This window comes from Aegilops tauschii, chromosome 1, assembly GCF_002575655.3.
Source record: "Aegilops tauschii subsp. strangulata cultivar AL8/78 chromosome 1, Aet v6.0, whole genome shotgun sequence".
Classification (NCBI taxonomy): Eukaryota; Viridiplantae; Streptophyta; class Magnoliopsida; order Poales; family Poaceae; genus Aegilops; species Aegilops tauschii.
The window spans coordinates 353,630,082-353,691,029 of record NC_053035.3 but is presented as its reverse complement, the minus strand read 5'-3'; the positions used below and the strand labels follow the sequence as shown (position 1 = coordinate 353,691,029).

At 49.6% G+C, this 60,948-nt stretch overlaps 5 protein-coding genes and 1 non-coding gene across 6 annotated transcripts in view; 2 read left to right on the top strand and 4 right to left on the bottom strand.

Annotated features, from left to right (window-relative positions):
* Positions 1 to 3,181: 3,181 nt before the first annotated feature.
* TRNAE-CUC (transfer RNA glutamic acid (anticodon CUC)) lies at positions 3,182 to 3,254 on the top strand. The gene has a single exon. It is a non-coding gene; the product is annotated as a tRNA-Glu (tRNA).
* A 777-nt stretch (positions 3,255 to 4,031) lies between these two features.
* LOC109778322 (endo-1,3;1,4-beta-D-glucanase) lies at positions 4,032 to 6,326 on the bottom strand. The gene is made up of 7 exons (XM_020336872.3): positions 5,948 to 6,326; positions 5,805 to 5,826; positions 5,511 to 5,634; positions 4,911 to 5,001; positions 4,713 to 4,802; positions 4,473 to 4,573; positions 4,032 to 4,398 (listed from the first exon to the last, which is right to left on the bottom strand). The coding sequence occupies exons 1-7, from the start codon at positions 6,216 to 6,218 to the stop codon at positions 4,228 to 4,230; spliced, it is 870 nt and encodes a 289-aa protein (XP_020192461.1). The 5' UTR covers positions 6,219 to 6,326; the 3' UTR covers positions 4,032 to 4,227.
* Positions 6,327 to 19,039: 12,713 nt separating this feature from the next.
* On the bottom strand, positions 19,040 to 20,148 carry LOC109778323 (chitinase 2-like). The gene has a single exon (XM_020336873.4). It carries the CDS (start codon positions 20,120 to 20,122, stop codon positions 19,115 to 19,117), a length of 1,008 nt encoding a protein of 335 aa, XP_020192462.1. The 5' UTR covers positions 20,123 to 20,148; the 3' UTR covers positions 19,040 to 19,114.
* An 850-nt stretch (positions 20,149 to 20,998) lies between these two features.
* Positions 20,999 to 24,648, bottom strand: LOC109778304 (endo-1,3;1,4-beta-D-glucanase). The gene is made up of 7 exons (XM_020336860.4): positions 24,391 to 24,648; positions 24,275 to 24,296; positions 23,938 to 24,064; positions 22,210 to 22,300; positions 22,027 to 22,116; positions 21,850 to 21,947; positions 20,999 to 21,318 (listed from the first exon to the last, which is right to left on the bottom strand). Exons 1-7 carry the CDS (start codon positions 24,542 to 24,544, stop codon positions 21,178 to 21,180), a joined length of 723 nt encoding a protein of 240 aa, XP_020192449.1. The 5' UTR covers positions 24,545 to 24,648; the 3' UTR covers positions 20,999 to 21,177.
* Positions 24,649 to 28,781: 4,133 nt separating this feature from the next.
* Positions 28,782 to 29,323, top strand: LOC123496854 (probable amidase At4g34880). The gene is made up of 2 exons (XM_045232231.1): positions 28,782 to 28,982; positions 29,024 to 29,323. The coding sequence occupies exons 1-2, from the start codon at positions 28,782 to 28,784 to the stop codon at positions 29,321 to 29,323; spliced, it is 501 nt and encodes a 166-aa protein (XP_045088166.1).
* Positions 29,324 to 58,931: 29,608 nt separating this feature from the next.
* Positions 58,932 to 60,948, bottom strand: part of LOC109778324 (endo-1,3;1,4-beta-D-glucanase) — a 7,908-nt gene continuing 5,891 nt past the window's right edge. The window contains exons 8-12 of the mRNA XM_073498046.1: positions 60,865 to 60,948; positions 60,177 to 60,267; positions 59,999 to 60,088; positions 59,815 to 59,915; positions 58,932 to 59,298 (exon numbers count right to left, since the gene is read on the bottom strand). The exon at positions 60,865 to 60,948 is cut by the window's right edge and continues 43 nt beyond it. Coding sequence (XP_073354147.1) covers positions 59,158 to 59,298; positions 59,815 to 59,915; positions 59,999 to 60,088; positions 60,177 to 60,267; positions 60,865 to 60,948 — 507 coding nt within the window. The 3' untranslated portion in view covers positions 58,932 to 59,157. The remainder of the gene's footprint in view (positions 59,299 to 59,814; positions 59,916 to 59,998; positions 60,089 to 60,176; positions 60,268 to 60,864) is intronic.

The following is a 60,948-nucleotide window of genomic DNA, read 5'->3' as shown; positions in this document are numbered from 1 at the left end:
ACTGAAGCCGCACTGCTTCCTCTGTGGCATCATGGTCAGGGAAATAAAAGGGGCTGTCGTTCGGTCGGCCTTCCTCGCCATGGCTCGTGGGTGGGGGGGGGGCAGCGGGTGGATGCGCGCGCCGCGGCCAGGCCGGGCCCTTGCGGTTGGTCGCCGACGCACGGCGCGGGAGACTCCCCTGGTGGCCATCCTTGGACGCGGCGGCAGGCTCTGCTCCCTCCTCTCCGGTGACGGGCTTCTGTCGTGGCCGTGCTCGGGGCCGGGCCTATGGCAGGGTGGGGCGAAACGGTGGTTTCGGGGGGGGGGGGAGCCAGTTGGAGGGACGGGAGATCCGCTGCCGAGCTGCCCGACGCCGGCACTGTGTTGTCGCCGGTCATGGGCGCGGGCGACCCTTCCCCCTTCCCCATCTCTGTTTATTATCGGTTCCAGCATTGTTCGGCGGGTTTGCTGGCGGTCTCGGACGCAGATTGCTCAAAGCCTCGACCTTTGGTGGTTCTCGGGGCGGTCTGGATGCAGGGCGGCGGCTCTGGCGGTGGGAGGCGTGTTGGTCGTGGGCTGACCGCGCGGCACGGGTGCGGGCGGGCAGCCATGGTCGCTTGGGCGGCATGGATGCGGGTGGTTGGCGGAGTGAGGTTGCGACGGAGGGTAGGAGCACCGGGGTTCGTCACTCGCCCAGTCCCTGTACTGGCCGACGGAGGCGGCGTCCGTGGATGTCGTTCTCCTTCTTGTAGGCTCCGTCGTGGTGCTCCCATTGCCTTCGTGTCACTCCGGGTGAAAACCTGATCTTCGGGATCAGACGGTGACGGCTTCCTACAGTCGTTTCCCTCTTGAGGGCATCGTCTTGGAGTCCTCGCTCCGGCTTTGTCCGTCTCATTACCCCTCGGTGGATTGCTCATCTTCATGGTGGTCTTCGACTTATCATTAGGGTGCTTAGTCGTCGTTGGGGTGGTGTTTTCGGTGCTCGGCAGCTTTGTATCTCACCTTGGGTGTGTGTGTTGAGTGTGGCGGCGGCGTGCGTTTATATCTTCTTGCTCGATGTTGTGTTGATGATGCTTTATATATAAAGCGCGGGGGGAGGGGGGGGCTTCCTTTCGGGAGTGTAGTTGATCTCCCTGAGCTTCTCTTTCAGTTTATTTCATTTTTCTTGCTTTAGTCCTTGCCTTTTGGCACTGTAAATACTCTGCCTATACTATTATAAATGAAATGCCAGTACTTGTTGGATTTTTTTTAAGATGATACAACATGTTTATTGCGGGGAATTCTGTCGGATTCAGCACCTTCCACTTCTCTTCACCATGGAGTCGGAGTAGAAGACGCGACCACCACCACCACTCTCGTGGTTGGCATCCCAAGAACATAACACCAAACAGCGACACCTGGCCAACGACTGCACGACTATATACAAGGAGATTCCGAACGCATCTCTTTAGCCATTGCCGTCGGACCAAGCATGGGATCAAACCGGGTTGTCCTGAGCGACTCTCAAGCGGAGGGGGAGGCGGAGAGGGGAGTTCCTATATGACATGTTCTGTGTCAAAATGCTGCCCTTTCGCACAGGCACGTCGTCGCAGTGCCGATTGGGCCGGCCCACTGCAGTGCGCCGAAAATAGCAGGTGAAAAATTGCAAAACACATACAGGGCGCGCTGGATGGGAATCGAACAAAGGACTGCTGACTTGTGCACGCACGCTACTAGCCACTACGACGGAAGGGCTCAGTTGACCAATATACAACGGAAACTATAAGAACTAAAGAAAGTACAAGACTTAACACTGTTTGAAAAAATTGCTTTACAATTTTTTAAATTTTAATTAAATTTTGAACGTGCGATTTTTTTTTGAAAAGAGCAAACAATTTTATGATATCACGAACATTTTCAGAATTTGTGAACAATTTCCTAAAGCAAGAACATTTTTTAAAATTTGAGAACAAATTTTGAAATGGAGAACAATTTCGAAAATCCTGAACAAATATGGAAGCAAAAACATTTTTTGAAAACATGAACATTTTCAGAATTTTTGAACAATTTTCTAAATCAATAACGTTTTTTAAAATTTGAGAATATTTTTGAAACGGAGAACAATTTCGAAAATCTTGAACAAATATGGAAGCACAAACTTTTTTTGAAAACATGAACATTTTCTGAATTTGTGAACAATTTTGTAAAGCAAGAACATTTTTTAAAATTTGAGAACAAATTTTGAAACAGAGAATAATTTCGAAATCCTGAACAAATATGGAAGCACAAACATTTTTTGAAAGACTAGACCTTTTCAGAATTGTGAACAATTTTCTAAAGCAAGAACATTTTTTTAAAATTTGAGAACAAATTTTGAAATGGAAAACAATTTCAAAAATTCTGAAAAAATAGGGAAGCACAAACATTTTTTGAATACGTGAACAAAAATTTGAATCCAGAAACTTTTTTGAAATCTTTGAACAAATTTTGTAAAACACAAACATTTTTTACAGACAATGCAGTCTTTTATTTGAAAATATCCTAGCATTTGTTGGAAAGGGAACAAATTTCGAATAATTTGAACATTTTTTCCAAAAATGCGAACATTTTTAAATTTTTAGAATAATTAAACTACCGAATAAGTTTTGGAAATGTGAACAAATTTTAAATATTTTTATGAAAAAAGCAGGACAAAAGAAAAAAAATGGAGAAACAAAAAAAAGAAAAAACAAAGAAAAGGAAACAGAACAAGGAAAAAAGAAAAAAAAAAGGAAAAAAAGAAGAAAAAAACAGAACAAGGAAAAACCGGTTTAGGAACCTTCTAGAAGTTTCCCAAAACTAGAAAAAACCGGCTGGAAATCTTTAGAAGGTTCCCAAAACCCGGGACGATGAAAGCTTAAACGGGCAGGCCCAGTCGAACGATCGCCTCGGTCTCCCGTTGTGCGAAACCTCGACAGTATGACGCAACGTACGTCCAATAGGAAATTCCGGCGGAGAGAAGGAAGACGGAAGGGAGCGTGTGGTCGTCTTACGGGTGTTTCTCCCACAGCAAATGTGTTGGGCCTCCTCGCACCGCACCCAACCAGGGTTGGAGATGCCGCCAGCGCTGCACCCTCTCTCATCTCCTTACTCTTCCGGTGCTCAACTAAAAAAAAACTCTTTCGGTGCTACTCCTCCTGTTGTGTCTTAACTTTCTACGGAATGCTATACACTGTACAGCAATTCCGTCGTAGTCTAGGTGGTTAGGATACTCGGCTCTCACCCGAGAGACCCGGGTTCAAGTCCCGGCGACGGAAACTTTTTTCTGTTTTTGTGTGTCAGACACCTTGTAAATCTGTAATATTATATTGTTTTTTTTTTCTTTCAGGAACAACTCTGTTAATAGTATGTAATACCATATCAGTTCCACCATTCATCATTGTGCGAGACTAGGGCTGGAATTCGAGCCGAGTCGAGCCAACTCGGCTCGACTCGCTAGAGCTCGTTTCGTTAACGAGCTAGCTCGACTCGACTCGTTACTATAACGAGCTCAAACCCAAGATTGGCTCGACTCGTATAACTCGCGAGCTGGCTCGTTTAGCTTGTTAAGCTCGTTCAAGATATGAACATAAAGCCCTCAAATATGATAAAAATGATTATATATATATTAAACATATATATCACTAAACAATTGTAATTTTCTTGTAACGCATGAGTCTCCTAGGCGGCTGAGCTGAGTGGCTGATCTTTTTTTGTATTGGGATTGGCTGATCTATTGTACCGAGCCTAACGAGTTACACGAGTACTCGTGTGATTGGCTTGTTTAACTTGGTCTATAAACAATCTTAAACTAAAGCTCGGCTCGACTCGTTATTCTTCGAGTTTGAGTCGATTAGAGCCGAGTCACGAGCTACTCGTTTAGCTCGCGAGCTTCGAGCTTTTTTTCCAGCCCTATGCGAGACACCTTGTTGATCTGTAATTTATCATATCCTCCATTCACCAATTGCATCGCTTTCAATTAATCTTCTGCACATAAATATGCTGGGCAAATACTCAAATTTCCCATGCAGAGAAGAACAAAAGGAAAGTACGGCTGAATCAAACTAGAGGAACTATTTTATTATTGCATTGCATGCACGACCAAGCTAGGACTAACAAGTTCAGCACTGATGTGCAATTTATTCGAAAGACAAGAGCTCCTATAATTCCATACTTCTGAACTAATGAAAGGCGCTAATTTTCAAAACTAAAAGGGCGACTTGTTCAAAACAACTTGGAGCGATCGAGTTTCTAAGATTCGTGGAGCGAAAGCTCTTGGTGCTTCTTCAGATACTTGTTGAACCAGCTGAGCATGTCTGCACGAGCCTCTTCGGCGGTTTTGACGGCGAACGCGTTGCTGGCGTTGTATCTGCAAGCAAAGCCGTGGGCTACGCCCGGGAAGATCTTCACAAAGTGGTCAATCTGTAAAATGGCACATTAAAATTTAGTGGTCAATCTTCACGAAGTATGAAATGAAACTACTAGTAGGAATGCACCTTCTTGTTCTGATCTAAGGCCTGTTGAAACTGGTGCACTATCGGCGGTGGAGAAGCTTGATCAAGCTCTCCTCCGAGAATCTCAATGGGATGCTTGACCTCTGAGCATGCAAAATGGAGTTACCGAGTTAGAGAAAAGGATATGCAGCGCATTCTTCTTGTGAATGTGAATTTTTAGCATACACGAGGGAGAATAAGCAGGAAAAGCCTAATTAAGTGAGACGGAAATAAGACACGCACCCTTCATGTCATCGACAGTCACTAGTGAAGGGTGAGAGATGACAACCACTTGAATTTCTTGAGACTTTGATAGCTCCACGGCTACCTTTGCTGTTAAGAAAGGGACAAATGGCGTGTTTAGCTGAAGAATGCTACGTAGTAATAAACGTTGAAAATATGAATGCTCAGTGTTGATATGGTCGAAGCAAGTTAACTCACCACCCCAGCAATAACCTCCAACCCCAACTTCAGACACCCCTAGCTTCTTCAGAGCAGCAATAAGCACTTTAGTCTTTTCAGCTGCCTCCACCTGTAACGGCAACGAACAAGATAGAAACTACTCCTGAGACTACTAAACTTCAATGTGCTGGAGAGGCAGCTCGTAGTAAATTGGCACATTGAAGATTGACTACTAGGTGGAGGCAGCTCGTACTAGTAAACTTCAATGCGCCGTCTACCTAGTACTGTTTACACATCTGGTAGTAAATTGGCACATTGAAGTTTCAGCTGCCTCCACCTAGTACTGTTTTGTTTCCTATCCTGAGACTGACACATTCAGATGGAAAAACTGCGGCATTTCTTATGATTAAAAAATACAGTTAAGTGTGCTAGATGCCATTCGTAGGTTACTGAAGATTTTCATGTAATGTGCTGGAGAGAGATTTTTTTTTCTTTCAAAAATGTACTTGGGAAACCGATGGCTAGTGGACTGTATATCCATTATAGTCTTAGGGAGAGCGCTAGAGTTTCAGTACTGTGCCTTCCGTTATAGTCATACAGACCAACTATTACAAACAATGCAACAAGCAGGATACAAACCGGAGAGTGAGTTTTCAGCCAATCTTGAAATGAAATCTTGGCCTCATCCCTGAAAGGGTCCCCGTGCAACAAATCGGGAACCACGACCAAGTATCCATCATCTGCAACCTGGTCCGCGATTTTCCTTGGGTACACAAGTTATACATGTCGTTAACTTAATTCACCTCAGACAAGTGGAATGAGACTCAAGAATGCAGGCAGGATGAAACAAAACAAATTTGTAGAGAAACAATTTGAAGCAGAAATTATTATTTTTTTAAGTCATTCAAACAATGGCAGGTACGTACTACGTACCTGAGTTTTGGCGCTTGGAAGCCTGCAGAAAAGAAGATTCATTGATGGAGTGAGTCACGTACACTGGACTGATTGTCAAAGTAGAAACAGAGACGTTCCTTCCGGTAGCTAATTAAGTGGTCTCGGTGATTCTGAGCACTGACCGAAGTAGTCGGAGGCGAGGACGATGGCGCGCGGGGAGCTGCGGGATCCGGTGACGTAGGCCTGGAGGCCGCCGAGGTCGCGGACGAGCTCGCCCGCCTCGTCGCCCGCGGCCGTCAGGTCGGACGGGTTGTCCAGGCACGGCGTGTGCGAGCCGGACGGCGCCAGGAGCACGAGCCGCGGCGCGGTGGCGGCGGAGGCGAGCGCCGTGGACAGGAGGAGGAGGAGGAGGAGGCAGGGGGCCAACGTCGACCGCACCGTGGCAGCGGCCATGGCGGGCGAAGCGAGGCTGTGAGGTCAGTGGCGTTTGGCTGGTGCAGCGTGTCAATCGGATGACGGAAGGAAGCGGGAGCGCTTGCAGTGTGTGTGTCGCGCCAGGGAATGTGCGGCGTTGCTCGCTCGAGTTTTATATGGAGCGGGAGGACGAGGCAGCAGTGAGTACAAAGGATGTTTTTTTTTCATGTTAATACGTGTCTCATTCATACCATAAATAACAAAGTACAAGTCATGTAAGAACTGACATGATAAAACTGAAAAGATAACAGAACATCTCTGAGCTTAACACCAACGTCCGTCACCTGACTCCGGCACCACCACAGCAGCCACCGAAGAAAAGAATGACGGAGCACCTCCTCACCCGAGCTCGACGCGGCTCCATCGCTGATATGCAGCTTTGCGGACCTCCAAGGTGGCTCACCAAAAGTGAAACTATTGTCGTTGAACGAATCAGACCGGGGCAACACCCCGAACACGCCATCGAACTCCAAATCTGGCACCCCATCATTGTTGGAAATATGAGCAAATTACTACGAGATTTAATCCGAATAAATAGGAAATAGATCATGACAGCAATAGTAGAGATTAAACTAATCATGCGAACTAGCATAGTAGATGAACAGATCACATCTAGGGCACATACTAGAAACATGAATTCTACCACGATCTCAAATATGAAGGATAGAATCACATACGGTGCAGTGGCAGCGGCACCGCCGGCGTTGACGTTGTCACCCATGTCGTCGAGGATGAGGTTGCCGAGGTCAGGGAAGAAGTCGTCGTTCGCGAAGTCGTCGCTGCCAGCAGTCGCGCGAGTGCGCTCCCCAAAAACCCGATCGCCCCTCTCCCGTACAGGATCACGAGAGGCAGGGTTCCGGAGGCCTGCTGTCCCTTCTCCCGGCGCACGCCGAAAGGAGGGATGGAGAAGGCTTGCTTGGCGGCGCAATGATCTGGAACGGTGGTGAGAAACCATACGAAGCGGCGGCGGCTAGGGTAGACGTCTGCCTGACTATATAGTGCGAGCCGGGTAGGTCGTGGGAGTAAACCCCACTTCCGAGTCGTCACGATCCAAAAGAATCAGAAATGGTTCAGTAATTAACGCATCCGTTAATTATTGATTAATGACTCATTAATTTTTCCCGAGCAGCAAAAATATAGACAATGTGCATAGCTCTGTCCTCGGCTCGGCTCAATCCCGCAACCCGCGACGCGTCGTGACGAGGCGAGGCGAGCGAGGAGGAGCGCGCGTGTAGGTCTCATCTTCTTATGCTCATACAAGTGGTAGAAAAGCTCACCTTATAAAGAGGTGCAACTCTCTCTCAACTTCCGGGGTGGGACTAAACTTTAGTCTCACTCACTCCACTCACATGTGTGCATGAATGGGCCAGGAGAATTTCAAAATTTTAGTTGGGCTTCGGGCCAAAGGCCTACTAGCAAAATTCCAACAATCCCCCACAAAGTCTCATTGGCACATCTCATCATTTAGTTCCAAAACATTGTTTATATACCGGTGCTTAGTGGAGACTGTGAAGTTGAACTTCCACTTAGAGATTTATGCTACACTAGATCACAACTTAAATAGTGGACTATGCCTTGAACTACAAGTTTTTTGTGAGACTAGTTTCACACAAATTCTTGACCGATATTGGGCTGCCGCAAGGCTTCCCCACGGGTGGAGCGTATACGTCGTACTCCAGGGCCTTTTCATCAATTTATTAGAGAACACCCAATTCTCACAGACTGCGACGTTAACAGTCAAATTCATATAGGTGTGTTCCTCAGAAGATGTTCTGCAGGACAACATCTCTGCTTACCCGAATAAGCCACTTGGAACACATTAAGATAAGTATCAACCTGCCATGCAGATCAGGAGAGTATTGCATCTTCACGGAGTGGGATAGTTAATATAGGGATACTCTCCTCCCAGCTGACCAACAGCTTGTCTCCCACTTCTACTTCACGGGATCTCCGATCACATAGAGTGGGTTACCACTATGGACAACTCATGCGGTGGGTCTCAAACCCATCTCCATCGATGCATTATCTATCACATTACGTGATAGACCCTTTGTGAAGGGATCTGCCAAGTTTTTCGACGTTTGGATATAATCCAACGTAATAACTCCGGAGTTCCTCAATTTTCTGACAGATTTTAGTCTCCTCTTCACATGTCTTGAGGACTTCATATTGTCCTTCGAACTGTTTATCTTGACGATCACAGTTTGATTATCACAGTTCATCAGGATAGGGGGTATTGGTTTTTCAACCATAGGCAAGTCCATCAAGAGTTCACGAAGCCACTCTGCTTCAACAGTGGCAGTGTCCAATGTTGTGAGTTCTGCTTTCATAGTCTGCTTGCAAGACTTCCAGGAAACAGCGCCACCATCAAGTGTAAAGACATAACCACTTGTGGCCTTTATCTCATCAGCATCAGAAATCCAGTTTGAGTCACTATAACCCTCCAGTACCCTTGGATACCCGGTGTAGTGAATCTCATAGCTCGCGGTGCCTTTCAAATAGCGCATAACTCTCTCAAGCGCATGCCAATGATCATCTCTCGGTTTTGACACAAACCGACTCAGCTTGCTCACAGCAAAAGAGATGTCAGGCCTCGTGGCACTCGCCAAATACATAAGCGAGCCAATAATCTGAGAATACCTCAGTTGATCTCTAGCAATCCGTCGATTCTTTCGAAGCAACACACTAGCATCATATGGAGTTGGAGAAGGTGTGCAGTCGCTATACCCAAAACGACTCAAGACCTTTTCCACATAGTGAGACTGAAGCAGTGTGATCCCACCATTCTCATCTCTCAACAGCTTGATGTTTAAGATAACATCAGCTACTCCTAGATCCTTCATCTCAAAACAGCGAGATAAGAAATCCTTAACCTCCTTGATTAAATCAAGTTTGGTTCCAAAGATCAATATGTCGTCGACATACAGACAAAGAATAACTCCTTCGCCCCCACCATAGCGATAGTACACACACTTGTCACCATCGTTTACTACAAAGCCGACAGCAGTTAATGTTCTTTCGAACTTCTCATGCCACTCCTTAGGAGCTTGTTTAAGGCCATATAAAGACTTTAATAACTTGCACACCTTTCCTTCCTGACCAGGTACTACAAAACCATCTGGCTGATCCATGTAAATTTCCTCCTTCAATTCTCCATTGAGGGAAGCCGTCTTAACGTCCATTTGATGAACGAGAAGACCATGTGAGGCAGCCATTGATAGTAGCACCCAAATTGTGGTCAGTCTAGCCACAGGTGAGTAAGTATCAAAGAAGTCTTCACCTTCTTTCTGGGTATAACCCTTGGCCACAAGCCGTGCCTTGTACTTTTCAATCGTACCATCAGGTCTAAGCTTCTTCTTGAACACCCACTTACATCATACAGGTTTGCACCCATAAGGACGGTCAGTGATCTCCCAGGTACCGTTAGCTAAGATGGAATCCATCTCGCTACGAACAGCTTCCTTCCAGTAGTCAGCATCAGGAGATGCATAGGCTTCTGAAATAGTCCTGGGTGTGTCATCCACACGGTACACAATGAAATCATCACCAAAAGACTTTGCAGTCCTCTGTCTCTTACTCCTCATAGGAGTTCCATTGTCACCCTCAACAGGATTCTCAACGTGTTCCATCGCAATGGTGGGTTCAGGAATTACAGCGAATTCCTCACTAGATGGAGTAGGTATCTCCTGATTTGATGAACTCGACATATCCTTCATAGGAAATATGTCCTCAAAGAAAGTTGCATCATTCGACTCCATAATCGTACCAACATGCATGTCGGATACCTCAGATTTTATTATCAAAAATCTATAGCCGATGCTATGAAAAGCATAGCCCAGAAGAACATAATCCACTGTTTTTGGTCCAACCTTGCGCTTCTTGGAAATTGGTATATTGACCTTCGCCAAACAACCCCAAGTACGTAGGTAAGAGAGTTTCAATCTTTTCCTTTCCCATTCCTCAAATGGAGTCATGGTCTTATGCTTTGTGGGAACTCGGTTTAGGACATGACACGCAGTCATTAGCGCCTCCCCCCACCATTCCTTGGAAAGACCCGATGTGTCTAACATGGTGTTAACCATATCAGTTAGAGTTCGGTTCTTTCTTTTAGCTACCCCATTTGACTGAGGTGAGTAGGGAGGCGTCCTCTCATGGATTATACCATGTTCCGCACAAAATAGATCAAATTCATTGGAAAAATACTCTCCACCACGATCGGACCTAAGCCGTTTAATTTTTCGATCAAGTTGGTTCTCTGCCTCAGCTTTATAGTTTTTGAAGAAGGTTAAAGCCTCATCTTTTGATTTCAGAAGATACACATAACAATATCTAGTGGAGTCATCAATCAACGTCATGAAGTATCTCTTTCCACCTTTTGTCAACACGCCATTCATCTCACAAAGATCAGAATGTATAAGCTCTAGTGGCGCCAAGTCTCTTGCCTCTGCAGTCTTATGGGACTTGCGAGGTTGCTTAGCTTGCACACATACTTGGCACTTAGAGCCTTTGACAGTAGAGATTTTCGGAATTAAATTCATATTGGCCAGCCGCGTCATGCAACCAAAGTTAATGTGACAAAGTCGTGAATGCCAAATATCAGACTCATTATTGTGGCAAACATTATTAATAACTTTAGTGCAAATATCTGACAAAGACAGGCGGAACAAGCCTCCGCTCTCATAGCCTTTTCCAACAAATTGTCCATACTTAGAAATTACAACTTTATTGGATTCGAAAACCAACTTAAAACCATCTCGACATAAACGGGAACCGCTAACGAGATTTTTATTGATGGACGGCACATGATGAACGTTCTTCAGACGCACGGTCTTCCCCGAAGTAAACTTCAGATCGACCGTACCAACACCTCGAACGATGGCATGTGACCCGTTCCCTATCAGCACGGGAGAAGTCCCTGTTGCCTGGTAAGAAGAAAACATGGAGGCGTCAGAACAAACATGTACATTGGCACCGGTGTCAATTAACCAATCAAGGGATTGAAATACTGAAAGGATGGTAGGAAAAATACCGTACCCTGATTCCTTCATATCAGTATCACCGATGACAACATTAACGGACTTGCCGCTCTTCTCATGTTCGCGCTCCTCAAAGCGGTTAGGACACTTCGGAGCCTAGTGATTAGGATCACCGCAGACATGGCAAAGTCCCTTCCCCTTCTTATGAGAATTCTTCTTGAAGTTGGTAGAATGTGATGGCTTGTTCTTTGTATCAAACTTGCCTTTGCCCTGAGTTTTGTTCTTGTTATTTTTGAACTTGTTGGGCGGGAAGTTCTTCTTCTGTACCATGTGGGCACTAGAAGCTCCCTCAGCAACTCGAGCACGTGTGTCCTTTGCTCTCGCCTTCTCTTCAACATCAAGAGTACCAATGAGATCCGCAACGGAAAACTCCTGTCTCTTGTGTTTCAGGGAAGTAGCAAAATTGTTCCACGAAGGTGGAAGCTTGGCAATGATGCCTCCGACAACAAATTTGTCCGGCAACACACACTTGAAGTACTCAAGTTCTTTTGCGAGCGACTGTATCTCATGAGCCTGATGTACAACAGAGCGCTCATCAGTCATCTTGTAGTCATAGAATTGCTCCATGACGTACAACTCGCTGCCGGCGTCCGAGGCACCAAACTTGGCCTCGAGCGCAACCCACATATCCTTGCCATTGTCAAACGACATATACGAATCCACAATGGAGTCATCAAGAACACTCAGAAGAGCGCCTTTAAAGAGAGTATCGATCTTCTTAAAAGCTTCCAGCTGTGCTGGATTAAGATCGCCCTCAGGCTTGCCCTTGGTGGCGTCATAGCAGCCCATGGTCTGAAACCAGTAGACTGCTCTCGTGCGCCACATCTTATATTGCGCCCCCTTAAAGGCAGGCGGCTTCAGATGCGCAGCAAAACCACTCGGAGTAAATTGCCTATAATCAGGTTTTTGGATTGTTGGAAATATGAGCAAATTACTACGAGATTTAATCCGAATAAATAGGAAATAGATCATGATAGCAATAGTAGAGATTAAACTAATCATGCGAACTAGCATAGTAGATGAACAGATCACATCTAGGGCACATACTAGAAACATGAATTCTACCACGATCTCGAACATGAAGGATAGAATCACATACGGTGCAGCAGTAGCAGCACCGCCGGCGTTGACGTTGTCGCCCATGTCGTCGAGGATGAGGTTGCTGAGGTCGGGGAAGAAGTCGTCGTTCGCGAAGTCGTCGCTGCCAGCAGTCGCGCGAGTGCGCTCCCCAAAAACCTGATCGCCCCTCTCCCGTACAGGATCACGAGAGGCAGGGTTCCGGAGGCCTGCTGTCCCTTCTCCCGGTGCACACCGAAAGGAGGGATGGAGAAGACTTGCTTGGCGGCGCAATGATCTGGAACGGTGGTGAGAAACCATACGAAGCGGCGGCGGCTAGGGTAGACGTCTGCCTGACTATATAGTGCGAGCCGGGTAGGTCGTGGGAGTAAACCCCACGTCCGAGTCGTCACGATCCAAAAGAATCGGAAACGGTTCAGTAATTAACGCATCCGTTAATTATTGATTAATGACTCATTAATTTTTCCCGAGCAGCAAAAATATAGACAACGTGCATAGCTCTGTCCTCGGCTCAATCCCGCAACCCGCGGCGCGTCGTGACGAGGCGTGGCGTGGCGAGGCGAGCGAGGAGGAGCGCGCGTGTAGGTCTCATCTTCTCATGCTCATACAAGTGGTAGAAAAGCTCACCTTATAAAGAGGTGCAACTCTCTCTCAACTTCCGGGGTGGGACTAAACTTTAGTCTCACTCACTCCACTCACATGTGTGCATGAATGGGCCAAGAGAATTTCAGAATTTTAGTTGGGCTTTGGGCCAAAGGCCTACTAGCAAAATTCCAACAATCACGACTAAGACGCCGAAGGAGGGAACCATACCTGCCATCCACGAACCACGAACACAGCACACGTTCCGTCTTTCAGATGTCGTTGATGCAGACCACAATCTGCATCCGCTCCTGGACTACCTCCGAAGTTCCACGCCGACACTGGAGCAAACGCCGGCGCAACGACGGAACCCGAGGACACAGGTCCACCACGAGGATGCCGTCACCGTCACGACATCCTTACTTGAACAGACTGGTTTCCAAATCCATCCCCAACCATAGGACCGATGGCCTCGTCAAGGAAGGATATGAGGAATCTTTATTCAGCGTCGTCATCATCGCCACCGAAGCCAAGACGATGAACAGCCTAAAGACCTAGACTACAAGAGAGTAAAAATGATCCACGCGCGTGGATCCGGCGACCCCCTCACCACTGACGACCGAGGTCGCCGGCGGAGGGGAGCCACCGAAGAACGGCACTGAAAGATGGCCTCTCCTGGCGGCCGCCAGGGAGGAGAGAAAAACGATATCCAGACGCCGTTACACGCTGGCCGGCCACGTACGCTAATGTCGAGCACCTCATCAAACCTTGTTCAGCTCGCTTTGGTTGCGTTCACTTTCACCCGCTTCATAGATAACGTCGCACGGTCAAACGATACAAGGCGTTAAATAAACCTCTTACCAAGCTGATCAAAGGTACTTCCTTCTTTTCAAAATATAAGGCATCTTTGCAGTGGCGGAGCTAGCAGAAGATCTCGGGGGGGGGGGGGGGATCAAACAAGAAATACACATCTTTGGGGGGGCTAAATAGCTAAGCTCTCCTTAATTTAACACTCCAAAAAAATTTCTTCAGTAATTAGAGCAACTCCAACGAGCCAACCCAAACGGACGGCGATTTTGTCCGTTTTTTGTCCGTTTGGGTCGGCCAGGCAGACACGGATGTCCGCTTCCACGTTTGGGTCGGCGCGTGCGCCCAACGCTGGCCTGACCCATTTTGACGGCGCTGCAAAAATAAACGCATGCATATTAAAAGAGAGAAACAACATTAATTAAACATTAAAGCCGGCTACGAAGGCCGGCGAGAGTCCACGCGTCCACATTTGCATTTAAAAAATAAAGACAGCCTAAACTACGAGGCGGCGCGCTGCTCTAGGCGTCGTCGTCGTCCTCGGGGTCCGTGAGGTCGATGAGCATCGGCGCCGGCCCGGCCCAGGCGAACGCCGTGTTCCAGAGCGCCGTCATGTCGGGCGCAGGCAGTGCCGGCGCGCGGGGGGGGGGGGGGGTGCGGTCGCCTGTGCAGCCACGGTCTGGCGCGCCTCCTCCTCGGCCTCGCGCTGCTCCTCCTCGAGGTCGCGCTCGAGCATCTCGAGGTACTCGCCGTCGCGGCGCTCCTCGGCCACCCGGATCTAGCGCGAGTGCTCGAGGTACGCCGCCTCCTGCGCCGGCGTCGCTCCCACCTAGACCGGCGGCGCGCGTACCCACTCGCGCACTACTCCCGTTCAGGAGTAGCGCTCGATGGGGGACGACTGCGGCTTGATAGGGGACGGCGGGGCCACCGGCGGCACCACGCTGTCGCCCGCCGCGGAGAGGGCAAGTGCCTGCGCCATTGCCGACTCGTACCGAGCATCCTCTTCCTCCGCCGCCTCCACCCTGCGCCGCTCGTCCTCCTCGCTCTCCCGGTAGACGGCCGCAAGGGCCGCCTGGTAGGCGTCCTCTGCCGCCTGGTCCTCCTCGCGGACGACGAGCGCCGGCGGCGGCGAGCTCCGGTCGACCTTGCGCACGCCCCGTCGCCTCGCCTCCTCGTGCTCGAAGGCGAACCACCTCGCCCAGTTGGGCGGGTCGGATGCGTAGGCGGCCTCGCGGAGCTGCTCCGGCGTCAGCAGCGCCCGCCGGCGCCGCACCTCCTCCGCGTGAGCCCGAGCCTCCGCGGCGCCGCCGGCACTGGGATCCTATCTGGATCCAGATGCCAGTCGTGCGGCAGGGTCACGTCAGGATATGGCAGAGGCTGGCGGTGCTGCCAGTGCCACTCCGCCTGGTGCACTAGCACGTTCACGCGCTGCCTCTGCCGGCGAGGCGCCGGCGCCGGCGGAGGCGGGAGGAACTCTGAGGGGAGAGGGGTGGCGGGGGCCTTGCCCTTGGCCTTGCTGCCGCTGGCGCCGGAGAAGAGGTCCATCTCGCTGTGGTTGTGGTGGCTAGGGTTTGCCGACGACGGGGGAGCAAAGCTTGGCAGATGTGGACGGCGAGTTTGGATGAGGACGGCCCCGCCGCATGATCGGCTTAAAAAAGGACGAGCGCTGTCGCTAACGCGTGGGCCCGTGGTCATAAATTAAGCTGACCGCGTGGGCAGCGGGTAGTTGGATGGCCGTCATGTGGGGACGCGGCGGACAGCGAGAAGACGCGCGAAGCGTCCGTTCGGCGTCCGCGCCGACGCATTTGGGACGCAAATTTGGGCCGCAAATGCGTCGGCGCGGACGCGACGCGGACGTGATTTGGGTTTGGGTCGGCGCGTTGGGCCGCCACTTTTGTCCACGCCGACCCAAACAGACGTAAGCGGACGAAATGGGTTGACCCTTTGGAGTTGCTCTTAGGCCAGGGCTGGGGGCAGTCACCACCCCAGGACTGCATGTAGCTCCGCCGCTGCATCTTTGACTTTCCATGATTTTTGATACACTAGTACATGAATTGAACTTGTATAGACCATATCATCGTATTTATCTTGTAAAATAAGTTATTCATATGTGTTTATACATACAGTCTTGCTAAAGCACGTCTAGATGTGCTATAAGTATTGCACATCTAAATCCTATATCATTGATTTTACATCGAGATTCGTGTAGATATTTTTTCTTTTTTCTTTTTCATCTTTATGCTTGATTCACTCATTTAGATGTGCAATAACTAGAGCACATCTAGATGTGCCCTAGACACACCCACATACATATTATGTACAAATACAATTATGGTAAAATAATAGTCAAAGTTAAGTTACGTGAGGAATACCATAAAATAGTCAAGTACAACTTATTTAAAAAAGAGGGTAGTATCTAAACTACTCCCTCCGTCCCACAATATAAGATCGTTTTTCAAGCTAAGTACAAGATATAAGAAAACCAACAAAGCACCACGGTTGGATTGGATCCGCTATTCATCAAACAAAATCACGGGAGTGGTAGAACTTCCCATAAAGAGCCTCTAGCGTCTAATGACAAACGACCTCGCAACTCCTGGATTTGCCACCAAGTCCTTGCCCTCTCGCTTCGGGCCGAGGAGAGTCGACATTGTAAACAATTAGAGGACCAGGGACTTAACAACACCGTCACGTGACTCACGTGTGTATGAGAGGAGGCAAACGAAAGCACCCAATGCCAGGCTCGAAAAAGCCTCAAGAGACGATCCAAGCCAACCTAAGAACGCTGCCATGGCCGGAGGAGACATGCAAATACCAACAACACGCCCAAGAGGATTACAACACTAACACATGGTTGCCGCAGAGTCCGCCAGTGTCGACCATGGTTTTCACCAAAGCGTTAAGTTGGGGAGGTAGGAGAACCTCCACGACGCGTCGAAGGGGAAAATGACACCAGTAAGCATTACCAAAAAAATGAGACCAACCCAAAGATTAATCCTAGTTGGCATTTTTTTTTATAGGAGAAACTCCGCGAGCATCACGGGTCAAAGCCAGGACTTAAACTCGGGTGGGCTGGCAGCAGGGAAAATATCTGGTGCACCGGAGCTTGTGGTGCTACTGGTGCACGGATCTCACATTGTGATTTTAAAATGTTCAAATTTTTTTGAAAAAAGATAGCACACTCAAACAACATCAATGTAGGTTGTCGCAAAATTTTAAGTCAAAATTCGAAACATTACATAAAAACAAAATTGACAAATTCAACCCTGAATAGTATATAACATAACTTGGGCTTTAGATTCGGCCCATTATCACACTGATGTCAAATTTGTCATTTTTGTATCTCAAAAAATATTTCAAATTTCTGTACGAAATTTTATGACATGATACATTGATGTTGTGTTAACATGCTAGAATTTTTTTTAGTTTTTTTAAAATATTTATGGCATCCGGTGCACCGGTAGCACCACAAGTGCGGGTGCACTGGATACGTTCCCGTTGGCAGCAACCTCAGCTGCCCAGCCAACGGGTCGACGCCCCGTCCTCTCACCAGTAAGCATTACCATCATCGATGTCAAATTGTTGAGCTTTCTGTCGATACCTCCCACGCACCTTGCTATAGAACCATAGCCGTCGAGCACACCCGAAAGAGAGGCTCACCACGGTGAATCTAGAGCTCCAGATATGGATTAGTGTCCGGCTGCCACCATCGACAACAGCCTCGCCAGGATCACCCGCCGTTGCACCTTCCCTCCCCACCCCTATGCACCATTCACATAGCCATGGGGGTACCGAATACTGTTGCCAAAGGGCCCGCTAGAGAGCCGCCTGTGAAACCCACCTTCTAGGGCTACGACCCCCGCATCCAAGATTCCACACTACCGCTTGCTGTCAAGTCCCTCATCTGTCGTAGGATTGACGAGCAGGCTCCTCCTTCTGCATCATAGGGCACCCCTGCCTCATGATCAAGGCCGGATTTGGGCGGCCGCCGAGCCGCTTTCATCGAGTGTTTCCTGCTTGGTGAGAGTCTGCACCCCAGAAGGTTCAGCAGCGACACCCGCATTTGTCGTGCATGAAGACCTACGCTCTGCTACTCTTGCATTGATGGCCATTGCTCAAGAAGGGAAGTAGGGTTTTGGGGAAGATTTGTGGCGAAGGGCGCAAGAGCATTGTGTTAACCATAGTGCATTCACTCCTTTGGCAAGCTGGGGAACTTCAACTAGTTAATTAGGCGTGTATATCGCAATTGTCGATGTCATTAACGGATTTAGGGCATCTCCAATGTGGACCCCTAAAACGGACACAGTATCCATTCACGGACGCGTCTGCGAACAGTGATACAGGAGCCGATCATCCAACCCTATACATCAAATGTCTGGACACATTGAAATGAAATTTGAACAAATTGGATGATGTTCATGCAAACCGGACGATTTTCATTTAAATCCAACCAAATTCATTCATTTTTGACACATTTCAATTAACCAAAAGTAGACATGACATGTTTTAACCTAGTCTAAATCTTCGCAGGCAGTGTCGGTGTCCGTATTCGACGCTTTTTCTTCCCATGTACAGAAAGGTTAACGGTCTTGAGCTCGAAGAAGTGAAGTTGCGGGTCGCCGACGAGGGAAAAAGTAGAACATGGGACACGGTCCACATAGACACCAGGCGTGTCCACGTCCGTGTCACACGTCCTATTCTTTGTCCCCGGAGCCCGTTGCGTGGACGTTGCCGATCGAGGTGAGGTCCATGATCGAGATGGATGGACTGGCCTCATGGTTGTTGTGGCCGGGCACGAACCGCACGGGCGTCGTGACCGATGCGGAGCTACTGACGTCCACGATCGTTTGCGCCTGTTCTACACCCGTCTCCGTGTCGATCTCCGTGAACATGGCGTCAGTCTCCACCCGCAGGACGCGCAGCCGCCATCACTCGCGACTGATGTTGCGGGCGCTGCACATGGACTTGTATGGCGCCCGCTCCTCATTCAGAAAGGCCAAATTCTCTGCCAACTAAATTTGCCATCCTCGATAAACACCTTCTATTTGCCATGGTAAAAAAATCTGACGTAAGATATATAGTGGAGTCCTTTGATAATGTTACTTTTTTGAAACCCTAACCTATAAAGCAGTAATTTGATGCTATTCACTCCGTTACTATCGCAAAGCCATCGATAACCAGGGCCATTCCATCATTATTCGAGTATTATAGCTACAACCGAGTTTATTAAGCCTTAGCAGGCCGAAAGAAATGCTCGCTGACGCACGCGAGCTTTCACGGATCGAGGCAACACGCTCATCACATTACACAGTAGTAGAGAAGAGAACTCCTCGAATCACACATACATGAATCACATGCACATGCCGGTGGTTTTCACTGCGCCGCGAGCCCAGCCGAGGCGCCGCTGGTGAACGGCCTCTGGCTGTTGCAGTCGAGGTTGCTCCCGTAGCCGACGCCGAGGACGTCGCAGTAGCGCTTGTAGAACCCGATCCGGTCGGCCACCCGGGGGTCCTGCCCACGCCCGCACTCCAGCCCGCCGTTGATGATGTTGGTGATCACGCCGTACCCGGGCACCCGGCCGGCCGCGTTGTCCGCGGCCGTCGGCGTCCACCGCCCCGTGATCACCGCGTGCGACGACGGCTTGTTCGCCTGCGGGGTCATCCAGAACCACAGCGCCGTCTTGAACGACACCACCGGGTCGGCCGCCACCAGGTCCGGGTTGTTCAGCAGGTCGACGCCGATCGCGCGCCCCGCCGGGCCGTAGTTGTAGTTGAAGGAGAGCTGCATGGGGCCGCGGCCGTAGTAGCGCCTGCCGGGCGCGCACGGCCACTCCGGCCTCGGCTGGCAGTAGTCGGACGGCGGGTCGCGCTCCTGCTTGAAGCAGTAGCCCCAGGAGAAGGGGCCGTCGGGCGCGGTCGGCCACCCGCCGGTGGTCTCGTGGGAGGTCTGGCCCAGGAAGGCGGCCACCTCCCGCTTCCGCGTCTCGACGCTGAGCCCCTCGGACGTGCCGGCGAAGGCCGGGAACGCGGCGGCCGCGGCGAGGAACGCCTCGTAGGTGTAGAACCCGCGGGCCAGGCACGCGGCGTCGTTGCGGTGGAGGAGGAGCCGCTCGAAGAGGTCCTTGGACACGATGGACGCCACGCCCTGGCCGCCGGGAGCGGGGCAGCCGCTGCACTGGCTCTGGCAGCCGGCTCCGCACCACTCAGAGCCGCTGCCGCAGAACCCGAAACGGCTGCAGCAGAGGCAGTTGGGGCACGTCGCGCCGCCGGCCTGCGAGCCGCAGGTCTGGGCGCGAGCGGCCGTGGCGAGCGCCGCGGCCAGGACGGCCAGAATGGCCGTCGCCGCCGTAGCTAGACTCGGAGCAGCTCTCGGTGCCGACATGGTTTGGTGTTTGCTGCCTGATAAGGCGCGATGTGCCGTCCTTTTATTGACCAAAAATTCTGGGGTCAATCGACGAGAAAGGTCGTCGGCTGCTAGAGTTTTTACTTTTTATTTAGGGCATGTGAGCTCGACTCGATCGGCTTTTGCCGCGTGCCACGTTCATCGAACATGCAACATCACGTCCTGTGCTTACTTTGATTCAAAGACTTTTCTTCGATTCGCAGCCTAAAATCTTATCTTATATTAGTATAATGGCAGGACAAAAGTGTTAGCAGCCGGCCACGTGAGCGAACTGGTGATCTATAGTGTACTGTGTACGCTCTGGTTCTTTTTACTTCCCGTATTATATTTATGTCAAATCAAACTCAAAAAAATTGATTAAATTTATAAAAAAATATTAATCTCTACAACACAAAATATATATACTACGAAACTACATTTCATAACGAATCTAAAAATGTTGATCTGGTATTGTGTTGATGCTTTTTTCTATAAGTATGATTAAAGTAAAGATATTTTAACTTCGGATAAAAGTTATATGCAGACTAAAAAGAGCCGGAGGGAGGGAGTACTATACTAGTACAGTTTATTAGGGGCTGCGATCCGGTTGCCTGCAAAGCAGTTAACAATGCTGCCCTGTTTCTAGAGGATTTTTATTGAACCGGATTTTTGTTGAACCGATGTGTCATAGGTGGCTCAGAAGCTCCCCTGTTGAGCAGAACTCAACGAGCGCCAGCCCAGTAAGGCAAAGAACAGTGCACCAGTTCACTGCACTGCAAGTGCAAAAAAATGAACTCAGTGGGGCGCAACTGTGCAGTGAACTGAGCGCAAGCATAAATATCAGCTCCCAAAACTGCAAATATCACATTTCGTTACAGTACAATGCTACTTCCTCTGTTCATAAATATAAGATGTTTTGAATATTTCAATATAAACTACCGAAATAAGTGAACAAACACACTAAAATATGTCTATATACATTCGATTCACAAAAGAGTTAGAACGGAGGGAGTACATTTCAGTGGATACAGAAGCAGACTCCTAAATTGGGGCTGCTACTTCAGGTTCTCGTTAAACCAACTGGTCATGTCCACCATGGCTTGCTCGGCCCATTTGACAGCAGTTGCGTCATCGCTGTTGTATCTCACAGTCCACCCATGGGACACACCAGGGTAGATCTTGACAAAGTGACGAATCTGTAGGCCCAAATATAATGTCAGGATGTTTCTCTAAAATAAATCATATCCGGATGAGAGGTTTCGAGCTCTAGTTCTGCAATGATCTCCTACCGATAATGTGTTTCTCCAATCAATCCACAACCTACAGTACTTTATGACATCTTTCTCCGTTTTCCATCATGAACACACACTTTCAAGAAACAGTAGGTCAGCAGCATAATAACACTAGGTCACCACCATATGAATCTAAAACAAGTTCATTTGGTTATAAAGTAAAAAAAAAGTGATTTCTAGTTGTAGAGGCTTGATGGCTCTTAATATGGAACGGATGGAGTACATGATTTGGGAAGAAGCACATGATGCCATGGAAATTAGAAGGTGCACCAGCTACAGGTTGAAACTTGAAAGTAATAAAATCTCACAGCATTCTGTTGAGACACAGTTTGGCACCGGTACGGTTTCAAATTTAACAGCTTGGTCATATCACATATTATAGACCTTCAGTAAAGGGTTGACTTGAAGATCAGGTTGTTTGAAATGAAAACTTACCCCTGAGTCGGATAAAATCTGCTCGAACTGCTTGACCAATTCAGGTGGGGACATAAAGTCGGTTTCAGCTCCAAGTATGGCAATGGGGCATTTCGTCTCTGACATATGGCACATGTCGTAGTGTAAGAATTTGAAGTGTTTCAAATAGAACAGCATTAGTGCATCTCTAAAATTTACCTTTTATATCATCAACACTAACAAAAGAAGGGTGAGACATAGCAGCTGCCTGGATCTCATTAGCCTTCGCTAACTCGGTAACTAGTTTTGCTGATATGTGGAGAAAATAAACACAATGCTCAGAAGGCTATAACTTCTATTTTTGAGTTCAGATATAAAGAAACACAGGAGTTCTTAGCTTACCACCCCAGCAATAACCTGCAGCCCCGATACTAGACGCTCCTTGTTCCTTTAGAGCGGCAATTATTCGTTTTGCCTCTTCAAATTCCTTTTCCTGCATAAAGGAACAATTTGTTCGTTTATGTTAGATGGATTAACATCAGAAAGAAACACACTAAACATTCCTTTTCCTATGAGGTGAGGAGGCTCATTCCCCGACAGGTTAAGTGTGACATCTCCAATTTAGCCATCTTTTTTTTTTGTGGGGATCCAATTTAGCCATCTGACCGGCCAAGACAAGAGAGTTTCTCCAAAGTGGAGAAACTGAACATGAAAATATCATACATCTTCTTACGAAGTCATCTCAAGCTGCCAAATGTTGTTAGGCTTGGGTCTATTGCTTTTATCATCATTCCCCACCCTTGGTTTACTTTAGCTAACACTGTGTAATGGAAGTACTAAGAAGGCCAGCAATGTCATGCGATGTAAACGGGTATGATTACGCAACATATATACCTTAAACATAAACTGAAATCAGGTGGCCTGAAGTTCTGAACGTTTGCAAAAATAAAAGGAATAAGTATATTTTTGGTCCCTCAACTTTACTGATAGTGTAAAAATGGTCCCTCAACTTTAAAACCAGACAAACATAGCCCCTTAACTTGTAAAACCGGATACTTTTCGTCCCCCCGCCAGTCAAGGTGGTTTTGGGCTGACATGGACCTGGTATTGACCTTTGACCTCGCCATATCAGCGCCACGTCACACAGAACGGTCTGAATCTCTCTTTCTCTCTCCCGACATGGGTCAGCGTGTCGGAGTTGTACATGCCAGTGGTGTTTGATGTGTCGCGGTAGCTGACAGGTCGAAGAGCTGGTTTTTCTAGCTATAGCAGGACGACGGTGACGCATGGCCATCCAACAGACTGTACATTGTCGATCTCGCCGAGAGCAACAGACACGCAGGAAGGACTGAGCTCGCCTCGACACGAACGTATTGAAGCTGATCGATTCCTCGACACGCACGTACACAACAAGGAAGCTGATTGTTTCCTCGACACGCACGTACACAACAAGCAAAGCTGATCGATTGCTCATGTGCAAGCTAGACATGCAAGCCAATTTGCCGCTGGCCTCACGTCATCTGCCCTGTCGGCGTCGACGAGGGGTGCGCGCATGCTGTCGAGCACGGGAACGCCATGGACGTCGGGCCATGCATGTTCGACCGCTCGGCACGCGGACACCGGGTCGTACGTGTTCGACCGCTCAGGCGCTCAGCATGCACGTCGTCCAAGTGCTCGTCGTCCATACGCTCGTCATCTAGCTAGCTTTTCACATGAGCATCCAAAGCCAACTTTGTTGTGTATGCCAAGCCCGAGCGCCACGGCGCCTGCATCCCTTCCGGTGCCGGCCGCATGACCGGGACGGTGAGCATGGCGAGAGCCAACATCCCATGAGCCAAGCAGCACGGACGAGCATGTACACAACATACAGTGCGGTCGCTGCTCGTGACGTGGCAGTCTAATCCGGATGACATGTCAATTTTCTGCTCAAAACCGAGTCTACGTCGGACGAAAACTACTGAAGGTGGTAAGGGGACTAAACTTATCCGGTTTTATAAGTTGAGGGACCATGGTTTGCCGGTTTTAAAATTGAAAGACTATTTCTATACTTTCAAAAGAGTTGAAGGACGAAAAATATACTTATCTGAAAATAAAAGGAACAAGGTTGCAGGGAATCAGGGGACAACAAACCGGGGCATGATCCTTTATCCACGCTGGAAATGGTCTATCGGCGTTTTCGTGTGAATATGGCTCCCCATGTAAGAAATCTGGCACCACAACCAAGTATCCAGACGAAGCGACTTCATCAGCTATCTTCCTTCACGAGGTAAGAAATTTCATCAGAATCCGCTTAATTGGTTGCGGTAAATTGTCGTAGCCCGTCATAATAATAAAAGGATAAAAAGGCGGCAAAAACTAGTATGTTCAAATTTAACAAGAGTGCTAAAATCTCAGCCGCAAATCGTGCGAGGAACACTCCAGTGATCTACAGTACTACTATTTGTCCAGAGTACAGGTAAATGTATACCTCAGATTCGGCGCTTCAAACCCTGCAAGGGAGAGGCCAAGCGCTCTTAGTTAACCGTTAAGCCAAGCAGAGGGGAGGAGCATTTGGGAGCTCTGGTCGAGGGGGGTACGTATTACCGAAGATATCGGAGACGAGGATGACTGCGGCTTTGGACCCGGCGGAGCCAGCAACGTACGCCGCGATCCCGCCGAAGCCGTCGTCGACGACCCTGCCCTCCCCGCCGGCGGGGTTCAGCGTCGGCGGGTTCGCGCAGCACTGCGGGCTCGCCATCCTCACTCAACGCCTGTCTCCTGGCGGCGAGGCTGCGCGGAGTTGGGCGTGGGAGACTGGCCGCGAAGCGAACGCCTTGGTGGGCTGGGCACGTATTTGTTTCGAACCTGCTGGCGTCGAGGCGGGGGATTGTTGGTGGGGGTGATTCCGTTTGATGCGATGCGATAAGATGCTTCCTTGGTCGTCGGGGTCAGATGCTTTCTTGTCGCGGGTCTACCGTCTACCTGCCGCGGCGACATTTCCCGCGACGGCCCAACCCGCTTGCTTTATTTTGGGTCTATTTTATGTCCACTTTCTCAATTTCTATGTTTAGTCAAGACGTATCAGGTGAAAAAAGAAAATGAAATCAAGGGGTAAGAGCAACTTCAACGGGCCGACCCAAACGGACGGCGATTTTGTTCACTTTTTGTCCGTTTGGGCCGGCTAGGCGGACACGGGCGTCCGTTTTCGTGTTTGGGTCGGCGCGTGCGCCCAACGCTGGCCCGACCCATTCTGTCGGCGCTAGAAAAAAAAAAGAATGCACGCATATTTAGAAAAATATTAATTAAACATTAAAGCCGGCCGCGAAGGCCGGCGAGAGTCCACATTTGCATTTAAGAAAAATAAAAACAACATAAATTACGAGGCGGCGTGCTGCCCTAGGCGTCGTCGTCGTCGTCCTCGGGGTTCATGAGGTCGATGAGCGTCGGTGCCGGACCTGCCCAGGGGAACGCCATGTTCCAGAGCGCGTTCATGTCCAGCGCAGGCTGTGCGGCCGCCTGTGCAGCCACGGCCTAGCGCGCCTCCTCCTCGGCCTCGCGCTCCTCCTCCTCGAGGTACTCGCCGTCGCGGCGCTCCTCGGCCACCCGGATCTGGCACCAGTGCTCGAGGTACGCCGCCTCCTGCGCCGGCGTCTCCCCCACCCAGACCGGCGGCGCGCGGACCCACTCGCGCACTACTCCTGTCCAGGAGTAGCGCTCGATGGGGGATGGCTATGGCTCGGGCTCCGGCTGCGGCCCCGGCTCGCCTTTGACGCGGCGTCGGGGAGGGGACGGCGGGGCCACCGGCGGCACTACGCAGTCGCCCGTCGCGGAGAGGGCAAGGGCCTGCACCATTGCCGCCTCGTATCGAGCCTCCTCTTCCTCCGACGCCTCCGCCCTGCGTCGCTCGTCCTCCTCGCTCTCCCGGTAGACGGCCGCAAGGACCGCCTGGTAGGCGTCCTCTGCCGCCTGGTCCTCCTCGCGGACGACGAGCGGGGGCGGCGGCACGCTGCGGTCGACCTCGCGCACGCCGCGTCGCCTCGCCTCCTCGTGCTCGAAGGCGAACCACCTCTTCCAGTTCGGGGAGTCGGATGCGTAGGTGGCGTCGCGGCGCTGCTCCGGCGTCAGCAGCGCCCGCCGGCGCCGCACCTCCTCCGCGTGCGCCCTAGCCGACCGCGGCGCCGCCGGCACTGGGATCCTCTCTGGATCCAGATGCCAGTCGTGCGGCAGGGTGACGTCGGGGTACGGCAGAGGCACGCGGTGCTGCCAGTGCCACTCCGCCTGGTGCACTGGTACGTTCACGCGCTCCCTCTGCCGGCGAGCCGGCGCCAGCCGAGGCGGTAGGAACTCTGAGGGGAAAGGGACGGTGGGGGCCTTGCCCTTGGCCTTGCTGCTGCTGCCGGCGCCGGAGAAGAGCCCCATTTGGCACGACTTGGGTGGCTAGGGTTGGATAGGGTTTGCCGGCGACGGGGGAGCGAGCTTGCCTAGATGTGGACGGGGGCTGGCTGGATGAGGACGGCCCCGCCGCACGGTTGGCTTAAAAAAGGGCGACCGCCGTCGCTGACGCGTGGCCCCTGGTCATAAATTAAGCTGACTGTGTGGGCAGCGGATAGTTGGACGGCCGCCAGGTGGGGACGCGGCGGACAGCGAGAAGGCGCGCGTGGCATCCGTTCGGCATCCGCGCCGACGCATTTGGGACGCAAATTTGGGCCGCAAATGCGTCGGCGCGGACACGAACCGGACGTGATTTGGGTTTGGGTCGGCACGTTGGGCCACCATTTTTGCCCGCGCCGATCCAAACGGACGCGGGCAGACGAAATGGGTCGCCCCATTGGAGTTGCTCTAAGTTGCACGTCTGTGGGACAATAATCCTAGAAGATCGACCGCGCAGGCAGCAGTTCGAAGGAACCCGGAACAACCGTCCGATCCCTCGTCCTGAGCCGTCGGGCCTTTGCAACAAGGTTCATGTTACCCTCATTGCGGCCTTGTTGCAATCCACACCGAGCAGTTTTTTTTTCTATGATTGCAAATAAATCCTTAAATCCCTTTCTTTGCAACAAAGGTTCATGTTGCGCTCAAGGCTTTACAACACGAACCTTGTTGCAATCTCCATTGAATTTTTATTTTTTTTCCTCGACTGCAAACTAGATCCTCAAATCCCTTTCTTTGCAACAAGGTTGATGCGCTGCGTGCCTTCTGATCAACTCGGATCCCACGGCCACATGTCGATGTGCATCCCAGTTATCAGTCAGCTGCTCCAAGCGTTTCTGTTAGTTAATTAAACGTACTCTGCGCGCGTAACTTGTTTCTAGTGGCAGCACGTGAAACATGACATGCTCGACCCCAGTAATATCCTACAGTCTCGGCACTAGAGCTTATGCACCATAACTTGACCATCCATTCTTAATAGTGCGGCTTCCGCACGAAAAGATAGAAAATCTATATTCTTCCAATCTTAAGAAAATAAACCATGAGCATAATATTATTTTCTTCGAGAATGATCCATGAGCATAAATTTTCTAAGCATGGTCCTGTAATTCGTCACAAATAAGTACTATGTATATTTGTCAAACCATGAGCCGACATAAATATTAAATCAAATCGAAGACTATAATATACACACTTCAAAGTTAATTTTAATAGGAGCACACCCTAAACTTTTCTAGGTCGCACGTACACACAATTATTCTGAAGGATGGTTCAAGCATGAAATTTCCCAAACTAGAAAAAAAGAAGTCACAGTAACCAGCAAACCACAGTTTACCGTACATACATTTTCTTGCCTAAAACATATCAGAGCTTTCCCAGCATGCGAATACAAAAAGTTCCGGCCCACCATAGTTTGTAAATTACAAAAGGGAAGCATCAAAATTGCATGCTGAAAGAAACACACAGGAAATAACTGAAGCAATACGTACAGGCAACTGACCAAAGCATGAAACTACGGCACCAAACAGACTAGACTTACTGCTTATAAATACGGAACACATCGAAAATCAACTCTCATGATTTTCATGGCTCCTGGCCGTGAAGTGATCCGCTCGCACCAGCTTGGGGAGGGCTTCCCTTTGTGGAGCTTGAAGCTTCAGGAACATCAATACGGCATTCGTTCGCTGCAGATATTTCCGATGTTGTAGGTATCAGTGGCAGGCTGCCAGCTTGAAGAACAACCTTGGCGAAGGAGCTTGCAGGGCAAAATCACTCATTTGCAGATTGCCAGCCAAATGATGAGCAGGGGAAGCAGCCGCCAAAGGATCAGCAGGGGAAGTAGTTCCCAAATGATGAGTAGTTCCTTCATGACTAGCTGAATCTTGCTCAATTTCTTGGTGACTCTCACAGGTATTTTCTGCATGTGGGTGGCGGCTAGGAGGAGTCTGTTGATCTTGGCCCCTCTCTAGAATGCCGGCGTGGGAGAGCAAAGCCCACAGGTGGGTGATGAGCTCGCCGCCCCGCGTGAGCTGCTCGATGTGCTCGTTGACATTATCTGACGGGGCAACGTAGAGCATCATCTCGCACCAGAAATCAGCCAGCACCTTCCAACGCCTGGTAACATCTTCTATCTCCTCAAGCTGCCTCCCCAGCTTGGCGCCGCTCTGGAAGATGGTAGCCTCTGATTCTTCCAGTCCATAATTCCTCAGCGCCTCATACTTATCCCTCATCATAGATGGCAGAAGAAATTCGCTGGCTTCTACTGCAACTGCATCAAAAAAACGGCTTGTATCATAGTGGTGCCCAGAGTATTTAACCAAAAACTACCACAATTCGCGGAAACGTGACAGAAAATTATCACTTTACGATTTTGTTCCGAAAACTACCACTTTTGTATTAATCCATGGCAAAAAACTACCAAGTGTGAAAACTGCTCGCTTTGTCTGGGTTAAACCCAAATCTGACTGCCCGACCCCACACATAAGCGGGCTAAAAATGCAATCGGGTCCCTAGTTTTTCTTAAAAAAAGCAATCGGGTCACACTTCGACGAGCCGGAGTTAGCTCCAGCATGGCTCGGCCGCTGCTGGCAGTGGTCGCCATGGTGCTCGTGCTGGCCGCCGCTGGCGCCCATGGCTTCCGGATCGAGGAGGCGAGCGTGGCCAGCATCCAGCTCGGCTTCAACAACGGCAGCCTCACCTCCGTGGACCTCGTCCGGTTCTACCTGGACCGCATCCGCGGCCTCAACCCGCTCCTCCGCCCCGTCATCGAGGTCGCGCCGACGCCGAGCGCCGCTCCTCCTCGTCCGGCAAGTGTGTGACCGCCGGCGGGCCCCTCGACGGCATCCCCGTCCTGCTCAAGGACAACATCGCCACCCGCGACGCGCTCAACACCACGGCCAGGTCGTTCGCCCTCCTCGGCTCCGTGGCCAGGCGGGACGCCGGCGTGGTGCGCAGGCTTCGGCGGGCCGGCGCCGTGGTGCTCGGCAAGACCAACATGGACGAGTGGGCCAACTTCCGCAGCCTCGCCGGCATCGATGGCTGGAGCGCACGCGGCGGCCAGGCCCGGGCAGGTGGAGGGGAAGGAGAACGAGGGACGGGATTGCTTTTTTAAAGAAAAACTAGGGACGCGATTGCATTTTTAGCCCGCTTATGTGTGGGGTCGGGCAGTCAGATTCGGGTTTAACGCAGGCAAAGCGAGCAGTTTTCACACTTGGTAGTTTTTTGCCACGAATTAATGTAAAAGTGGTAGTTTTCGGGATAAAATCGTAAAGTGGTAGTTTTCTATCACGTTTCCGCGAATTGTGGTAGTTTTTGGTTAAATACTCTGGTGCCCAGAAAGAAGCTTTGGTGCTTGGACCACCAAGTATGCACAGTACTTCGACAGTCTTGTGGCGACGTCATGATGGATCTTGAGCTGTGTTCCCTCAACTGGAGAAGGGCCAGATCTAGATGTTCCCTTCTCACAGTACCACGTCGCAATGTGCCAAGTCAGAATGATGCCGCTTGTGTCTGACGCCAAGTGCATCTTCGGTGCGCAAGCCCATGCAAGGTGCCCTACTCCATTGGACACTAGGGATGATTTCCCATTCAGCAGTTCACCATTAGTGCGTTTGAGGGAGTAAATAATTGCCTTTTCACTGTTAGACTGTATAGCCTCTGTATTTACACGTGTATATTGTAACGTTGTATTTCACTTATTATATATATGTGATAGGCCACTTCTAGAGGGTTGTGCCGGTTCCCCCAAAACCTATTGTCTCACATGGTATCACGCTAGGTTACGATCGCTTCCGCTAAACCCTAATACCCGCACCGCCGCCGCCGCCGTCTTCACCGCTACCGCTCCTGATCACGCCGCCGCCATGTCGAGCGCCGCCACGTCTGGTTCCACCACCGCGGGGTTCCTGCCGGCCTCCCTCGCGGCGTTGCTGTCCCTCCCGCTGGACGCCGCCGATGTGCCGGCCCCGCTCGGGACCCGGAGCGTAGGCTCCTTCTTCTCGACTCCTCCAGCGTCCTCGTCGTTCGGGCGCGAGCTCGCGGTGCACACCGGTGCTGCGTCATCCGCCTCTTCTCCTGCGGGTGCTATCCCGTCGCTACCGTCGGTGGCGCCCGAGTCCGCCTTGATGGCGGGGCTGTCGGCGTCGGGCCCGGCTGCGGCGTCATCTGCCCCCGCGCCCTTTGTTCCTCCGGCCGCGTCACCGGTCACGCTGACGGCCTCTATGGTGCCCTCACCCCAGGCCGTCTCCTCGATGGGATCGTCGCCGCCGCCGCCGTTTCACTTCGGCCACCTTATCACTATCAAGTTGTCGTCTGACAACTACATCTTCTGGCGTGCGCAGGTTCTTCCGCTCCTTGGGAGCCATTACCTGCTTGGCTACGTTGACGGCTCTCTCCCCCCCACCCCCCGCGCCGGTGGACAGCGTGCACGGTCCGGTATACAATCCGGCCCACCGTGTTTGGACGGGGCAGGACCAGACGAACCTCTCCTCCATCCAGGGGTCGCTCTCTCCGGTTGTCGCCGGGCTTGTTGTCTTCGCCAAGACGTCTCATGAGGCCTGGACCATCCTTGAGCGCTCGTTTGCGGCGCAGTCTCAGGCTTGTGTCTCTGCGCTCCGTCGTCAGCTTGGCGAGTGCGAGAAGCTTGACTCCACGGCCACGGAGTTCTACAACAGGGTCAAGGGCCTTGCTGACACGTTGGCCTCCATTGGACAGCCGCTCACCGACTCCGAGTTCAACTCCTTCATCGTCGACGGGCTTGACGAGGAGTATGATGCTTTGATCGAGATCATCAACGAGCGGGGCAACTCGACTCCCATGATGGCACATGAGGTCTACTCCCGCCTTCTCCTCACCGAGCAGCGTGTCGAGGCGCGCTGCTCCAAGGCCAGTCACGGCTCCCTCTCCGCGAACGTCGCCACTAAGGGTGGCCGCAGCTCGTCCAAGGGGCCGCCCCCGGCTTCGTCTTCGTCATCGTCGGCTCCCCCCGCGTCCGCAACCCTACCAGGGGCCGGTGGTCGACGCATGTGTCAGTTGTGTGGCATTGAGGGGCACTGGTCCTCCAAGTGTCACAAACGCTTTCAGCGGAGTTTTCTTGGTCTTGGCAATGACGGCAAGGACACACGCAACTTTGCCCGTCAGGTTGCCATGGCCGATCGTCCGGCGCCGCAGAAGCAACAAGGACACACTCAGTCCTACTCCATTGATCCCCACTGGTACATGGACTCTGGGGCGACGGAGCACCTGACGAGCGAGATGGGGAAGCTTCACACTCGTGAACCCTATCATGGCTCCGACAAGATCCACACCGCCAATGGAGCAGGTATGCACATCTCTCATATTGGTCAAGCATCTCTTCTCACTAGACATGCCAATAGGAGTCTTCAGCTTCGCAATGTTCTAAGAGTTCCATCTGTGACACATAATCTTCTTTCAGTTCCTAAACTCACACGTGATAATAATGTGCTTTGTGAATTTCATCCTTTTGATCTTTTTATTAAGGATTGGGGCATGAGGGACATTCTTCTTAGTGGGCGGTTGTGCCAGGGCCTCTACCGTCTGGAGCATCCTGGCGTCGCTCGCGTTTTCAGTGGAGTTCGAGTATCTCTGTCACAGTGGCATGCTCGTCTTGGTCACCCGGCCACACCTATTGTCCGTCATGTTTTGCGTCGTCATGAGCTTCCTAGCTTGTCTAGTAATAAAGATGTAGCAGTGTGTGATGCTTGTCAGCAGGGGAAGAGTCATCAACTTTCTTTTTCGGAGTCCAGTCGTGAGGTGAAACATCCTTTAGAACTTGTGTTTTCAGATGTATGGGGTCCTGCTCAGACTTCTGTCAGTGGTCACAATTATTATATCAGTTTCGTTGATGCTTATAGTCGCTTTACCTGGCTTTATCTTATTAAACATAAATCTGATGTGTTTGACATTTTTGTTCAGTTTCAAAAACATGTTGAACGCCTTCTCAAGCACAAAATTGTTCATGTCCAGTCGGACTAGGGGGCGAGTATGGCAACCTCAACTCCTTCTTTCAGTCGCTTGGGATCGCTCACCGTTTAGCATTGTTGGGGAACGCAGTAGTTTCAAAAAAATTCCTACGCACACACAGGATCATGGTGATGCATAGCAACGAGAGGGGAGAGTGTTGTCCACGTACCCTCGTAGACCGAAAGCGGAAGCGTTATCACAACGCGGTTGATGTAGTCGTACGTCTTCACGATCCGACCGATCAAGTACCGAACGCACGGCACCTCCGAGTTCTGCACACGTTCAACTCGATGACGTCCCTCGAACTCCGATCCAACCGAGCTTTGAGGGAGAGTTCCGTCAGCACGACTGCATGGTGACGGTGATGATGTTGCTACCGACGTAGGGCTTCGCCTAAGCACCGCTACGATATGATCGAGGTGGATTATGGTGGAGGGGGGCACCGCACACGGCTAAGAGATCAAGAGATCAATTGTTGTGTCTATGGGGTGCCCCCTCCTCCGTATATAAAGGGGGAGGAGAGGGCCGACCAAGGGGAGGAGGCGCGCCCAAGGGGGGAGTCCTACTCCCACCGGGAGTAGGACTCCTCCTTTTCCTATTTGGAGAGGGAGACAGGAGGAAGATGACGGGGGGATGACCCCCGGGTAGGAGCAAGACGGCGAACGACGCTTCAAAACACATCGGGGCCAGCAACGCCCCTCAATCCAGGTCGCACTTGGCCGGGTTGCTCAACCCGACCAAGTCCCTAAACCCGGCCAGACCCCTCAACCCGGTCGCTCGGCCGGGTCCCTGTCCGGCTGCTCCAGCCGGCCTGCTACGCGAAGTCAACTACGGCGTCTCATTTGACACGACACCGACAAGACGGCCATACTGCGATCACTATTGCTGATAAAGCATACGCTGTTCACTCGTCACACGCGTCATCATCTACAGTGTACTTTGTCCCTCGGGCATTGATTTGTAAAATGCCCCAGGGACAAAACTTAGCCTAGCATGCAAGCAAGCATGGCTTGGAATGCAAGCTACACACTGTAGCTTACATCCCAAGCACACACCCATGCCTACATGGCGTACACCACAAGCTAGCCACATTATATGAGCTAGCTCACACCCATCCATCTAGGAGGATGGACTCCCACGGCCACAAGGCCACTCACGCACACACTTGTGCATACACATGCTCATACGCATAAGGCTCTCTACTGCCTTCTGTAATACAACTTCAGGAGCAACTTTGTACTGCCCGACATGTACACCGTATATATGTTTATACATGCAGGAGTAGGGGTATTATCTCTCCGGAGAGCCCCGAACCTGGGTAAATCACCGCGTGCTGTTTGCCCAATCCCGTCCCTTGACCTCCAAAGCAGTCTTGCCCTCACCACAAGCCACCTCGTGGCATCTGTCGTTTCTCGAACCCGCCCGCGAGATAACCCCGACAGTTGGCACCCACCATGGGGCAAGCTGCCGCGGAACCGCGGTCCGGGCGGGACCATTTTCGTCACCTCCGCCGCAACGTCGTCGCCGTCTCTCCGGCCGCACTCGAGGGCTCAACATCAACTCGCCCCTGGGGCGGCCGTGCGGAGCGGCGCGCCCTCTTCGTCGGCCTCGCCGTCTTCTTCGTCATCACGGCGTCACCGTCATCTCTCCGGTAGCGCTCGGGACCCGACATCGACACGTCCCCGGGGCAACCGCGCGAGGCGGCGCGTCCTCGCTGTCGGCCTCGCCCTCTTCATCATCACTGTCTTGATGTCGCTGCCGTCTGTCCGGCGGCGCTCGAGGCTCGACTTCACCATGCCCTCGGCGCGCACGTGTGGGGCGGCGCGTCCCCGTCGTCTGACTCCGTTCGCGCACGTGCGCGCCGCATCCGGCCTCCTCGACCTCCGGCGTCTCTCTGCCACTTGCACCATCTCCACCATGGCCTGTTTCTCCACCACCATCAGTGCTCGGTAGCGCCTTCTCTGTCCGCGACTCGTGCTGCTGCTCGCCTTCCTGCTCATGCCCCGAACACCATTCAAATGCTAGCCATACGTTGTCCATACGCATCCCTGATACATGGTCATTGCATTGCCTATATACTGCCCATACGATGGTCGGGTAATGGCCGAATAATGGCTATTCACTACCCATGCATTAGTCAGCTTCAACTTGGTCATTGCCTTGCCTGTACACGACGCATACACCGGTCAGGTGCTCCTACCTCGCCTGCTTCCCCGTCGGTCATCGCTCCTCCACTCGCGAGCACCTCCACACGGCCACGGTTGTCTCCATCCGCGCGTCCCGCCTGCGCCTCGCCCGGCCACCTGCCGGCTCCACGCACGTCAGCTGCTCGCTGGCTTCGACCCGGACGCCCCTGGCTTCGCCTGCGCACCAAGCCGCGCTCGCACCGCTCCCGCGCCTGTCCGCCGGGTCGCCGCGAGCCGGCCTCCCCGGCCGCCGTCTCTCGCGCTCGGCCTGCTCCGACCCGGCCGCTGGCTCCCACGCCCCATGTGGCCCCGCGCCCTGCTCGTCTACACCTGGCCGGCCCGTCCCGGCTTCGCCCGCCCCCGGACGCCGGGTCGCCGACGCCCCCGCCTCCGGCTCCTCGCGTCGGCCCGGGCGCCCCGTGCCAACCGGCGTCCGCCCCCTCCACGAACCCGGCCCGCGGCCGGCTTCGCCCGCCACACGGCCGCCGGGTCGCCGCCGCGACCCAGCCTTCGCCTCCTCCGTGAACCCGGCCCCCGCTGGCTCCCGCTCCGCCCGCGCCACGGCCGACTCCGTCTCCAGCCGGCTCCACCTCTGTCCGGCTCCCCTTCGCCGTCCCACGCGCCTGAGCCCGACGCGCCCGGCCGTCTCCAACCGCTGCACTGCAGGCAGTCACGCACGGATGCCCCCGCTCCTCCGCGCCGCTCCTCGCCGCTGCGCCATCTCGCCAGCCTCGTTTCCCCGCGCCCGTGCCCCCACGCCGGCTTCGGGTTCCCACCGGGTTGTCTCCGCTCGCGACCGGGTGCCCCGCACCGGCCGGCTCTGGGTCGCCTCCTGCCCACCCTCACACTGCCTCCCGCCCCGCACGCGTGCGGCGCCTCCTCCTCCTACCGGCGTCCGCGCTCCCCTCCGCCACCCGGTCGCCGGCTTCTGCCCGCGAACCGGCCGCCCGCCGGCTCCGTGCCGTCTTCCGCTACTCGGTAGCTGTGGGTAGCTCCTCATGTAAAGAAGAAAAGAAACAGAAAGAAAAGAGATGTGCCCAAGCCGGCTGTAAAAAAAAGAGAGAAAAAGTACTACGGAAAAGAAAAAAGAAAAAAGAGATATGTCCGGCTGCTCCAGCCGCGACCTACCCGCGTCACCGTCTGGCCGCCCAGTCTGCCTGCCGGCTTCGACGCCTGGCCGGCTGGGGGACCGACCCGTTCGCTCGTCTGCCTCGACGCCGGCTGCGCCAAGCCGGCCCAGCCGTCAATCCGCCTCGACGCTCGTTCGGTCGGAGCCGACCGGCTGGGACCCCCTTCGAGCACCCGGAGGCTCGAAGGCTACCCCCAGTGGGTGTGTCGGCGCGCTAGCGCCAAGCCGCACCGGCTGTCATCGACAATCTCCGCCTCGTCTGCGTCAAATCAATGTGAGCTCCTCACCCGTTTATTTTTGCACCACATGCAAAACCGGATAACCCCGAGCAACCCTCGGGGACCACCTCCGCCTTTATTACAGTTGCATCACTGTTCGCCCCGGCGCCGGCTAGTCTCGGCCCGGAGGCTGGCCGCTCGGCCCGATACGTTCATTCCCGCAGACGGCTTAGTAGCGCATACGGTACCAAAGGTCCACTCTCAGTCACAGACCGCAGCGCGGCTGTCCGGCAAGCGAGAGCAAAAGCCGGAGGTCACCCCACGCGAAAAACGTCTGGGAAAAGACGGCTTGGGCAACACGGCCGTTTCCTTTATGAGTATCTACTCGGTCGAATCTGCTCCTGTTGTCCGAGTACTGTATGCTCCACTCGCGGCCACTCTTCGTAACAGCTAGAGGCCGGCTCCGAGCATTCTAGCTAACAAGAGGCAAAGCCAAAGAGCGGAGGGGACATGAAAAAAACTGAAGGGGGCTCAGACGAAACCGAGTCGGCACCCTCCGCATAAAACTTATAATGCTGAAAGCAAACATTTGATATATATCTGCGCGGACTAACTTTGCCTTTTGCACGATCATCGCTGAGGGGAACCCCCTCCTCGCCTGGAGACTCGGAGGCTACATGCGGGTTGCGGGCCCGACGCTGGCCGCAACCGGCGTTTCCATCGCCGTTGTCCACATCATCAACAGAAAGACCCTCCGGCCGACTCTTCGAGTCACCCGAAGGCTCGGAGGCTACACCCAGTGGGTGTGCTCGCGCGCCCGTACTCAGCCGGCAGACTCCGCGTCCGCGCCCGGCAGGGCCCCGTGCCCTCCAGCCGGCGGACTCCGCGGCCGCGCCCGACACCCTCGACGTCACCGTCGGCTTCATCATCAACAGCAAGACCCTCTGGCCGACTCTTCGAGTCACCCGAAGGCTTGGAGGCTACACCCAGTGGGTGCGCTCGCGCGCCCCCACTCAGCCGGCGGACTCCGCGTCCGCGCCCGGCACCCTCGACGTCACCGTCGGCTTCATCAACAACAACGAAGACCCTCCGCCCAACTTTTCCAAGTTGCCTGGAGGCTCGGAGGCTACACCCAGTGGGTGCGCTCGCGCGCCCCCACTCAGCCGGCGGACTCCGCATCCGCGCCTGGCACCCTCGACGTCACCGTCGGCTTCTTCAACAACGGCAAGACCCTCCACGCAACTTTTCCAAGTTGCCCGGAGGCTCGGAGGCTACACCCAGTGGGTGCGCTCGCGCGCCCCCACCGGAAGCAAGGCGCACCGGCTGCGGTCCGCGGCCGGCCGTCATCGACATCTACTGCTTCATAGACGCCCGCTGAAACCCTCCGCGCAACTTTTCCAAGTTGCCCGGAGGCTCGGAGGCTACCGACGGGGGGATGGCCCCCGGGTAGGCCCAAGACGGCGAACGACGCTTCAAAAAACATCGGGGCCAGCAACGCCCCTCAATCCAGGTCGCACTTGGCCGGGTTGCTCAACCCGACCAAGTCCCTCAACACGGCCAGACTCCTCAACCCGGCCGCCCAGTCGGGTCCCTGTCCGGCTGCTCCAGCCGGCCTGCTACACGAAGTCAACTACGGCATCCCATCTGACACGACACCGACAAGACGGCCATACTGCGATCACTGTTGCTGATAAAGCATACGCTGTTCACTCGTCACATGCGTCATCATCTACAGTGTACTTTGTCCCCCGGGCATTGATTTATAAAATGCCCCAGGGACAAAACTTAGCCTAGCATGCAAGCAAGCATGGCTTGGAATGCAAGCTACACACTGTAGCTTACATCCCAAGCACACACCCATGCCTACATGGCGTACACCACAAGCTAGCCACATTATATAAGCTAGCTCACACCCATCCATCCAGGAGGATGGACTCCCACGGCCACAAGGCCACTCATGCACACACTTGTGCATACACATGCTCATACGCATAAGGCTCTCTACTGCCTTCTGTAATACAGCTTCAGGAGCAACTTTGTACTGCCCGACATGTACACCGCATATATATTCAAACATGCAGGAGTAGGGGTATTATCTCTCCGGAGAGCCCCGAACCTGGGTAAATCACCGCGTGCTGTTTGCCAAATCCCGTCCCTTGACCTCCAAAGCAGTCTTGCCCTCAACACAAGCCACCTCGTGGCATCTGTCGTCTCTCAAACCCGCCCGCGAGATAGCCCCGACAGAAGAGGAAGGAGGGAGGAAGGTAAGGGGGGGGGGGGTCCGGCCCCCCTCCCAATTTGGATTGGGCTTGGGGGGGGGGCCCTCCCTTGCTCCTTTCCCCTCCTTTTCACTAAAGCCCATTAAGGCCCATATACCTCCCGGGGGGTTCCGATAACCTCCCGGTGCTCCGGTATTATCCCGATCTCACCCGAAACCATTCCGGTATCCAAATATAGTCGTCCAATATATCGATATTTACGTCTCGACCATTTCGAGACTCCTCGTCATGTCCGTGATTACATCCGGGACTCTGAACTACCTTCGGTACATCAAAACATAAACTCATAATATAACCGTCATCGAACTTTAAGCGTGCGGACCCTACGGGTTCGAGAACTATGTAGACATGACCGAGACACGTCTCCGGTCAATAACCAATAGCGGAACCTGGATGCTCATATTGGCTCCCACATATTCTACGAAGATCTTTATCGGTCAAACCGCATAACAACATACGTTGTTCCCTTTGTCATCGGTATGTTACTTGCCCGAGATTCGATCGTCGGTATCTCAATACCTAGTTCAATCTCGTTACCGGCAAGTCTCTTTACTCGTTCTGTAATACATCATCCCGTAACTAACTCATTAGTCACATTGCTTGCAAGGCTCATAGTGATGTGCATTACCGAGAGGGCCCAGAGATACCTCTCCGACAATCGGAGTGAAAAATCCTAATCTTGAAATACGCCAACCCAACAAGTACCTTTGGAGACACCTGTACAGCACCTTTATAATCACCCAGTTACGTTGTGACGTTTGGTAGCACACAAAGTGTTCCGCCGGTAAACGGGAGTTGCATAATCTCATAGTCATAGGAACATGTATAAGTCATGAAGAAAGCAATAGCAGAATACTAAACGATCAAGTGCTAAGCTAATGGAATGGGTCAAGTCAATCACATCATTCTCCTAATGATGTGATCCCGTTAATCAAATGACAACTCATGTCTATGGCTAGGAAACATAACCATCTTTGATTACCGAGCTAGTCAAGTAGAGGCATACTAGTGACACTCTGTTTGTCTATGTATTCACACAAGTATTATGTTTCCGGTTAATACAATTCTAGCATGAATAATAAACATTTATCATGATATAAGGAAATAAATAATAACTTTATTATTGCCTCTAGGGCATATTTCCTTCAGTCTCCCACTTGCACTAGAGTCAATAATCTAGATTACATAGTAATGATTCTAACACCCATGGAGCCTTGGTGTTGATCATGTTTTGCTCGTGGAAGAGGCTTAGTCAACGTGTCTGCAACATTCAGATCCGTATGTATCTTGCAAATTTCTATGTCTCCCACCTAGACTTGATCCCGGATGGAGTTGAAGCGTCTCTTGATGTGCTTGGTTCTCTTGTGAAATCTGGATTCCTTTGCCAAGGCAATTGCACCAGTATTGTCACAAAAGATTTTCATTGGACCCGATGCACTAGGTATGACACCTAGACCGGATATGAACTCCTTCATCCAGACTCCTTCATTTGCTGCTTCCGAAGCAGCTATGTACTCCGCTTCACATGTAGATCCCGCCACAACGCTTTGTTTAGAACTGCACCAACTGACAGCTCCACCGTTCAATGTAAACACGTATCCGGTTTGCGATTTAGAATCGTCCGGATCAGTGTCAAAGCTTGCATCGAGGTAACCTTTTACGACTAGCTCTTTGTCACCTCCATAAACCAGAAACATATCCTTAGTCCTTTTCAGGTATTTTAGGATGTTCTTGACCACTGTCCAGTGATCCACTCCTGGATTACTTTGGTACCTCCCTGCTAAACTTATAGCAAGGCACACATCAGGTCTGGTACACAGCATTGCATACATGATAGAGCCTATGGCTGAATCATAGGGAACATCTTTCATTTTCTCTCTATCTTCTACAGTGGTCGGGCATTGAGTCTGACTCAACTTCAGACCTTGTAACACAGGCAAGAACCCTTTCTTTGCTTGATCCATTTTGAACTTCTTCAAAACTTTATCAAGGTATGTGCTTTGTGAAAGTCCAATTAAGCGTCTTGATCTATCTCTATAGATCTTGATGCCCAATATATAAGCAGCTTCACCGAGGTCCTTCATTGAAAAACTCTTATTCAAATATCCTTTTATGCTGTCCAGAAATTCTATATCATTTCCAATCAACAATATGTCATCCACATATAATATTAGAAATGCTACAGAGCTCCCACTCACTTTCTTGTAAATACAGGCTTCTCCAAAAGTCTGTATAAAACCATAAGCTTTGATCACACTATCAAAACGTTTATTCCAACTCCGAGAGGCTTGCACCAGTCCATAAATGGATCGCTGGAGCTTGCACACTTTGTTAGCTCCCTTTGGATCGACAAAACCTTCCGGTTGCATCATATACAACTCTTCTTCCAGAAATCCATTCAGGAATGCAGTTTTGACATCCATTTGCCAAATTTCATAATCATAAAATGCGGAAATTGCTAACATGATTCGGACAGACTTAAGCATCGCTACGGGTGACAAAGTCTCATCGTAGTCAATCCCTTGTACTTGTCGAAAACCTTTTGCACCAAGTCGAGCTTTATAGACAATAACATTACCGTCAGCGTCAGTCTTCTTCTTGAAGATCCATTTATTCTCAATGGCTTGCCGATCATCGGGCAAGTCAACCAAAGTCCACACTTTGTTCTCATACATGGATCCCATCTCAGATTTCATGGCCTCAAGCCATTTTGCGGAATCTGGGCTCACCATCGCTTCTTCATAGTTCGTAGGTTCGTCATGGTCTAGTAACATAACCTCCAGAACAGGATTACCGTACCACTCTGGTGCGGATCTCACTCTGGTTGACCTACGAGGTTCGGTAGTAACTTGATCTGAAGCTTCATGATCAATATCATTAACTTCCTCACTAATTGGTGTAGGTGTCATAGGAACCGGTTCCTGTGATGAACTACTTTCCAACAAGGGAGCAGGTACAGTTACCTCATCAAGTTCTACTTTCCTCCCACTCACTTCTTTCGAGAGAAAGTCCTTCTCTAGAAAGGATCCAAATTTAGCAACAAAAGTCTTGCCTTCAGATTTGTGATAGAAGGTGTACCCAATAGTTTCCTTTGGGTATCCTATGAAGACACATTTCTCCGATTTGGGTTCGAGCTTATCAGGTTGAAGCTTTTTCACATAAGCATCGCAGCCCCAAACTTTAAGAAACGATAACTTTGGTTTCTTGCCAAACCACAGTTCATAAGGCGTCGTCTCAACGGATTTCGATGGTGCCCTATTTAACGTGAATGCAGCCGTCTCTAAAGAATAACCCCAAAATGATAGCGGTAAATCAGTAAGAGACATCATAGATCGCACCATATCTAGTAAAGTACGATTACGACGTTCGGGCACAGCATTACGCTGTGGTGTTCCGGGTGGCGTGAGTTGCGAAACTATTCCGCATTGTTTCAAATGTAGACCAAACTCGTAACTCAAATATTCTCCTCCACAATCAGATCGTAGAAACTTTATTTTCTTGTTACGATGATTTTCCACTTCACTCTGAAATACTTTGAACTTTTCAAATGTTTCAGACTTATGTTTCATTAAGTAGATATAGCCATATCTGCTTAAATCATCTGTGAAGGTGAGAAAATAACGATACCCGCCGCGAGCCTCAACATTCGTCGGACCACATACATCTATATGTATGATTTCCAACAAATCTGTTGCTCGCTCCATAGTTCCGGAGAATGGCGTTTTAGTCATCTTGCCCATGAGGCACGGTTCGCAAGTTCGAAGTGATTCAAAATCAAGTGGTTCCAAAAGTCCATCAGTATGGAGTTTCTTCATGCGCTTTACACCAATATGACCTAAACGGCAGTGCCACAAATAAGTTGCACTATCATTATCAACTCTGCATCTTTTGGCTTCAATATTATGAATATGTGTATCACTACTATCGAGATTCAACAAAAATAGACCACTCTTCAAGGGTGCATGACCATAAAAGATATTACTCATATAAATAGAACAACCATTATTCTCTGATTTAAATGAATAACTGTCTCGCATCAAACAAGATCCAGATATAATGTTCATGCTCAACGCTGGCACCAAATAACAATTATTTAGGTCTAAAACTAATCCCGAAGGTAGATGTAGAGGTAGCGTGCCGACCGCGATCACATCGACTTTGGAACCATTTCCCACGTGTATCGTCACCTCGTCCTTAGCCAATCTTCGCTTAATCCGTAGTCCCTGTTTCGAGTTGCAAATATTAGCAACAGAACCAGTATCAAATACCCAGGTGCTACTGCGAGCATTAGTAAGGTACGCATCAATAACATGTATATCACATATACCTTTGTTCACCTTGCCATCCTTCTTATCCGCCAAATACTTGGGGCAGTTCCGCTTCCAGTGACTAGTCTGTTTGCAGTAGAAGCACTCAGTCTCAGGCTTAGGTCCAGACTTAGGTTTCTTCTCCTGATCACCAACTTGCTTGCTATTCTTCTTGAAGTTCCCCTTCTTCTTCCCTTTGCCCTTTTTTTTGAAACTGGTGGTCTTGTTGACCATCAACACTTGATGCTCCTTCTTGATTTCTACCTCCGCAGCCTTTAGCATTGCGAAGAGCTCGGGAATCGTCATATCCATCCCTTGCATGTTATAGTTCATCACGAAGCTCTTGTAGCTTGGTCAGTGATTGAAGAATTCTGTCAATGACGCTATCATCCGGAAGATTAACTCCCAGTTGAATCAAGTGATTGTTATACCCAGACATTCTGAGTATATGCTCACTGACAGAACTATTCTCTTCCATCTTGCAGCTGTAGAACTTATTGGAGACGTCATATCTCTCAATTCGGGCATTTGCTTGAAATATTAACTTCAACTCCTGGAACATCTCATATGCTGCATGACGTTCAAAACGTCGTTGAAGTCCCGGTTCTAAGCCGTAAAACATGGCACACTGAACTATCGAGTAGTCATCAGCTTTGCTCTGCCAGATGTTCATAACATCTGGTGTTGCTCCTGCAGCAGGTCTGGCACCTAGCGGTGCTTCCAGGACGTAATTCTTCTGTGCAGCAATGAGGATAATCCTCAAGTTACGGACCCAGCCCGTGTAATTTCTACCATCATCTTTCAACTTTGCTTTCTCAAGGAACGCATTAAAATTCAACGGAACAACAGCACGGGCCATCTATCTACAATTAACATAGACAAGCAAAATACTATCAGGTACTAAGTTCATGATAAATTTAAGTTCAATTAATCATATTACTTAAGAACTCCCACTTAGATAGACATCCCTCTAATCATCTAAGTGATCAGGAGATCCAAATCAACTAAACCATGTCCGATCATCACGTGAGATGGAGTAGTTTCAATGGTGAACATCACTGTGTTGATCATATCTACTATATGATTCAAGCTCGACCTTTCGGTCTCAGTGTTCCGAGGTCATATCTGCATATGCTAGGCTCGTCAAGTTTAACCTGAGTATTCCGCGTGTGCAACTATTTTGCACCCGTTGTACTTGAACGTAGAGCCTATCACACCAGATCATCACGTGGTGTCTCAGCACGAAGAACTTTCACAACGGTGCATACTCAGGGAGAACACTTTTATCTTGAAATTTAGTGAGAGATCATCTTATAATGCTACAGTCAATCAAAGCAAGATAAGATGCATAAAAGATAAACATCACATGCAATCAATATAAGTGATATGATATGGCCATCATCATCTTGTGCTTGTGATCTCCATCTCCGAAGCACCGTCATGATCACCATCGTCATCGGCGCGACACCTTGATCTCCATCGTAGCATCGTTGTCGTCTTGCCAACTTATGCTTCTACGACTATCGCTACCGCTTAGTGATAAAGTAAAGCATTACAGGGCGATTGCATTGCATACAATAAAGCGACAACCATATGGCTCCTGCCAGTTGCCGATAACTCGGTTACAAAACATGATCATCTCATACAATAAAATTTAGCATCATGTCTTGACCATATCACATCACAACATGCCCTGCAAAAACAAGTTAGACGTCCTCTACTTTGTTGTTGCAAGTCTTACGTGGCTGCTACGGGCTGAGCAAGAACCGTTCTTACCTACGCATCAAAACCACAACGATAGTTCGTCAAGTTAGTGTTGTTTTAACCTTCTCAAGGACCGGGCGTAGCCACACTCGGTTCAACTAAAGTTGGAGAAACTGACACCCGCCAGCCACCTGTGTGCAAAGCACGTTGGTAGAACCAGTCTCGCGTAAGCGTACGCGTAATGTCGGTCCAAGCTGCTTCATCCAACAATACTGCTGAACCAAAGTATGACATGCTGGTAAGCAGTATGACTTGTATCACCCACAACTCACTTGTGTTCTACTCGTGCATATAACATCTACGCATAAAACCTGGCTCGGATGCCACTGTTGAGGAACGCAGTAATTTCAAAAAAAATCCTACGCACACACAGAATCATGGTGATGCATAGCAACGAGAGGGGAGAGTGTTGTCCACGTACCCTCGTAGATGGAAAGCGGAAGCGTTAGCACAACGCGGTTGATGTAGTCGTACGTCTTCGCGATCCGACCGATCAAATACCGAACGCACGGCACCTCCGAGTTCTGCACACGTTCAACTCGATGACGTCCCTCGAACTCCAATCCAGCCGAGCTTTGAGGGAGAGTTCCGTCAGCACGACGGCGTGGTGACGGTGATGATGTTGCTACCGACGCAGAGCTTCGCCTAAGCACCGCTATGATATGATCGAGGTGGATTATGGTGGAGGGGGGCACTGCACACGGCTAAGAGATCAAGAGATCAATTGTTGTGTCTATGGGGTGCCCCCCTCCTCCGTATATAAAGGGGGGAGGAGAGGGCCGGCCAAGGGGAGGAGGCGCGCCCAAGGGGGGAGTCCTACTCCCACCGGGAGTAGGACTCCTCCTTTTCCTATTTGGAGAGGGAGAGGGAAGGAAGAGGAAGGAGGGAGGAAGGAAAGGGGGGCCGGCCCCCCTCCCAGTTCGGATTGGGCTTGGGGGGGCGCCCCCTCCCTTGCTCCTTTCCCCTCCTTTCCACTAAAGCCCATTAAGGCACATATACCTCCGGGGGGGTTCCGATAACCTCCCGGTGCTCCGGTATTATCCCGATCTCACCCGAAACCATTCCAGTATCCAAATATAGTCGCCCAATATATCGATATTTACGTCTCGACCATTTCGAGACTCCTCGTCATGTCCGTGATCACATCCGGGACTCCGAACTACCTTCGGTACATCAAAATACATAAACTCATAATATAACCGTCATCGAACTTTAAGCGTGCAGACCCTACGGGTTCGAGAACTATGTAGACATGACCGAGACACGTCTCCGGTTAATAACCAACAGCGGAACCTGGATGCTCATATTGGCTCCCACATATTCTACGAAGATCTTTATCGGTCAAACCACATAACAACATACGTTGTTCCCTTTGTCATCGGTATGTTACTTGCCCGAGATTCGATCGTCGGTATCTCAATACCTAGTTCAATCTCGTTACCGGCAAGTCTCTTTACTCGTTCTGTAATACATCATCCCGTAACTAACTCATTAGTCACATTGCTTGCAAGGCTTATAGTGATGTGCATTATCGAGAGGGCCCAGAGATACCTCTCCGACAATCGGAGTGACAAATCCTAATCTCGAAATACGCCAACCCAACAAGTACCTTTGGAGACACCTGTAGAACACCTTTATAATCACCCAGTTACGTTGTGACGTTTGTTAGCACACAAAGTGTTCCTCCGGTAAACGGGAGTTGCATAATCCCATAGTCATAGGAACATGTATAAGTCATGAAGAAAGCAATAGCAGAATACTAAACGATCAAGTGCTAAGCTAACGAAATGGGTCAAGTCAATCACATCATTCTCCTAATGATGTGATCTCGTTAATCAAATGACAACTCATGTCTATGGCTAGGAAACATAACCATCTTTGATTAACGAGCTAGTCAAGTAGAGGCATACTAGTGATACTCTGTTTGTCTATGTATTCACACAAGTATTATGTTTCCGGTTAATACAATTCTAGCATGAATAATAAACATTTATCATGATATAAGGAAATAAATAATAACTTTATTATTGCCTCTAGGGCATATTTCCTTCAAGCATGTCCACATACACATCAGCAGAATGGTTCAGTAGAACGTAAGCATCGTCACATTGTTGAAGTTGGTCTTACTCTTTTGGCCCATGCATCTGTTCCGTTTCGGTTTTGGAGTGATGCTTTCACCACTGCATGTTTTCTCATAAACTGTACTCCCACTCGTGTTTTGAACATGAAGACTCCCATTGAGGTTCTCCTTAATGAACAACCCGATTACACCTTCTTCAAGGTTTTTGGGTGTGCCTGCTGGCCGCATCTCCGTCCATATAACAAGCGCAAGCTTGAGTTTCGCTCCAAGAAGTGTGTCTTTCTTGGCTATAGCTCTCTTCATAAAGGTTAGAAATGTCTTCATGCTCCCACCAATCATGTCTATATATCTCGGGACGTCGTGTTTGATGAGCATGTTTTCCCTTTGCCAAACTTCCTGTGTCCGCTGCTGAACCACCATCCATGCATTCATCCTCTATTGCTTCTGACCAATTTGATGATGTTGCATACTCTCCTATATTGCTGCCTAACCATGGTGCAGGCACTGGACGTGGGGCTCGTTTGGAAATTTTAGAGGCGCCATCGCCTCCTTCGTCGTCATCGCCTTCCTCGTCGGCACCACCAGTCGTGCACGATGACTCTATGGCATCCTTGCATGGCCTCGGTACCCGTGCCCATGCACGACCGGTCGGTGCCTCGGCGCTCTCGCCTGCTTCGTCCAGTTCGGCCTGCGACGCCGGCCACGCCAACGACGCTTGGGCTGGTCTCGCCCGTCCCTGTCTCGTCACCCATGATGACTGGGCCGGCCTCGCCCGTTCTCGCCTCGCCGCCCACGGCGACTGGGTCGGCCTCGCCTGCCCTCGCCTCGCTTACGGCGTCTGGGCCTCTATCACCCGGGCCGGCCTCTCCCGGGCTGTCTTCAGCACCATGTAACCTGGGGTCACCTGGCACTGGGACGCCTCCGTCACCCTCGCCCAGTTCTGCTGCTGCTGGCTCCTCTGGCGCCGCTCCATCGTCGTCCTCAACGTCGTTGGCTCCTGATGTGACTCTGCACCCTCATACACGCAGTCGCAGTGGTATTGTTCAGCCTAAGCAGCGTCATGATGGCACTGTTGCGTGGTTGGCTGCATGCATGACTGCAGCACTTGCGGATCCCTCCTCCGTGCTGCGCACGTATCAAGCTGCTATGCGCATTCCTCATTGGAGAGAGGCCATGGAGCAAGAGTATCAAGCTCTTATTCGCAATAAGACATGGATTCTTGTTCCTCCACCGTCACGGGTTAATGTCATTGATTCTAAGTGGAATTTCAAAGTGAAGAAGCATTCTGATGGGTCCATTAAGCGCTACAAAGCTCGTCTTGTTGCTCGTGGGTTTCGACAGCGCTATGGTCTTGACTATGAAGACACCTTCAGTCCAATGGTCAAGCCTATTACCATCAGGCTCCTTCTCTCTCTTGCCGTTACTCGAGGTTGGTTTCTTCATCAGCTGGATGTGCAAAATGCCTTTCTCCATGGTGTGTTGGACGAAGAGGTTTATATGCGCCAGCCTCCGGGGTTTTCTGATCCAGATCATCCTCATCATCTCTGTCGTCTGTCCAAGGCGCTTTATGGTCTGAAGCAAGCTCCCCGTGCTTGGCATGCTCGTCTTGGCATGGCTCTTCGTGCTCATGGTTTTGCATCGTCGATTGCTGACTCCTCACTGTTTCTTCTACAGAGGCCTGAGGTTACTATGTACTGGTTGGTCTATGTGGATGATATTATTCTTGTCAGCTCCTCTCAGTAGGCTGCTACAGCTCTTGTTCGCTCGCTTGGTACTGATTTTGCGGTCAAGGATCTTGGGAAGCTTCACTACTTCCTTAGTGTGGAGGTTACTTCTCGGGCTGATGGTCTTGTTATGACGGAGAAGAAGTACTCCTTGGATTTGTTGCCGCGAGCTGCGATGCTTAAGTGCAAACCGACGACTACACCCATTTCTACCAATTACAAGATCACTCCTGTTGATGGTGAGCTTCTGTCTTCTGCTGATGCAACGGAGTACAGGAGTATTGTTGGTGGTCTTCAGTACTTGACGATCACACGACCGGACATCTCTTTTGCTGTCAATCGAGTTTGCCAGTATCTGCAGTCACCCCGTGACACTCATTGGTCTGCTGTTAAGCGCATCTTGCGCTACATTCGATTCACGGTATCTCGCGGCTTGCATATTCGACCGACCTCCTCTGGATGTCTCACGGCGTATTCTGATGCGGATTGGGCTGGCAGTCCGGATGACAGGCGATCTACGGGGGGTTATGTTGTGTTCTTTGGCTCTAATCTGATCGCCTGGAGTGCTCGGAAACAGGCCACTGTCTCACGTAGCAGTACTGAAGCTAAGTATAAGGATATGGCCAATGCGACTGCGGAGATTATCTGGGTACAGTCTTTGCTTCGGGAATTGGGTATATCCTAGTCACAGTCTCCTGTTCTTTGGTGTGATAACGTCGGTGCTACATACCTCTCTGCAAATCCGGTATTCCATGCCCGAACGAAACACATCGAAGTTGACTATCACTTTGTGCGTGAACGTGTCTATCAGAAGCAACTACAGATCAAGTTCATCTCTTCCAAGGATCAACTTGCAGACATCTTCACTAAGCCGTTGCCTCTACCACAGTTTGAGGCTTGTCGGCGCAATCTTACCCTTCTAGATTCTTTAGGAAGTGGCTAAGCTTGAGGGAGGGTGTTAGACTGTATAGCCTCTGTATTTACACGTGTATAATGTAACGTTGTATTCCACTCATTATATATATGTGATAGGCCACCCCTAGAGGGTTGTGCCGGTTCCCCCAAAACATATTGTCTCACATTCACTTGTGCAGGTACTTCTATAGCTTTTCCATGTTTCCTATGGACCCTCTGCCAGTAGTTGTTTGCTGGATCAAGGATACCCTGTTGATGTCCAGAACCGGCGGTATAACATCCAAGCCATCCAATCAACTTGTCACGGAACGTAGGCTTGTAATCAAGTAACGAGTACTGCCCAAGCTTGTGTTGCCAATAGGGTCTGCTCGCCGCACAGTGTAGACAGCTAGAAGCTCATTCAATCTTAGCAGCATGCAGCAACAGCAGCAGCAGAAGGAGTAGCAGCTTCCCCTTGCATTCAATCTTGTTTGTTCCCTTAGATACCGACAAACAAAAGACACTGTGCTCCATATGCTAGTCCAGTGAAGTAGCAGTTGTAGCAATTCAAGCAAGGCAGCAGATGCAAGTATCAGTAAGCTGATAATAGTATCAGTAATCTTCATGCTTTCTCGTGACACGACTGCCCACAGTATTATAAAAGATAGGAAGATGGCTGAAAGCAAGTTTAAAACTGTTGCCGCCCTTGATCCATAATAAATGCCAGCAGACTTGGTGAAGAAGAAATCATACATAAAGGCTAACTCGGTCTCAATCACCCTGAAAATGCGGTTGTCTGTGTCACCTTCCTCATTCTCCAATAGCAGCCCCTTAAAGACGAAATCATGTGCCCTTTCTTTGGCTTCGCCACACGTAAACCCAAAGAAGCGCCTTCTCAGCAGATGAAAAAGAGAGAACGAAAGGCATGTATCCTTTAGCTCTTGGCTTAGTAACCTGTCATTGCACAACCATATCTTCTCCACATCAATGACTTCATCGCCATACGCTGTAAGTTGTGTTGCATATGATGGAGCATCCAACTTGCATTTGCTGAGGGGCCAGTCAACTAGGTAATGGCAACCTTCCATGGTGGCTGGAACAAATTCACCCTTGGTGTGCTCGTCATACATGTAATCGGACCATTTTATTCAAGTTCCATGTGTGGCTTGCCAGCACATATGGTTCTTGTATGAACACTAACTTGTACTGACCAATAGTGTACAAAGGAAGAACTAGGAGAGGCAAGACAGAATCATCAATTGCACCTAGGGTGTTCAAAAGCAACATCCCATGTGCCAAGTAGAATAACCAGCGGTATTGGAACCTTGTTACTTGTTTGATGTCACCGAGTGTATAGCTTGAGTTGGTATAGACATGAATGGTGAAGAGAGCTACCGCAGAAATGAGGTACAGGTTGCTCTGCCCAACGGAGTTAGATTGCATTGCACCGAGTGTGTATGCACCCAGCGGGAAGGACAAAGTGCGCGCAACCAAGAGACCTTTCTGGATAAACCAGTTTCTAGAACGACGACGTTGGGACCCTAAGGTGGCGACTTATAGGTAGGCCAAATAAGATAGCAATACAAGTACCTCCATGCGGATGCTTTGTGCCTTTGAGCTCTCCAACAACTTACTGACATAATAAGCAAGACTAAGGAAATTCCCAGGAGCAGGATGTGTCTCATCCTTCAACTGCTTGCAAGTAGCATTAACCTTCAATGAGTACATCCATTGTAAGGTACATCATAACTAATCATCCAAAAGAACCCAGATCTAAGAGGAAAAATTTCAAAGCTCATACTCCCTCCGTTCCAAATTAATTGACCTCCATTTGTCTAGACACGGTAAGTTAATATTCATGAGACACACCTACTAAAAAGTCCAGCAAACTTGAAACTCAACCACAAAATACATAAGGCCCCCAAAAAGAATGCATTTTCCTAGAAATACAGGCGTAGGTTTATTTTTGTTTTAAGATGCATACCATAGCTGCACTTGCTCCCATTAGCTATTGTGAGCTCCCTGAGCTTGAGCCTTCATTTTCATCAACTGGTCTCTCGTCTTAGAGAATGCCCACCTGCCACTCTACAAGTCTAGCTACGAATGCCCTTGGACAGAATTCCAACAGCAAGCACAAATAGGAATCTATCGATGACTGACTGACTCAGTAAATATTCATTACCTTGTGTCTATCTTCACCTAAGTTACAGAGTTTTGCATGGCCAGGAATCCACCTTTGTTGATAGGGCGATGCCGATAGTGCATATGATCTTTGGTAGCTATTATGCCATGTCGTGGGAGAGTACCAAAGTTAAGGATAATGAGAAGGAAAAGAAGAAACCCGGCCACGAGCTGGGGTGCGTGAACCTTCACCTGTGGTGGAAAACAAGCCTCCTATCTGTTTGTAGGAGGTATTTCACGCTATAGAAAGATCCAAGAATCCATTATACTTGAAACTCAACCACAAAAATACATATAAGTCGCCAGAAAAATGCATTTTTCCTAGAAGACTGAAAGAGACATAAGATTTTGTTTCTTAAAGAAAAAGAGGCATAAGTTTACTTTGTTTTAAGATGCATACAGGTCTCTTTCACAAGAGAATTCCCCTAGCCATATGGAGACAGTTGCTACATATAGGACGATGACATTGATATTGCATATTTATTTACGGCTCCATTGCTATAGTAGATCTAGCCTTGCCCCAGGATGAGAAGTCTTTGTGGTTGTGGGCCTTCAAATTAAGGTTTATGCATACGCTGAGAAGCAGTTACTAATAAGCCAGGAAAGACATGCCGAGCTTAATTAGACGAGTTGTTCAACCATATCCAAAGCAGAGCAGATAATTATAGGAACATCTTGAATATACAGGGACCAGGAGGAACTGACCAGCAGAGGCCAGGAATCTTGACGATGTAGAACGCGGATCGACGGATGAGATTTGAGAATGCCATCCTCATCAACCATAACAGTCATCTGCCAATTTTATTTGGTTGCTGCATGCCCAAGTAAATAATAATAATAATAATAATAATAATAATAATAATAATAAAACATGGATTAATTGGTTTTGCAGCTTCAGATGCCACCTGTTGTTAAAAGGAAAAAATTCTGCTGCTGCTTATCAAGTGGTCGAACATACACCAAAAATATAATCAAAGCAAAAACTGTTTTGATCCGGGCCAAATTTCACTAAGTGCCCGAGACGCTCTTTGCAGTGGCAGAGCCAGCTCACTGGTAGAGTCTGGGCATGAGTAATAAGTGTAGAAAATATGGGTAAGCGTCTCAATCTCCATACATGGAGACCCACAGGTATATATTGATATGTTGAGAGGTTACAGAGGATGGCAGCGTCGAGGCTAACCACATGAGATATTACAGGAGAGGAGGTGAGAGGATAGAGCTAAGTTAAACAGAATATCTATCCTAACAAACCCAACGTGAGAGACAAGATAGCCTCGGCCGGCCCAAGAGTCCTCTGAATATAACTCTATGTTTAACATCCTCCCTTAATCTGAACTTCTCAAGTTTAGATTACGCTTGAACTCTTCAAACGGTCCTGCGGGTAGCGCTTTTGTAAACCCATCAGCAACTTGGTCCTTTGAAGGAATGAACCGAATCTTCAGTTCTTTGCTAGCAACTCTCTCTCTCTGACGAATTGATAATCTATCTCAATGTGTTTAGTCCTTGCATGGAAAACAGGGTTAGCAGAGAGATATGTGGCACCAATGTTGTCACACCAGAGACATGGAGTTTGTGTATGATATATCCCAAGTTCTTTAAGCAAAGATTTAACCCATATGATTTCTGTTGTTGCATTAGCTAGTGCCTTGTATTCTGCCTCAGTACTTGATCTAGACACTGTTGCATGTTTCTTTACACACCAAGAGATTAGATTGGGTCCAAATAAATTTGCGAAACCACCTGTGGACCTCCTGTCATCCAAGCAACCTGCCCAATCAGAATCAGAAAAGGCACTAACAAGTGTAGAGGTTGACTTGGTGAAGGTTAACCCAACATTCAGTGTGTGCTTCACATATCGCAGTATGTGTTTAGCAGCAGTCCAATGAGAAGAAGTGGGTGCATGAAGGAACTGACACACTTTATTGCCTGCAAAGGAAATATCAGGTCTGGTGAGTGTCAAGTACTGAAGTGCTCCCACCAAACTCCGGTATTTGGTGCCATCCTCTTGACTCAGAGGTACGCCCTCTGCAAGAGATAATTTTTCTGAGCTGGAGAGTGGTGTTGTTGATGGTTTGCAGCCTTGTAAGCGTACCTTGCTCAAAAGATCAGCTGCATATTTTGCTTGACAAAGATGAAGGCCACCTTCCCTGTTTCTTGCTACCTCAATACCAAGAAAGAAGTGCAAGTCACCAAGATCTTTTAGAGCAAAGTCTGACTTCAAATCCTTCAAAAGGGCTGTGACTGCCTCATCAGATGAACTAGTAACAATAATGTCGTCAACATAAATGAGCACAAAGATAATTGTGTGTAACCGACGATAAATGAACAGGGAAGTATCAGACTTGGAGGGAACAAAGCCAAGAGTTTGTAGTTTTGAACTCAAACGGGAGTACCATGCTCGTGGAGCCTGTTTGAGTCCATAGAGAGACTTATCGAGCCTGCAAACATGGAATGGTTGATGAGGATCTGTAAACCCAGGAGGCTGCTTCATATATACTTCCTCTTCCAGAACGCCATGCAGAAACGCATTCTGCACATCTAGCTGACGGAGACACCATCCATGAGACACAACAATGGACAACACAAGGCGAATAGTTGCAGCTTTAACAACGGGACTAAAGGTGTCCTCATAGTCAAGTCCATACCTCTGCTTGAATCCTTTGGCAACAAGTCTGGCCTTGTAGCGGTCAATAGTACCATCAGACCGTCGCTTGATGCGAAACACCCACTTACAGTCAATCACATTTGTACCGGGTCGTGAGGGAACGAGGTGCCAGGTGCGATTTTTGTGAAGAGCTCCAATTTCTTCAAGCATAGCTTGTTTCCACCGAGGATCTGCAAGGGCTTGAGAGACAGTACGTGGTTCTCCTGGAGTAGTTTCTGAAACAACCAAGCCATACTTAGTTTTATAATTGACAGCAACAAGTGTCCCTGTTTGAACGCGAGTGCGATGCGGTGTAGGAGGCACAGATGCAGCCACGGAAGATCCAACAGGAGCGGCTGCGCAGGGGCCAGTAGATCCAGCGGATCCGGAGGAGGCTGGCGCATGCAGATCTTCTGTGGCTGACGCAGATGGCAAAAGAGGGGAACCCGGCGCAGAGGATCCAAAGGAGCCATCCGAGGCCGCCTCGACACGCGCGTCAGGCCCGCCTGGCACGTCGGAAGTGGATGGCGGGGCCCGCCGAGTGTAGACCCGCGGGGTGGGCGCGTAGCGCACGAGCGACCGGTCCGCGACCGGAGATTGGTGCACCGAGCCCGCGGGGTCAGCCACTGCAGTGCGGGGCCGCGTGGGAGAGGCGGGTTGGGCGGCCGATGCAGCGCGATCCTCCTGGCACGGGGAGGATCCCGTGGGTGATTCGGGCAGGTCTGTCGCCGTCGGGCACGTCGATCCCGAGGGAGATCGCGCCAGATCCCCCGTGAGAGCATCAGCACCAGGGGGAACAGAACAAAACATACTGTTTTCTGCACCATTTGAGCTGCAATGTTTTTTGCACCAAACTCAGGTAGATGATTAGGAGCATTAGCCAAGATATGATCATCACAATTATCATTACCCACACGAAGATTGGATGGTAGTAGAAGGATCTCTTTGCGAAGAAGAGCACCGGCATTGGGATGAAGTTTTTCGAAAGTAAATTGTGTCTCATCAAAAACAACGTCACGTGATATGTATACGCGACCAGTCGCAACATCAAGGCATTTAACACCTTTATGTTGAGCACTGTACCCAAGGAAGACACACTGTTTGGAGCGAAACATGAGCTTACGCGTGTTATAGGGGCGAAGATTGGGCCAACATGCACAACCAAAGACACACAAAGTGGTGTAGTCAGGTATAACATGCAAAAGCCGTTCAGTAGGAGTTTCATTGGATATCACGCGACTAGGCCACATGTTAATAAGATGAACAGCAGTAAGGAAGGCTTCATCACAAAATTTAAGTGGCATGGAAGCTGAAGCTAGGAGGGCTAAACCTACTTCAACAATGTGATGATGCTTACGTTCTGCAGAACCATTCTGTTGGTGAGCATGGGGACATGAGACATGGTGAGATATACCAATCTTTTGAAAAAAAGAATTGAGTTTTTCATACTCACCACCCCAGTCCGATTGCATGGCAAGAATTTTGCTATCGAATTTACGTTCAACAAGAGCTTGAAAGTTGTGAAAAACTTGGAACACATCAGAACGTTTTTTAAGGAGATAGACCCATGTATACTTGCTATAATCATCAACAAAGCTCACATAGTAAGTATGTCTACCAACAGAGGTGGGTGCTGGACCCCAAACATCAGAAAAGATAAGTTGCAACGGTTTGGTTGACACACTGGTGGAAACAGGATATGGCAACTGATGACTTTTTGCTTTCTGACATGAATCATAAATAGTTTCTGAGTTTCTCTCACCAACAACTGAGAGTTTATTTCTACTAAGAATTTGATAAACTGTAGCAAATGATGGATGACCTAAACGATTATGCCACCGTTCAGCCGAAAGTTTGAAGGCACCAAGCACTTGTTTATTGGACAAGCAGTACTGGGGAAGCAACGCATATAGCCCTTGCACACACACACCCCTATGAAGAGTTCTCCTCGTGGCCTGATCCTTGATCAAAAAGAAGAACGGGTGAAATTCTAGAAAAACATTATTGTCAAGAGCAATGCGATGGACAGATAACAAGGTTTTGGATGCATCCGGAACATGTAAGATATCTTTGATTTCAAGATTTTTGTGTGGTGTTTTGATAATTGCTTGACCAATATGACTAATGTCCATACCTGCACCGTTTGAGGCGGTGTAGACTTGATCTTGGCCACGATACTGCTCATGCATTGTCATCTTCTCTAGTTCGCCAGTGATGTGATTTGTGGCACCCGTGTCCATGTACCAATTGGTGTCAACACCATAGGACACGTCGGCTGCAGCTGAACTTTTTCCTTTTGGGTAGTATCATTGGCATAACGCCAATCACAATCTTTAGCAATGTGATTTGTTTTTTTGCAAATTTGACATTTACCCTCGTAGCCCTCGTAGCCTTGGAAGTTACGCCCCCTGTTGTTGCTGTTGGGGGCGCCGAGGGTTGTTGTTGCCGTTGTGAGGGCCCTGGTGATAGTAGCCGCCGCCACCACCATGATAACCCCCACCGCCGCCGCCGCCTTTGTTGTTCTGGTAGTAACCGCCGCCACCGTTGTGGCCGTCGCCGTTACCGCCATAGCCACCGTTGTGGCCACCGCGACTGCCGCCGCCGTAGCCACCAGAACCATGGGATCCTCCCCCGTTGCCCTTCTGGTTGGGATAGTTGCCCTTGTTACCTCCTTGCTGGCCGCGAGAGACGACGTTCGCCGACGACTTGAAGGCGCCGCTGCCGTTCCCATGGAACATCTCGACCCTCTGGTCGAAGTTGGCCACCATGGAGAAGAGTATATCGACGGTGATCGGCTCCGTGCGCACGTCCAGCGTAGAGACAATCGGCTGGTACTCCATGTCCAGTCCTGCGATGATGAAGGAGATGAGCTCGGGCTCTCCGATGGGTTTGCCCGCCGCCGCGAGTTCATCGGAGAGCGATCGCATGTGACCGAAGTATGCAGAGGCGGATTGAGACCCCTTTTGTGCATTGGTGAGTGCAGCTCAGATATTGTTGGCGCGGGACAAGGAGACGGCAGAGAACATGTTTGCTAGGGTGCTCCAGATCGCATGTGATTTCTCAAGAGATGCAACCTAGACAAGAACCTCCTTGGACAGATTCCTAAGAAGGTATGCTACGATTTGTTGATCCTGGATCAACCAGGGGGCATAGGCAGGGTTCATGACGACCTGATCCTTGCCATCAGTGGTCTTGGTGATGATGGTTTTGGAGGGTTCTTCGGTGGTTTGGTCGAGGTAGCCGTATAGACCGGCTCCCATGATTTGTGATCTAGCTTGAGCACGCCATAGGATGTAGTTGGTACGGTAAGAGGTTCGGATGTATTGTTGTTGAGACCGGATGAGGTGGTTGAGGAGGAAGACGACATGGTGGATGAAGAAATTGATGAAGGCGCTAGATGTGATGGAAGGGATTAGGCTTTGTATACCATGTAGAAAATATGGGTAAGCGTCTCAATCTTCATACATGGAGACCCGCAGGTATATATTGATATGTTGAGAGGTTACAGAGGATGGCAGCGTCGAGGCTAACCACATGAGATATTACAGGAGAGGGAGGTGAGAGGATAGAGATAAGTTAAACAGAATATCTATCCTAACAAACCCAACTTGAGAGACAAGATAGCCTCGGCCGGCCCAAGAGTCCTCTGAATATAACTCTATGTTTAACAATAAGCCCCCCGGATGACAGCTATTTTCCCATCAAAATTACTAATCACTTTCTAATTTATTCTTCTAATTGCAGCGGTGGTTGCTGGGCAGAGCCCGGCATTGGCGGAGACAGGGGGGACTAGCAGGGGCCCCAGCCCAGGCCAACATGCAAAATTTTCCATTACACCAGTTACTTGGTGCTAATATTGTGTATTACGATGGTTTGGTTGGCTTTGGCCCTCCCCAAACATGATTTAACAGCATCTGGCCCTCCGCATCAAGCTTTCTAAGATCTTTTAGATCACTAAAGTAGTGTAGTGATCTAAAAGATCTTATATTAGTTTCAGAGGGATTACAAGTTAAAGAGTATATGTAGTTTTTTCCTTTCAACAACAAACTAACTTTCAGGTGCACAATAGCAGCTGTTTACGTCTCTGAAATGCAAGTGTAGAAGCCCCTAAGATACATAGCATTAGTAATAATATTGTTAGGTACCGAACAGAAATATTAAGTTACCAAAAGATTAGAATGTCATAACATGCAGTTATTGTCAACAAAATGCTCGTTATGCCATTTTTCAGGCCTGAACCAGAAGTTTTTTCTGTGATGTCTACAGAGTTCACCGATGTCAATGTTTGAAACAGAGTACTTACGCAGTTACGCTAGGAAGATTGTGACATAAAAGCTGTATAGATTTCCACAAACAACTTCAGAAAAAACAGAGTATAAGTTACCTGGGAACCTTAAATAAGAAAGGATGATATCCAGAGACAACAAAATGAACTATGTGCATGCACCAACATTCCAGGATTGTTATGATTGCTGGGCTGGTATGGATCCCCATGCAGGGAATCTGGCACTACATCAAAGTAACCAGATAAAGAAACCTTGTCCGCTATCTTCCTCCGTTAGATAGACATTTAGCATTAGTGGCAATCCCATGAATGAAGGATAGCACTAGCTTAAGATAAATAAACTCCCATAAAGAGAAAAGAGCATAGAAGCACAGTTGTAGGCCATTCCCGATCTAGTTTTCCAGCATGGAGATTAATGAGGTCAGCATTTCTTTCATTATGTTCAAAATTTACTTACGCATTCCGTTCTTTTGCTGATATGTATGCAAGCAAATGCAGATGTCCTATTAAGTTGAACAAATATGAAGGTATGAAGCAGACAAGGGAGACAAATTTGAACTGAAAACTACAAACAGAAGATCGCCATTCTGTAATTCCAGCTCCCTTTCCTTCTCATAAGAAATATGTTTCATTAACACCATCTACAGCATGGTTGTACGGTCGTCAGAATGCAGTGACCGAAGGTCACCGTTTCTGCATGCAGAATCACACCGTTGAAAAAATTAAGCAATTGCTCCATGTTGAAGGAGATGCAAAGGGCAACTCTCACGAGAAAATAAATTCAGTGTACCTCAGTTTCGGCACGTTGAACGCTGCAAAGACAAAATGGTTCCCGTTACTCGGTATACATACTCTATAGGCACCAGAGTCTGGAAAGCTGCAGGTGTTGGAGATCGACCAGTTGCCTTACCGGAGGTGTTGGAGATGACGGCAGCGGCCTGCAGCTTTGTGTGGGCAGAGCCAATCATTTTATAATAACGAAAAATGAGAGAACAATAATCACCACACAAATTATATAAAGACAGACAGACAAGTGGACCAACTCTCAAAACTACAAATATCGCATTTTATTTCAGTGCAATAATATTATAGTAATGTGTTCAGTACAAGCAGAGACCGCTATGAGCAAGCACACAATGTATACACAAACACCTGCACGACCATTGATACAGGCCCTATAGCTAGGACAATAGCATAAACCCTGGATGTTTGCATAGATGACTGGTGAAGAGTGACACTGGCTTATTACGAAAAAAGGACCGCTAATTCAGGTTCACTTTAGGTTCTTGTTAAACCAGTCAATCATGTCTGACAGGGCTTCCTCGGCGCTCTTCACAGCGCCTGCATCTTCACTTTTGTATCTCACAGCCCATCCATGAGAAACCCCAGGGAAAATCTTGACAAAGTGAGCAATCTGTAGGTTCGTGAAAGACCATATCAGGATGAAAGATTTTGAGCTCCGGTTCTGCAACAATGTCGTACCGATAGTGTGTGTCTCTAATTTACTGTACTTTCTGGTTGCTTTTTATCGATCTTCCTTTTTTATTTCTTATGATACTACACTTTCTGGTGAATACTATATGGTAATACCTTCTTACTTCCAAGAAACTGGTCATTCACATGGATAATAACTAGTACTATAAAATGCTGCTAGGTCCAGTGACTCGTAAAGTAAAATATTGCGTGTAAAGGCTAGTTTGCCCTTAATTAAGGGATGATTGATAGCTCCTCTGATGTCAAAAGCTAATTAGAATGGGAGGAAGTAGCAACACATTATGCTGGAACAGTCAAACAGTATTACTAATCAGATACAGCTTGGCACTGGGCCAGTTTCAAATTTGACAACTTAGTTTAACCTTAGTAATATTACGTATTCCATACCTTGCCAACATCATAGTTGACTTGAAGGTTGCTCGAAATGAGAACTTACCCCTGTGTTAGAAGATAGAACCTGCTCGAACTGTTTGACCAATTCTGGTGGGGATGTTTTGTCATTTTCAGCTCCAAGTACAGCGATGGGGCATTTCACCTCTGAAATATAGCACATGTCATAGTGTAAGAATCTGAAGCCTTTCAAATGGAACAATGTTAAATTCTCAAGGGAGAGATCTTACCTTTGATATCGTCAACAGTAACAGCAGAAGGGTGCAACATAACAGCTGCCTGGATCTCATTAGCTTTCGCTAACTCTGCAACTACCTTTGCTGATATGTGGGGAGAAGGAGCAGAATGCTTAGCAGGTTAAGCCTTAGAATTTTGGGTTCAGATGTAACAAAACAAAATAGTGCTTACCACCCCAGCAATAACCTGCAGCCCCGACAGTAGACACTCCTTGTTCTTTTAGAGCAGCAATAACAGGTTTTGCCTCTTCAAATGCTTTTCCCTGTATAAAGGAACAGTTCATTCGTTTATATTAGATAGATTAAAAACCATAATGCCACATCACCTTCAGCTAGAAGTAACTTCAGAAATGCATAAATCAACTCCATTGTCAAAAAAATAAGTGTGTCTTCACCCTCAGGCGACACAGGGGCAAAAACCCTAGACCACCACCCCTCCCCCCTCCCTTGTTGCCTCATCCTGCCGCCGCTGGGTTGGAGGGGGGATTCCATCCCGATTCCATTCTTAGGAGGCGACGAGACTCAAACCCATATCACGCTTAGTAGGGCGTATCCACATTGGTGGGAAGAGAAGGTGAACAATCAGTCAATATTCTACATATATTCTTGCAAAGTCATATCAAGCTGACATATACATGTTGTTAGATTTGGACCTATTGGTTTTATCATCACATCCCACCCTTGGTTACCTTAGTTAACACTGTCTGAATCAAAGTACCAAGGCCAGCAATCTCATGCGATGGAAACTGGAAAGCTCCCGAAACGTACTACGTTAAACATAAACTAAGGCAAGTGACCTGAACATTTACAAAAAATAAAATAAAAGGAACAGGGTTTGAGGGAATCAGAAGACAACAAACCGTGGCATGTTCCTTGATCCACACTTGTATTGGTCTGTCAGCGTTTTCAGGTACAAATGGATCCCCATGTAAGAAATCTGGCAC

Coding starts and splice junctions, on each gene's coding strand:
- LOC109778323 (XM_020336873.4), bottom strand. CDS start 20,122: ATGTCGGCACCGAGAGCTGCTCCGAGTCTAGCTACGGCGGCGACGGCC.
- LOC109778304 (XM_020336860.4), bottom strand. CDS start 24,544: ATGGCGAGCCCGCAGTGCTGCGCGAACCCGCCGACGCTGAACCCCGCC. Junction 22,301..23,937: donor GGATAAAGGATCATGCCCCG/GTTTGTTGTCCC, acceptor TCCTTTATGCAG/GAAAAGGAATTTGAAGAGGC. Junction 21,948..22,026: donor TAGTGTTGATGATATAAAAG/GTAAATTTTAGA, acceptor GCCATATGTCAG/AGACGAAATGCCCCATTGCC.
- LOC109778322 (XM_020336872.3), bottom strand. CDS start 6,218: ATGGCCGCTGCCACGGTGCGGTCGACGTTGGCCCCCTGCCTCCTCCTC. Junction 5,635..5,804: donor TTCCAAGCGCCAAAACTCAG/GTACGTAGTACG, acceptor TGTGTACCCAAG/GAAAATCGCGGACCAGGTTG. Junction 5,002..5,510: donor GGCTGAAAACTCACTCTCCG/GTTTGTATCCTG, acceptor TTGCCGTTACAG/GTGGAGGCAGCTGAAAAGAC.
- LOC123496854 (XM_045232231.1), top strand. CDS start 28,782: ATGGCTCGGCCGCTGCTGGCAGTGGTCGCCATGGTGCTCGTGCTGGCC. Junction 28,983..29,023: donor TCCTCCGCCCCGTCATCGAG/GTCGCGCCGACG, acceptor TCGTCCGGCAAG/TGTGTGACCGCCGGCGGGCC.